Source organism: Misgurnus anguillicaudatus, chromosome 20 (genome assembly GCF_027580225.2).
Source record: "Misgurnus anguillicaudatus chromosome 20, ASM2758022v2, whole genome shotgun sequence".
Taxonomy (NCBI): Eukaryota; Metazoa; Chordata; class Actinopteri; order Cypriniformes; family Cobitidae; genus Misgurnus; species Misgurnus anguillicaudatus.
The window spans coordinates 39100001-39156898 of record NC_073356.2 but is presented as its reverse complement, the minus strand read 5'-3'; the positions used below and the strand labels follow the sequence as shown (position 1 = coordinate 39156898).

At 39.2% G+C, this 56898-nt stretch overlaps 2 protein-coding genes across 4 annotated transcripts; one reads left to right on the top strand and one right to left on the bottom strand.

Moving 5' to 3' along the window:
• Window positions 1–734: 734 nt before the first annotated feature.
• Window positions 735–12959, bottom strand: LOC129455982 (cilia- and flagella-associated protein 69). The gene is made up of 22 exons (XM_055220779.2): window positions 12737–12959; window positions 12599–12655; window positions 12461–12526; window positions 12004–12113; window positions 11836–11912; window positions 11098–11196; window positions 10868–11020; window positions 10524–10701; window positions 9595–9718; window positions 8776–8824; window positions 8557–8678; window positions 7167–7392; window positions 6924–7088; window positions 6677–6792; window positions 4296–4414; window positions 4092–4173; window positions 3225–3417; window positions 2983–3105; window positions 2596–2672; window positions 1908–2105; window positions 1738–1824; window positions 735–1662 (listed from the first exon to the last, which is right to left on the bottom strand). The coding sequence occupies exons 1-22, from the start codon at window positions 12815–12817 to the stop codon at window positions 1546–1548; spliced, it is 2619 nt and encodes an 872-aa protein (XP_055076754.2). The 5' UTR covers window positions 12818–12959; the 3' UTR covers window positions 735–1545.
• A 196-nt stretch (window positions 12960–13155) lies between these two features.
• Window positions 13156–27847, top strand: kdm1b (lysine demethylase 1B). 3 transcript variants are annotated; one of them, XM_073858700.1, is made up of 21 exons: window positions 13156–13326; window positions 14082–14176; window positions 14359–14480; window positions 15427–15516; window positions 15587–15698; window positions 16227–16340; window positions 16426–16464; window positions 16990–17155; window positions 17261–17445; window positions 17927–18097; window positions 18575–18643; window positions 18956–19090; window positions 19206–19377; window positions 20213–20340; window positions 20428–20559; window positions 20641–20715; window positions 21032–21148; window positions 21225–21350; window positions 21428–21550; window positions 25706–25858; window positions 27242–27847. In XM_073858700.1, exons 1-21 carry the CDS (start codon window positions 13311–13313, stop codon window positions 27323–27325), a joined length of 2424 nt encoding a protein of 807 aa, XP_073714801.1. In that variant the 5' UTR covers window positions 13156–13310; the 3' UTR covers window positions 27326–27847. The 3 variants fall into 3 exon arrangements, with proteins under 3 accessions (XP_073714801.1, XP_055076756.2, XP_055076755.2); XM_055220781.2 differs by having other exon boundaries at window positions 18572–18643; window positions 25706–25853; XM_055220780.2 differs by having other exon boundaries at window positions 18572–18643.
• The last annotated feature ends 29051 nt before the right edge of the window (window positions 27848–56898 follow it).

Sequence of the window (56898 nt, the reverse complement as noted above, 5' to 3'; positions counted from 1 at the left end):
TAATGGACAACACCATACGTTGGTTATGCGCATGCTCAAAGTATTCTTCTCTGTGTATAGTGTATAGCTGTGGCAGAAGTACAGCGCCCCATACTGGTCCGGCATATATACTACACCGCTTTCAGACGGTTTCAGTGGTTTCGTGTTTACGCGCCACCTGGTGGATAAGAGCGATATTGCAGAAAGCCGGCAATTCTTGTCATTGACAGGGAAGCGTTTTCTCTTAATTAACGAGTTATCTTGTCAATGGCGGGGAAAGAGTTAAGACTTATAAAACAAAGCAATATTCCCATCACAGATCATCTGCAAGTCATATCCCGCCCCGCAAGCCCATTCTCCCATTAAGTTTCTTATTTTTGGGGATCACAACCTTAGCGTGGGAACTGGCACTTTATAAATGAGACCCCAGGTGTAAACGAACACGTGTCTCTCTCATCCACATGTGATCCGATCAACCAAAACGCATCCCTATACCAGGTGTAAACAGGGCCTAATGCTGCGTTCCAGGCAACCTGTAACCCGTGTTTTTCCAACCTTCTACCCGTGAAAGTGCACTGGAACGGCAGTCAAACACGTGACTTCCTACCCGTGAACTCATACTAGATCGATGTACACACGGTTCCAAGCTCTGACTTTATATAGCACGCAAAACCATACAAAACAACAATGGCCGCCCCCACGGATGCAGTGTTTCTGCAAGTGGTACAACAGTGGGAATACACTTTAGGACAATATAACATTGCAGTCATTTAATAATTATATAATAATAATAGTAAATAATACACACGATTATTTATTACAATGTTATGTGTCTAAAACAATATGTCTAAGACATGTTAGGGTGACGTAAATTCCTTGCGCTCATGTAGTTTGGCGTGACTTGCCTGGAATGCTACAAAGTCGTGAGTCGTGGTTTGAAGTCGCTCAAAAACCTGCCTGGATTGCAGCATAAAAGCCAATTTATACTTTTGCGTCGGGGTTACGCCGTAGGGTACGCCAGACGCTACGCACGTAGGCAACGCCGTCATGAGCATTTATACTTCTGCGTTTGTGTTGCTCTGCAGTTACACCGCCGAAATGCGTAGGAGGAAACATAATGCATTCACGCCGACCAATCACAGATCCTGCGGTCCGCGTCGTTTCGACGTGTAGTTACATTTTTGAGGAGGTGCACGTCAGGTACTACGAAGGGTACGTCGACAGGGTTCGCGTCTATGCGTGTGTTACGGCGTACCTATAACGCGCACCTAACGCAAAAGTATAAATTGGCCTTCAGTCATACAATCACCATGAAACACAAGCGATTTGACACGTGTGTGTGGATCAGATGTCAGCAGGATAAGAGTTTGTCCTGACGTTTGCCTTCACTGATAAAGACTGATTGATGTCAAATAGCATTTTTAATCTGAAACACCAGCGATGTTTATGACTGTATTTTTGGATAATGAAATCTTACTGTAAGCACAGAACAATCAAGGTCTTTCAAAATAATGCCAAAGATTTAAAGAGTAGTATGTTGTAAATATCAATGTCATTGGCAATGGTTTATTGATCTGAGACGGTGTTCGGAGGGGTCTTTTGTTTCGAGGGTCCCTCAAGGGTCTCGTCTGTTGTCGCTTCTTGGCCCCTGGTGTTGCTTTCTTCTCTTAGCCTTTTGAACTCCTGACATACACAGAAATCGCTGGAATGAGTCCCAGAAACTTCAGGACAAATCAAGTGGAGATTAAGATTTCAGACCTTTAAGATGCTGTAGTTTGATGTTCTGGCAACATAATTTCTCCAGGCCTCCGTAGCTAACTCTCTCTGCTTATGAGTGAAGATTATCTGCAAAACACAATGACATCAGTCAACCTCACCAAATACTGTACAGCATACAAACACACAGCAGTCAATGATGAATGTTGTACCTCAGTATACATGCGTCTCTCCTCCTGCAGATCTTCATGTTGCTGCCAGCCCAGAATGCTTTGCTGCAGAGAGCGCACGTGACCGGCTGTGTCATCATTGATCTGTTTCATGCTCTTCAAGGCTTCTTCATCTGATGAAATGGGTGTCAGTCCCTCATCAGACAGCTCAGCTGAGACCTCAGCCCAAACCTCAGCCACCTCACACACACACACACACACACACACACACACACACACACACAATTTAAATTAAACACGGAAGATTACGGAAGATTCTCTCGAGAAACCAAGCTCGTTCATTTTAGTTTATGATAAGATGAAAAGGAGCACATGATGCGCTGTTCTCTGATAGTGACGAGCTCCCTGATCTCTGCTTCAGTCCAGTTTGCAGATATTTTCTGGTAAGCTTCATTTAAATCCCTGTTTCAAAAAGCTGAACCATAACTTCTTGTTTGCAATGACACACACGTCCTCACTACGGTTTCTTGCTTTTGTTCACACAGGACGGGTTGCATAAATGTTACAGCAGTGTTACAATGTCTCCTATACGGGAGCGATCCCAGAACATTAACGGGACGTGTTTGTGATCACACAGAAGGCTTATCTGGGATCAAAGTGATGTGTAAATGTGTGTTTAGAGATGTGATCACTCATGACTGTCTGCTACAGAGAAAGAGATTTGATTTACCTTGAAGTCCAGGTATTGGCTGATGATGCTGAGTGTGATGTAATCTTCTGTACTCAAACCCGACAGCCGTTTAAATCCTGCCGTTTACAAAAAAAGGATTTGTCTGTAGTCGCAGCCTACTCAGTAGTTTAATGATTGTGGTTTTAAAAAACACTACAAAGGGCTCAAACAAAAACAGCAATGCAGTATTTAAGGAGATCATATCTTTATATAACAGATGTTTTTCTGGAACAGTAAAGAATAATATTAATCTGATTGATAGCTCACTGTTGAAGATGGCAATATTTTCCTGTCATGCTACAGATGATATTGTGAATATAGGCTGATAATCCCATCATTACCTTGACTAACATATAAAGAGAAACCATAGCATGCTTTGGGCTTTACCCAGTTTGGATAATATGCAGTAGATGTTTGCACACAGGCTCTCTGACACGTCTCTGACTGAAGCACTGAAGTCATGTGATGACGGTTCGTCCTCAGTCTGTGAGATGATTGGCTGCTTTACGTCTATAAGCAACATCATTAACACAAGATGAAAGTTTTTTTATTCCAAAAGCAGTACTGTTATCAGACTGCAAAAGCGTTTTTACTACCCGTGATCAGTCTGTGATGGATCTGTCTTGTACCTGTGATGATTCCCCGCTGGTCTCGTGTGATGCCCATCAGCTTCTCCTCTTCCCTCCAGATCTTTAAGAGGAGTTGTGGGGCAGAGGCGTCTTTCTCTCCGCACCAGCTCAGCATGTGTGCCAGCGCCTGCCTGTTTTCACACAACTCCAGCAGCGTCCCGATAAGCATGCTCAACATATGCCTGGGGCTCACCTTCACAAAACAACATTAACTAAAATATAATATCCCATCACCGTGATGCCCAGCCGTCTGCCCTGCGACAACCAACCGCTTCCTTTCATTTTTTTTTCATTTCATCTTTATAATTCTTATTCAATTTTATAGCATAGTATTTTATATATAGTACATCTTATTTAGTACATTGCCCAGTGACAACCAACCATTTCCTTAAATTTTTTATCACATTTTTAATTCCTTGATAATATATAATATAGTACTCAATCTTCTGTCTCTCTTTCAATGTTTTTTTCCTACAGTTTTTCTTATAGGAGGTTTTTTCAAGTCAGCTGACATTAACTTAACTTCGATCTTTCTTCTATACGTTACATGATTACTCCGCTCACTAGTGCGGTTTAATCTGAGCCGCTGTACTATGCTGCTTTTGTGGTCTCTGATTTTTCTGTCATCTCTGGTTTTAAATTGTACACTTACATCTGTTTCTTATTATTATTTTATTATTATTACAGTTTTTATTATTAGTTGTGTTTTTATTTTTGTAACCCTATTTTCTCTTCATTTCTTTTTATTCATCATTGTACAGCACTTTGGTCAGCCTATGTGCTGTTTTATCAATAAATCAACTTGAAACAACTGAGTAATTGTGAAAAGTGCTATAGAAATCAAATTTAATTCAAAAATTGAATCACCTGCAGCAGGTGCAGGAGTAGATGAATACCACGTCTCTCCAAAAACACGTCCTCGGTATTGAAACAGCCAACGACACAGGACCTGTGGACGCACACATCACAACATCACATCTAATCAGTAGGACCACAATCAAGGACTTTACAAGAGCAGTGAAAGCAGAGATACAAGAGTAAAAGTCAATCTGTTAAACGTGCGTATCTCACCAAACACAGTCGACAGTGGACAGAAGCAGTTTATTATGACCCAACCCACCAAAGATCAGATGAGGATCCATATTCAAATACTGAAGCAAAATCTCCACACCGTCACTGCCAAACAGCTCCTGTACACACATAAATATAGACACAAACAAACGCACAAAAACACACATTCATATTGGTGCACATGGACGAAAGCTGAACCCACTTTAAGTTAAGGCTTGTGCACGTCTCCTTTAAAAACACATACAGCATTCAAGATTTTCTAATCCACACCTGTAATTTAAGCATCACCTAACAACAACCTACAACTTCCATCATAAATGCTCCTGATAAACTACAAACAATCATGCCACATTACCACCTTGGGTGTGTATTATTTTCTATTCATTCAACGCCCCGTTGTCAATTATTCCTTACATAATTATTATCTTGAATCACAAGAAAACTTGTTTTAATCATGTGGAACCGATGTCCATAATTGAATCGTGTAGATCCAACAATATTTTATTCAGTGTACAGACAATGCAAACAATCCATTATGTGTGAAATGATGTTTTCTCTGTGTTTTTGACAGATGAACCATCAACATGCAGGGTTAGGGTTCTGTGCTAAATCTACATTCCACCTAATAATTGAAATCATTCATTAGAAACATATTGTAGATTGGTTGAAAGAGATGTGAATAAAAAACGAGATTATGTGACTTTTGATAATTTACCTAAATTGCAAAGAAATGATCTGCGAGAGTTAAAAACTGACAGATCTATAATTGTAATTATAGATACACAATACGAACATTGAAAATGTATCTTTTATAAGAAATTAAAGGGTGATCCAACAATTACTTTTAAGAATGTAATTCATAAGACACTAAGTAGTGATATTACTAAAAATGAATTTGACTTTTTAAAAGTGGATTATCCGATTACACCTGTGATATATATTTGACCAAGAATACATAAAGATCTGATAAAACCACCAGGTGGACCTATTATTGCTGGTATGGGTTCATTAACAGAAAAAATGTAAATATTTATTGACTTTTTCTGAAACTTTATCATCAGAGTCTTCCTTCTTTTGTACAGGACTCTATGGATGTGATTAAAATATTACAGTCCATTATATTACCTCATAACCAGGTACTATTGGTGACATTAGTTGTTGAGTCTTGATATACCACCATTCCATGTGATGGGAAGTTTAACCTCAGACGCAGTAACATCATCAATAATGGCTACTCCTCCTCTCGCTTAAACTTCCCTCAATATTACTGCGAGGTCAAAGTGCTGCAAACTAAGTGCCATACAATATAGTTCTCATTTTTTATCCGATTAAAAAATTGGCACTTGCTCGTGTAACTACTCATGTAACAGTCTTTAAATAGGGAAAACATGGAAGTGTTTGGTGGCTTCTAATTTCATCCATTAATTTGGATCCTAAGGAATGAATGGAGCTAGGCTAAATGCTAACACATTCAAGATGCGCTGTACAAAGAATAAGTGCACATATTAATTAAAGATATTTATGTATTAATTTGTCTAAGTTGAGGTAAGAAGTTAGAACATAGTGTGTTGTTTTCCTTTAATAATTCAACTATGAACATTGCACAAAATAGTCCAAGTGTAAATAATCAACACATGTATTTTTGTATGGCACTATCTCTTAAACTTCTTTTGTTTAAAGCTGTTTTATTTCATAAATTGATATATTTCCAGTATTCACAACATATAGCCTGTCTTCTTCTAATGACTTAAATTGCACTTCATGTTTTCTTTTTTATATATAGATATATAGGCTACACCGCCCTTCCATTGTACACTACATTCAGACATGACTGTCAGAGTTCGCCCCCTAGTGGAAGTGAAATGTCATTTAAATCATAACTCTGTATCAACATGGGAGAGAAGCTCATTCCAGCACAAGAGTCTTTAATCTACAAATATATTTATACTTCATAATTGATAGAAAACTTCCGGCTGTTTATCGGCCATCATGTGCAGTGGAAAGGCGGCTTTAAAGTAACCATGCTGATTTTAAATCAGACAAAGATGACCGGCGATCTGGATAAAAATGATTTCAGGGCAGCATTTGGCCCGCGGGCCTCCAGTTGACAAGCCTTGCCATAGTGCATGTTGAGTCTTGCTCTGAAATCATCATCATCATGGTGGCAGGGTAAATAAGGCCTATAAATGACCAGCAATGACCCACAACTCATTCAAAGTTTTATTTTTGGGCTTTGTTATGTAGGACAGGAGGAGAATATGTCTATATGTGCTTGTACATAAACTGAACTTATATTTCACTGCTTTGCTTTCACAATTGTTCATTATTCCAAAGCAGCTTAACAAGATATAGAAACAATGAAAACACAGAAACTATCTGACCTTCCTGTGCATGTCCCCCTCACAGAGCGCAGACAGAATCACCTGAATGTCCATCTGTATCTCCAGAGAAACATCATCTTCTGTCTCCTTTTGTCTTAAGAACCAGCGCAACACCCCTCAAAACACACACACACAATATTAAGTCAATCATCTATTAGTAATGTAATCAGTAAGGATGACAGGAATGCAGATGTACAGCAGTGTTACAGCTATGGGTTAGTTAGGATAATGAGATTGTACTAGTTACCCAAAAGCTGCCCTATTCCTCCCTGATCACAGAGGTCCTGGATCACCAGCTCATTGCCCAGACACACCACAGATCTAAGCACACGAATGCAGTATCTCATCTGCGCCTTCTTCCCGCCACGCCCACCCGTGCCATGGAAACTGTGACCCTGACCCCTAAAGGAGTCTGCCAAGGAATAAAGAAGAAAATAAACTGATAAATAAACTGAAAATAAACTGGCTAAGGTTATAGAAGTGTTCTTACCTTCCTGTAGACACCAGTCCAGCAAAAGCAGCAGACAAGTGTTGGCCTGACACATAATGTAGTCATCCAGCATCAAAGGTGCCAACATGCTAAGTGTTGCTAAAGCCTGAAGCTGCAGCTCCTCCTGCTGGCTGGATGTCCAGCTGCGTCTGCTGCTATGGATGTCACATGATCTCGGTTTGATCGAAAGCATCAGAGCCAGCATGACGCGACCCTCTTTAAACAACTATTCAGCATATAAACAACACACACACTATACCAAAGGGGTTTATGTAAAAATAATGATAAGAAAATAAGTTCTAAATCACATTCTGAATTTCAACTATTACTTTTAATATTGATGGAGGAATAGCTTCAAGGGGTCATATTATCAGATATTTTTAGATGTAAAATAAATCTTTGGTGTCCCCAGAGTGTGTATGTGAAGTTTTAGCTCAAAATACCATATAAATAATTTATTATAGCATGTTAAAATCGCAAATTTGTAGGCCTGAGCAAAAGTGTGCCGTTTTTGGGTGTGTCCTTTAAAGGTGACATAGAATGATTGAACGGAGTATTTATCCTTGTTCTGTGATGTGACATGTAGACAAAAAATGTTGGTTTGGGTCTGTAATGCCTTAGAAGCTTCCTAAAAACCTCTCTCAGATAGCTCTATTAGGGTGCGGGATTTTAAACAAGTGGTTTGGCACCTATTTGGCTCCCCCTACTGGCTTAACTTGCAATCTCATTACTGATTGGCTGACTTTGCTTCCACTCAAAAAATGTAGCCAATTATTTTAAAGTGGAGGGGCAGTGAGATGCCTGTGATGTCATAAGCATCAGTTTTTCAGATTGGACTGTTTTCTGGCTGACATTTCTAAAAGAGGAATTTCTATGAGACTGAGATGTTCAGCATGTTTAGCACTTTTTGTATGTTTGTGAATGTGGGTAGACTACCATTATTCAACAAAGACAAGGTAAAAATGGTTTCTCATTCTCTGTCCCCTTTAAAATGCAAATGAGCAGATGAAATGCAAACACTGATCACAATGATGGTGGTTTGTTGTAATTGAAACTCAATTGTGCTGTCAAGTCCTTCTTTTCTCCCTCTTTCTCTCTGAACTAAATGGCAGTGTTGTGGTTGGATAGTGCAGATAAAGGGGGCGGTATTATTGTAATTCGCCTTGCTACCTACCTCACAAAACAGGGGAAATCTGAACGACCTAATTTTTCACATGCTTGCATAAAATGGCTTACTCAAATTAAGTTACTGGGTTAATCTTTATCACATTTTCTAGGTTTATAGAAGCACTGGGGACCCAATTATAGCACTTAAACATGAAAAAAGTCTAATTTTCACGCTATGACCCCTTTAACACAAAACATCTCATATAATTAATTTTTAACAGACCTGCAGAGCAGCCAGATCTTTAGACAGGACAACAATCACATTCAGCAAGAGTTTTTTCATCTCAAAGTCCTCTTGGTTGAAGGAAAGCCTGAGGTTACGCACCAGAGGATTGTGACTCTTCACTGACAAATACAAAATATTGTTATTCACTGCGTACATTTTAAACATGAGCTGAAATTATGAGCACGTTACTGCTGATAAAACTCAGGTGAAACTTACACTCTGGAAAAGTGGCAAGCAGTGCGAGATGTTTGACAAACCCGCTCTCCTAAAACACACACACACACACACACACACACACACACACACACACACACATAATAAGACCTGATGTGTAACAGATTGACCTAAATAAGTGGGGTGCCAAGCAGGTTATCCATACAAAGGAGTCACACATTTAAAAAAATAGAAACCCTTAATATGTGGATGAAGTATTAATAGACAGACAGAAAGGTTTCAATTAATCCGCTTGTTAAGTCATGACATAAGAATACTGTTTCCTGGTCCCGGAGAAATCATTTTAATGAAGGGTACTATTAAGATCACTATTTATTCACATAACAGATTTAACCCAAACATTTATAAACTCACCGTGTACATTGCAGTCTCCACGCTCACAAAATCAACAACAAAAATATAATAATAATTCATCCACAAAACATCCATCCATCCATGTCTGCTCATCTCAGATTTTGTTATGGAGATAAAATTTAAGATGGTCATTTTTTGGTAGTTTTACATTATGATACGAGTGTGTATATATATATATATATAGCATTTTCTTTTTGTTATTTTCTTCTGGCATCTGCAAGCGGTTGGACCAGAAAGTGTTGCGTGACGTCAGACTTAACAAGCAGACAGACACAGTTATTCGTTTTTAAGCAAAATATCATTTAGTGAGGACAACTTCACAAATGTACAGTTAATAATAATAATCATATATGTATATATAGGATATATGTATATTTCAGAAAGTCAATGTTCAATTCAAACTTCAGTTGATCATTTAGCAACACAAAACCTTTCTCACAGACTCACAGTCAAAGGAGCATTTGGATTGGCTGCAATCAGTGATGTAAGCACCAGTAGGTCATTCCTCAGCTGTTGATCATAATGACGAAAACCATTCAGCAGCTGGTGTAGAAACGCCTGTTTTAATGAACTGTCATACAAAAGAGAAATCATGACATCATTCAGAGGAAGTGACTGTGATTTCACATAGAAAATCAATTATATGTCACTCAAAAGAATGCAAAAGAAATAAATAAGAAATTATAGTTTCGTGAAGAAAAGTCTATTTTAAACCATTAGAGCCACTATTATCCGATACATGATTCTACATAAGTGTGTACTAGTACATGTTAACAATATGCAAAGTTACAAATCCCAAAGTAAACAATGACGCAATGAAATCTCTTTTCTTGTACTACAATGAGCGCAAATATTGTAGGTAACAGTTTACTTTGGCAGTGAGTTGACATGGACTTGATGGAGATGCACATTATCATAATCCCGCCCACTTCTAATTCAAAATTTAATTAAAAATTTACTACTGACTGGCTCGTATTGATAAGGTAGTAAAGACGATCGAAGGACACTGTGCCTTTCAGAACGATGAGCTTTTGAGTTGACGCGTTTCAGAGAGGCAGGGCATAAAGGAGGAACAAAAAATTTACGGTATGTGGAAAACAATGTGGTTTTTTTACCATAAACCATGCAAACACATTGTATTAGAGCAAATACACAAAATAACGTTATTTTTAGCAACGTCACAGGTGCTCATAGATAATTTGTATACCCCCTTCCACATTGTAATTACTGCAATGTATTGTACTAAAAATCAATTTATAAACAGATATGTGTGACATTATGAGAATTAAAAACAACTGAGTTTGTAAAACATAAAATTCTGTAAACATTATGTATGCATGTAAACCATATAAATGATCTTGATATGCGTTCCTCACTCTATACAGTCCATGTTACTGAGCTGAGTGGTGACCTCCTCTATCGATCCGTTCTCCAGAAGATTCCACAAGATCTCTGAAGAGCGAAACAGAATCTGCCCAGATGGGTCACCTTCGCTCATATGGTAACAGATCTTGTGAGCGGCCTGAGCTTTCAGCATTAAATTACAGTTCACATCTGCAAAGACATGCATTTAGATTAACCCTTTGCTGATATGCAAAAAAGCAAATGAGTTTACACTTCATTCAAAAATAAATTAACACTTGGTAAGCCTTAGGATTCAAGTATAAGTCTGTAAATATTCTGATGACCTCATCTCTAACGACACAGGAAGTGATGTCACCTGATGTCCGGGACAAGATCTGGAGAGTGTGAAGAAGACGCAGTTTGACTGACAGCTGATTTTCCATGAGGGGCAGTGACATCACAAGTGTTTCAGCCAGGCCGCTACGTTCGACCATCAGCCTTCTGTAATCAGCACGTGTGGGACAAACACCTGAAACACAAACAGACAGACAGACAATAATAGACAGTCAAGGGCTAAACATCCACACATGACAAACCATAACCCACCATCAAATCCAGATCTGGGGTTTTCACAGGTGTAAAAAGCGATCACAGAGGAACAGATCTGATGTCTGATTTCTTGGACTGGAACTCTCATCAGATAACCTGTTATCAGGCACAAAATCAAAACTTGTAATCAGATGCATAATATATTTATTCCGTTTCAGAAATGATGATTAAAGCAATCAATCAATAATGACCCTCGCACACCTGTTAATAATACATGCATCTGGAAAAAGACCAAGATTTGGTCAATAATTAGAAAAAAAAACAAGAATGATCCTGCTCTCGGCCAGTGGCATATTTTTTTATAATTTTCACAAAAAGTTTAGTAAACAACAGACCCTTACTGTTACTGTTTCTTACTGTTTGCCCAAAGGGGTTGCTTCAATGTTTTATAAGTTGGGTAGGAGCACCACCTGGTGACTAATAGCGGAAATACGGATTGCCGGAAAAACTGGCATGGAAGCGTTTTCTCTTAATTAACCAGTTAACTCATCCATGGCGGGGAAAGAGTAAAAAAAACAATTAATTAATGAAATACATTCAAATAGTCACACTGTAGCATCACAATAGACCCCTTCAAGGTTTGTAAACATTGAATGACTATCGGGTACTATGCTTAAAGGAAAACACCCCCGTTTTTTTATATTTTACTATGTTCTTACCTCAGCTTAGACAAATCAATACATACTTGAGCTTAATCTTTGTTCAGGAGAAATAATGAGATAGATATGAACTCACCCATCTGAGACAGACAGCCCATCACTACAGTGTCATAGTTCATCTCATCAGAGGACTTCTCCTTTAGGAAGGGTCGCCTTAAAGACAAAGCATTAATGAGCACATGAATACACACACACACACACACACACACAACTTCAGTGATACAGGAGAAAAGTAAAATCATACCCGCATATGTGGAGTAAATCACAGAGGATTCTGGAATAATCTTCATCATCTGTTGCTTTCTCAGCACAAATGTTTATAATCTTAAACACGTCTGCGAGATCCCTCAAAACCTTCACATTTTAAGGAAAACTGCACTATTCCTTAGATAGTTTATTACTCATCATTACATATCGTCATATCATGTCTATTCACATCATGGAAAATCATCAAGTTACATTTCAAGAAGGAAAATGCTGATTGTCATTTAGTTAATTGGGGTCAAGGGACTTTCGAGACAATTAGACATCACCAGATAGGATTATATTTACACGAATAATTAAAGTACATACTTCACATCACACAATTCAATTCAATCAATTAAATTATATATGAAGCTATAAACTTGGAGTAAGATTTTGCTTCAAAAAGAATATATTTGAATGATAGTCTGCCAATAGCATTTGATGTTTTAGGATACAAATCCTCGATGACATGTCTTCACCACTTTCTTCAACATGAAAATGTGTCTCTCCTTCAATGAGGACTGTAAAGAGATTCATATTTATTTATTCAGATGTGACTTTTATTACGCAGCAGTTAAGTAAAAGTGTCTTACAGAAACTGGATCTTCAAGCAGGCGAATGACTCGAGACAGCTCGTTGAATCTTACAGCCTAACAGGGCAAAACACTGAGATCAGATAAATGCGATCATATAAAACAACAACATCAAATCGACAGCTGTTTTCGACTCACCTCATACTGATTTACGGACTTTCTCTCAGTAAAAATCTGTTTCGAAACGAATCGGCTGATCTGTGTCACACCGGACAACATGTTTAATTTGTTTTAAATTACTACAACCCGTAAACTCATCATAACTTTTCATAACGATTCTTAATCCGCTGTGTCTGTGTGTGTTTATAGACGATGGCGACAAGAACGGGCTTTTGTTGCTATAGTAACGTGCGCAGTTTAATGAGCCCCGCCGATCGAGAAACACTTCCCATTCAGAAACCAAAATGCTGGTCATCCCGCGAACTTCTCTGTACTTTTTTACGTCTCTTTACTATGTTATTATTTTAAGAATAATAGCCAACATAATAGCCATGATGAGGTTTAATGAACATTGATTTATAACGCGTTTTCTAGAGTCTGCCCAGGGACTTTTATTTTGACGTATGTTCTGCAGCGGAAGTGTGGTCAAACATTGAGTTTCCTGTGAATGGGATATAATAAAACAGACGTCGATGAATTAAATGTGTTTTATTAACGATTCAACAGTCAATAAATATTATTTCATTTATCATCGATAGATTGCAGATCATCAATGCTGGCGGACTCAGGTGAGGGTCTTTATAAACTCGTGACAGGTGCGAATGAGAGTGTGTTTATGTAGCTGTGTGTTGTGTTCGAGGTACCGCTATGTACAGATATTGTTACACAACCTTTAGTGTTTAACAGACAATAATAAGCAGATAGAGAATAACAGATAACATTACACACAGTTGTTGACGGGTGACGTACAATACATAAAATACATAAATTTATTGTCATAAATTTATATGTCATAAAACGAATCTGCTTGTATTAGATCATTGAGTGTCTGTGGTAGAGGATTGCCCTAGCAGCCCAAATGTCATAAGTTTGAGCCCAGGAACACACACTGATAAAAAATGTATACCATGTCATTTACTAAGTCGCTTTGGATAAAAGCGTCTGCCAAATGCATAAATGTAAATGTCTGACCAGCAGCTCTTCACATAAACCAGAAGAGATCATCTCAGATCTTACAGACTTTACTAAGACACACAGTTGTCACAGTTTTTGCCTGGTTCATTTGATGTAATACCATTACACCATTAACTAGTTGTTCATCAGATGCCTCACTGCATCACTGTGATAGTCATCTGCTTAACCTGTACACACTGACTGCTGAAAATCAAGAGGCAGCCAATCAGACTGAAGTTTTTCTAGTATTTTTAAACTCTTGCCATAGCTCCATATACACAAACAAATAATGTTCTAGAATCTGTATTATTCTCTAAAATCTGTTTCCCACATACAGATTTATATATATATTCTTTCTCTCTGATGTCAGTGGGCAGTGGTCGGTGTCGGGGGAGGAAACGGTCAGCAGCAGTGGGCGGGCTGGAATCCAGTGGGCGTGGCCGCAGCAGCACACCTGCAGCACAGGTAAGGAGAGAAGTAGAGAACCGCAGCGCTGCTAAAGGCCCGGGTATACTTTTTTTCCGCGTCCGCGTCCGGCTCAGTGTGTGTGTGTGTGTGCGTGCGTGTGTGCGTGCGTGCGTGCGTGCGTGCGTGCGTGCGTGCGTGCGTGTGCGCGAGCGTTTAATGTTTATGTGTTCATGTTGCAGATCAGAAGAAAAGCTGCTGAGGCTGAGGAAGAGGAAGATCAGTCTGAGAAAAAGTTCAGGAAGTGTGAGAAATCAGGATGTACAGCCACGTATCCTGTGTGTTTCGCAAGTGCATCTGAGAGGTGTGTGTGTGTGTGTGTGTCTCAGAGATGTATTACTGAAAAGATGCATTAAATGGTTTAAGAAATTAGGTAATTCTTATCAATTAAATGCACAATATGAAAGTTTCGCCACTAGATGTAATAATTTTATAACTGTGGCTTGATACAAACAACAGAAGATTGTTGTGCTAGACAGTACTAATACTACTACCGCATTGATTAAAAAGTTAGGGTTAGGGTTCGATTGCATGTGATTGTTTGATCAGCATGTGAAATCAAGTATCGCGAGGGCAACAGTGCTGCTTTCAAAAGGCTCTCGTGATACTTTGATATAATATTTTAGATGCCTTTGTCAGACACTTTTATCCTAAGCATTTTAGTATGTGTGTTCTCTGGGATTAAACCCACAACTTTTCACGCTGCTAATGCAGTGCTGTACTAGCTGAGCTTCAGGAACAATTGGTAGATATGATTTCCAAAGCAGTGTAAATAGAAATTGAAAATAATGCAGACCGTTGACAGGCAACACAATGAGGAGGGAGGGATGTCATGTTACTACTCTGGTAGTCTTAGACTTCACATCCACTGACCGTTGGCTTAACGTCTGATGCATATGGGACACTCTCCTAGGAACACTTTAGCAGAATTCAAAGTCATCCTCTGATTCTCCAATCTCCAAGCCCCTAAACATGATGTGGCACAAAACGAAGCGTGATTGGTTGCTTTACATGTCAGTCATATGGCCTCTTGGGTGGTTCTTGGCAATTCAAAGCGGTCATGGTTCCCAGACCTTCTGTAGGAATTTGATCCGAATATCTTAGCTGTTGTGCATTTAATTTCACAATTCACTAAATCTTAATGGTGCTTAAAATAAGATGCTTTTTATTTGAAGTCATCTCTGTGTTTTTGTAGTTGTTGAATTGTAGAGATGTCTTCTATAAATGCTCTGCCCATCTCTTTTCATCAGATGCGCTAAAAACAGCTACACATCCCGCTGGTATCATCTGTCGTGCGGTGAGCACTTCTGTAATGAATGTTTTGACCACTACTACAGAAGGTGAGTGTTTATGGGTAATTCTCCAGCGCTTCTCAGCTGAAACTCTAATGACGCTCATGTGCTTTATCAGTCATAAAGACGGATACGAGACATTCTCCTCGTGGAAGAGGGTTTGGACCAGTAATGGAAAAAGTGAACCCAGTCTCAAAGCCTTCATGGCCGACCAGGAGCTGCCCTACTGGGTAAGACCCTTTCGGTCTGAAATCAAACTTTATATATTGATGTATGACAGACAGTGGTGTTTGACTTTTCTTCTACTCGTCAGTGCTGTTTATAAATGTTTGATTTCATGCACGCCATCATTCTGTGTAGAATCTAAACGGGTCAGATACATCTTCTTTTGGGCCGACATGTGTTATCATTTATCTGGACCAGGTGTGGAGCACTGTGTGTGCTTGTCTGAATCAATCCCTGTCCCCTATGTAGTGCACTATGTGCCTCTCACCATATAGGAGCTACTATACAGGAATTCTGGAGAGCATTTGATAGGATGAGTCATTTGATGAGAGAATGATGTTATTGTTTTTTTTTTTGTGCGTGTTATAAACTGTAAACGTTTTGATAGCTTATTTCTTCTGAATTCAGCCAATTTTGTCATTGTTTTAATTAAGTTCCCTAGCTTATCGATAACCTTAAAGCTAACATACTCGTGCTAAAATGTGGACTCACATGTGGGTTTCATGTACGTGCGTGCGTGTGTGTTTCCTCAGGTTCAGTGCACTAAAGCAGACTGTGGAAAATGGCGTCAGTTGAGTAAAGAGACACAGCTGACGGCGGCGCTGGCATCATCGTATCGTTGCGGCATGAAGCTTAACAGTGTTAAAGTAAACCATGTCATTTATTTTCTTATCATACTGAGAAATTGCAGATCTTTCTAATGTTTTACATGTTGATGGTTTTATTTTACAGACTGAAGGATGTGACTTGTGCTCTCAGCCAGAAGATGGGGTAAAGCATCAACACTTATCTGTCATACCCTGATGTTCTTCATCAGTTCTTCTTAAGTGATATTGAGAGTAATGGGAGTTTAATCTGTGATGTTTCCGCTCACTATGGTTAATATTCATAAGTATAGAAAGGCGCTTGACTCTGGTTATTTGTTCACATTTGTATTGAAGTCGCCCCAGCAAGCTCGATTCATAACTGTTAGTAAATACGGCTGTCAGCCCTAAATAAACTAGTTGACATTTGAACTGGATCAAAACCTTTTATAAAAGTTGCCTTCAAATTTTTAACAATACCCGTCATCATCAAAAATTCATCTGCTCCTTAACAGGTCTTAAAATGAGATGAATAAAACCTCAAATAATAAAACACAGTGTTAATTTAATAATAAAAGGGCCAAATTGGAGAAGCAATGTGTGAAAACTGAAGTCCACTCCATGATTCAATCTAGTGTCAGAAGAGATGCTGTTGTGTTGTGCACTGCTGCTGTTCCTGTCATTGATTGTTATGTGTGATGTGTGTTACAAGCGAGTGGCGGGCGTGACGGACAGCTGGTGGCACTCGATGTTGATTCTACCGCCGCTGTTTAAGGACAGTTTGGCCAGTCCATTTCTTTCAGCATATTACCCCGACTGCGTGGGCATGAGTCCGTCTGGCTCCTCCTGCAGACAGCGGCACGCCTCCCAACCTCACGGTGACTACAGCAGCTGTGCTCTGTTTTTACTAGATGAAATCTCTTTACATGTGACAATGACTACACTGACGATTTGTTCCTCTCTGTGTGTGTGTGTCTGTGCAGTGCCTGGACTCTCTCCATATTTCCAGCCGTTCTACCAGCCGAACGAATGTGGAAAAGCACTGTGCGTGAGACCCGACATGATGGAGCTGGATGAGCTGTACGAGTTCCCAGAATTCTCCAGAGATCCCACCATGTATCTGGCATTGAGGAACCTGGTGCTGGCAGCCTGGCACAGAGATTGCAAGGTCATTACTCCTCTACAGCTCTACCTGAAGACCACCGATTTGGTTTCAGTGACGTGACACACAGCAGCTATCAGGCTTTTCTGTCTTTGTGTAAAATGTTCTCTTTAGTTTCAGCTGTTTGTTTGGCTCTCATTTCCCATAGTGCACTGGGGTTTGTGCTTTAAAAAAGGAGAAGTTGTTTAAGCAGTTTGATTTCCCCCATGAGCAGCAGTTTTCAGGTCAGAGCGGGTTTAGGAGTGTTCAGGTCTTTTAGTGCAGGTGAAGGTAAACCCCAGAGAAATGATCGCTAACTAGCTGTATGGACCTGATCCTTGCTGTGACCATAGCAACCTTGTGCCTGTACACCACATAATGATGGGTTATTAATCTTTTGTGTATGAAATTCAGAATCTCAGTGTGTTAGGACATAATAATACTAATGGTGATTATAATGTAATCTTTTTGTTGATCAGCAAGTGTTTGTTAAAATTCCTTTGTCCAGGAGGTTCTGACGGCACAGAAATGTGCTCCTCACGTGATTGTTCGTGGACTGGTGCGAATCCGCTGCGTGCAGGAGCTGGACAGGATTCTGTGTTTTATGACCCGGAAAGGTTTGATCAACACCGGAGCTCTCCCGGTCTCACGTCCTCTTCTGCCCCACTCTCGGCACAGCGTGAGTCACTGATCATCCATCAATCACCCTGTTACAGGATTATAATAGTTAATGTTAGTGAGCACTGCTGTGTGTGAGTGATGTGAGCGCGTCAGAGAAGTGTAATAAGAGAAGTGTACTGTACATCAGTGGTTCTCAAACTGGGGTCCGGGGGCCGCGAGATGGTGCCAGGGGGGCCCCAGTTTTATGACATTTTTATAAAATATATTAATTTATCATGAATTATGTGAAATAAAACCTAAAACAAATAAGGCAGCAGTACTTTGTATAATTTAATGTTTTGTTTAATTCAAATGTGAAGTTTTAGAACTGTTTTTTGTCATACATTTTCTTTGGGGGGGCCGCAAAAGAATGCACCGTACATAAAAGGGGCCGCACGCTGAAAAAGTTTGAGAACCACTGCTGTACATCACTTAGGTATTGAGCATTTATTAAATAAATGCTTCAATAAGAAAGTTTATCTGTCTGCGCAGCAAGGTGTTGGTCATCGGTGCAGGTGCCGCAGGTCTTGCTGCAGCTCGGCAGCTTCAGAACTTTGGGATGCAGGTACTACACATATTTAATATGGCCAATCATATTTTATATCCCATTATCTTCATAGTAAGATGTGCATGGCATTAGGTTTAAAGACAAAGATGTTTGGTGACTTTTTATTTGGTGAGGAGCAGTAAATTGTCCTCAAACGTTGTCACGATATATCACTGTGTTAGAGAAATGTATTTGTTGTGTTCCTTGATCAATTCCCCTGAATAAAAATCTTATAGCTTCACTTGATGTGTGTTTGTGTGTGCTTTTCATGAGCTTATTTCAGTCTTATGTCCTGAGCAGCTGTTTTCTGATTGATTGATTGATTGACAGGTGGTGGTTTTAGAGGCCAGGGAAAGAATTGGTGGGAGAGTTTGGGATGACGTGTCACTGGGCGTACCTGTCGGACGTGGCGCTCAGATCGTAAACGGCTGTGTGAATAACCCCATTGCTCTGATGTGCGAACAGGTGACGACATCCGGTTGTATTTTTGAGTGTTATCGATGTACAATCAGTTGTTGTTCTGTGTGTTTTTGTGTTTAGTCGGGCGTGAAGATGTTTACTGTGGGTTTGCTGTGTGCAGTTGGGCATGAGGATGCACAAGTTGGGCATGCGCTGTGAGCTGATTCAAGAGGGCGGTCACATCACAGATCCAGCTGTAGACAAGCGCATGGACTTTCATTTTAACGCTGTACTGGACGCCGTGTCTGAATGGAGGAAAGATAAGTCACAGAGCCACGATGCACCGCTTGGGGGTGAGACGGTCAGCTCTTCATGATCTCATGTCTCTCTTTACTGGGTCAGGATAAGGCAGGGATGAGCTAAGGTTTTGGCTCAAGGACCACATTTGGCTTTAAATATTAAATCAGCGTTCAGATATTATCATTTAATCTTAGATGTGGCAAGTCTACTGTGATTGGTTCTTGTATTACTGTACATTTGTTTTTTCCAATGCTAATATACGATACAAACCATTCCAGAGTATTTGACTGATGTTTACATATTTTACATCAGACAAATCAAACCAAATATTGACATTTTTACAAGCAATGATAAAGTAGTCAGACTAAAACAGAGTAAGTATGTAGTTAAATAACTTTGCCCTGCAATCCACATTAATAATCTGTGCTGTACCTAAAATTCTTTGATGTTTTTCACAAATGTAACTTTGTGGGTTACTGTTGTGCGTCAAGTTTGACATTTTATATTTGGAGCCTACATCTTTAAAAGTTCCTCTTCTGATTTATTATATTTGGCATTAGTGGAGTTTTTCCATTATATCTAACATTCATACCGGAGACTCGTGTGACTTCTGTTGTTACACATTTTCAGTGCAGTGGGAATGAAACGGCACATGCTCATCGTTGCCAGATTGCACAAATGAACCCTAATGTGGGTATAGGAAGCTTCAGTAAGATAAAGCTTAAAGCAATCTGGCAACCGTGTGCACGCTGGAAAATCAACAACATTTTAATGAGGCTGAATAAAATAATGTAGCGTAGGGGTAAGATGGGTAAGAAACACACTGCAGTATAAAGTAAAGAGTGATTGTGTAAAACTTTCTCTGTTTTCATTTTGGTGAATATTCAGAGAAGATCCAGGAAGTTTATAAGGCATTCCTGAAGGAGTCTGGGCTTAACTTTACTGACCTGGAGGAAAAAGTTTTCCATTTTCATCTGAGCAATCTGGAATATGCCTGTGGGAGTACATTGGACCAGGTATGTGTCTCTGTGTCTGTGCGTGTGTGTGTGTGTGTCTTTATGTGTTAAGCTGAAAGTTCATATGAAGTAATTTGTGTGTGTCAGGTGTCAGCTCGCTCGTGGGATCACAATGAATGTTTCGCTCAGTTTTCGGGGGATCACACACTTCTCCCTGGTGGATACGAGTCTGTACTGCGCAAACTTGCACAGGGCCTTGACATCCGACTCAATACTGCGGTAAATGATCTCACACACACTGCTTCTTTTATTCATGGTGTTAAGTTTGTCTCTTATAGTAAGTGTTGTGTTTGTCTTTAGGTTCAGTGTGTGGAGTATTCTGGAGAGGACGTAAAGGTGACGTGTACGAGTGGCCGTCAATGGAGCGCACAAAAGGTAAAAATACAAGTTTGACATATATAATGAATGAATGAAGTGATCAGGGATGATTATTGAACCAGCACTGTTCATGTGTTCAGGTGCGTTCTTGACCCGAGTTGATTGTATGTTTGTTCATATAGAGCAATACTCTTCAATGCTTCTCCTGGTGAGTTACCGTCCTGCAGATTTTAGCAGCTGATCAAGGTGTTCACAGTTGCTTGATAATAACAGACTGGAACTGAAGTCTGTAGGACGGTTAGCTCACCAGGAGCAGGGTTAGAGATGCTTGCTATAGATTAAGTGTCTGACTGATCTGGGATCTGTGTGATAGGTTCTGGTGACGGTTCCACTGGCTCTGCTACAGAAGAATATCATTCAGTTCAATCCTTCACTGCCTGACAGGAAACTCAAAGCCATTCACAGTCTGGGCGCTGGAGTTATAGAGAAAGTGAGTGCTGACTGATCATGTGTATGTTAGAGAGTATTTGATTCAGTGCCGCTCTTACACATCAACACTGTGTCAGATTGCCCTACAGTTTCCTCACCGCTTCTGGGACAGTAAGATCCAGGGAGCTGATTATTTCGGGCACGTACCACCTTGTCCAGAGAAGAGAGGACTGTTCAGTGTCTTCTATGATTTGTGTCCTAAAGTAAGTTTTTATTTCTACACATTTCACCTTTAGTGGCACTGTGCAGTTATTTTTGGTAATTTGTGTGTGTTGTGTAGGGTAAAGAGTGTGTGCTGATGTCAGTGATCACAGGAGAAGCTCTGGCGCTGGTGCGAGATCTTCAGGATTGTCAGGTGGTAGATCTGTGTGTAGATGTCCTCAGGAAGATCTTTCAAGAGCAGGTGAATGATGTTTTAATGATTCATCTTCATACTAAGATTGATTTCTCTCACATTAACTCATGATGTGAACAAATGTCTGCCCCCACACTGTGTTTGTGCTACAGATGATTTTCGCCTGCCATTTTTGAAGTTGTGGTTTCTGCCACTGTTGTCATGTTGGCTTGCTTACTAGGAAGCTGCTGACATTAACTTAGCGTTTTGTAGGGGTGTGCATTGGCACTGCCCTCACAATTAAATTCAATTACGATTCACCAGGTAACGATTCAATTCCATTTGATTCTGCGATGCATGAGAATTCTACTGTACACAACAAGGCAAATTTTTAATCAGTCAAGTAGTAAAGTCAAGTGCAACTATTCTCAACAAAAACGGAAGCTTAGCATCTTTAAGACAATGACAATTATATACCTGAGATAAGAATTTTACACACAGCGTAAAGGGGATCGCACACCGGCCGCGCCGCTCGGCGCCGCACAGCGCCGCGCCGTTCTAAAAAAATGTAACACATTGTTTTCTATGAGTGTACGCACACCGGCGCCGCCAGGTGGCGCCTGTCCGCGCCGCCCAGCTGTGACTCAGGAAGTTGTTCAAATCCCTGTCGCGCCACTTACATAACATCATATGTGTCCCAAATCATTAACAAGTAACATTGGCTGCTAACGTATATTTTACATTTTGAAATAGACGTTATCTGACGAAGCTCGCGCTATTTAATGTGCACTTCCGGTTTACAATACCTCCGAGTTCTCCTAGGCGCGACGCGACGCGGCGCTGCGCGGCGCCGAGCTGCGCGGCCGGTGTGCGATCCCCTTAAGTCTTGTCTAGTTTCCCATTAACTTCATAGAATCCGAAATCTGCCATATGTCCACTTTCCATGGAAAAGGGTGGGTTTTTATTTACCCGTCTTTCACTCTCATCTCTCTCAGCCATCTTGATTGTTGTTGTTATGCGCCCGGAAGTAATTGAAACTTCACAACTTTATTGTCCACTCGAGGCCAGAAAATAAACAGTGACATAATGGATTATGGCACTTTGCTGCATCAATGCTGAATCGTGCATGCGCGCATTGCGATGCATTGCCGAATCGATTATTGTTGACACTCCTAGCGTTTTGTAAATGATGACATGGCTTTTATTGTACCGGTCCGGCTACAGTCCTAAAGACGTCACTATTTCAATTTTGTAGGTGTGTGGTGCACTTAATGATGTGTTCATGGTATATCCCATTCTGCATGTAATGTCAAACTTCTGCCACGTCTATTAAATGTCTGAAAGTCAACAAAGTATATACCGTTTAATTAGATTACAGTGGGGCAAAAAAGTATTTAGTCAGCTATAGGGATGCAACGATTATAGATTTTGATGGTACGGTTATAGTCTGATAAATAATCACGGTTGTACGGTTATTATGGACTCATTTATTTTACAACATTAATGTAAAAAATCACATGAATAAATTTTTTAACAATTGCTAAATTCTTTTGTATTTTCAGTTTGTGTATTTTTTCTGTAATTCTTGGACAAATGATAATAATAATAACCTAGCAGGCTTTGACTTAAACAGTAGCCTATAGGTGCCTTTTGAAACCTGTAGGCTATTCATTTTAATGATCTTTTGAATAAATGTAATTTTATATTTGGACTGAATATATATTATAATATTATAATATATTATAAATATATTATAAAACTAAATGTATATTGTTTTGATTTGTTTGAAGTATTAGTAAAAATGATAAGAGCCTCTCAAAACGAATAATAACACAGGGTCATCCTGGACTGGGTTCTGTGAGTCATTTTGGACTGGCAGCATTAACGTGTTAACTCATGCTATTAATTCATAAATCATTAACGCGTTAAAATAATTAAACGTTATTAAATGCAGTCAGACCACCAGGAGCCCCGCCCGGATTTGATCCGCGAGGAGGAGGTTTTTAATGCTGCACAGACCGATTGGAGTGTGGCTCTTTCACGCACCCGTGCAGGCACGCACACACACAAACACACACACACACACACACACACACACACACACCAGATGCACGAACAACCAAGAGACGTGTCACGCGCACATATTCTTTTGAACGCTGAGCTTTGTCATGCAGTGCGCTAACGAGCATGTCGCATGCCGCACGCGCCTCTTGGTGGTTCGTGGATCTGGTTTGTGTGTGCGTGCGTGAAACAAAAACACGCGGTGTAGGGGAGGCTTTACGGTTATTTAACCGTGACATTTTAAAGCGCGGTTAATAGTGAAACCGGTTAATCGCTGCATCCCTAGTCAGCTACCAATTGTTCAAGTTCTCACACTTAAAAAGATGAGAGAGGCCTGTAATTTTTGTCAAAGGCACACGTCAACCACGAGAGACAAAATGAGAAAAAAAAATCCAGAAAATCACATTGTCCGATCCTCCAAGAATCCACTTGCAAATTATGGTGAAAAATAAGTATTTGGTCAATAACAAAAGTTTATGTCAATACTTTGTTATATACCCTTCGTTGGCAATGACAGAGATCAAACGTTTTCTGTAAGTCTCCACAAGGTTTTTACATATTGTTGCTGGTAGTTTGGCCCATTCCTCCATGCAGATCTCCTCTAGAGCAGTGATGTTTTAGGGCTGTCGCTGGGCAACTCAGATTTTCAACTCCCTCCAAAGATTTTCTATGGGGTTGAGATCTGGAGACTGGCTAGGCCACTCCAGGACCTTGAAATTATTTTTACGAAACCACTCCTTCTTTGCCCGGGCGGTATGTTTGGGATCACTGCCATACTGAAAGATCCAGCCACGTTTCATCTTCAATGCCCTTGCTGACGAAAGGAGGTTTTGAGTCAAAATCTCACGATACATGGCCCCATTCATTCTTTCCTTAACTCGGATCAGTCGTCCTGGTCCCTTTGCAGAAAAACAGCCCCAAAGCATGATGTTTCCATCCCCATGCTTCACAGTAGGTATGGAGTTCTTTGGATGCAACTCAGCATCTTTCTCCTCCAAACACAAGAAGTTGAGTTTCTACCTAAAAGTTATGTTTTGGTTTCATCTGACCATATGACATTCTCCCACTCTTCTTCTGGATCATCCAAATGCTCTCTAGCAAACTTCAGACGGGTCCGAACATGTACTGGCTTAAGCAGGTGGACACATCTGGCACTGCAGGAATTGAGTCCCTGGCTGCATAGTGTGTTACTGATGGTAGCCTTTGTTACTTTGGTCCCAGCTCTCTGCAGGTCATTCACTAGGTTCCCCCATGTGGTTCTGGGATTTTTGCTCACCATTCTGGTGATAATTTTTACCCTACGGGATGAGATCTTGCGTGGAGCCCCAGATCGAGGGAGATTATCAGTGTTCTTGTATGTCTTACATTTTCTAATAATTGCTCTCACAATTGATTTCTTCACACCAAGCTGCTTACCTATTGCAGATTCAGTCTTCCCAGCCTGGTGCAGGTCTACAATTTTGTTTCTGGTGTCCTTTGACAGCTCTTTGGTCTTGGCCATAGTTGAGTTTGCATTCTGACTGTTTTAGGTTGTGGACAGGTGTCTTTTATACTGCTAACAAGTTCAAACAGGTGCCATTAATACAGGTAACAAGTGGAGGACAGAGGATCCTCTTAAAGAAGAAGTTACAGGTCTGTGAGAGAAAGAAATCTTGCTTTTTTGTTATTGACCAAATACTTATTTTCCACTATAAATTGCAAATAAATTCTTAAAAAATCAGACAATGTGATTTTCTGGATTTTTTTCCTCATTTTGTCTCTCGTGGTTGAAGTGTGCCTATGATGAAGGTTGCAGGCCTCTCTCGTCTTTTTGGGTGGGAGAACTTGCACAATTGGTGGTTGACTAGATACTTTTTTGCCCCACTGTATAATTTATTTATGTGAACTAATAAAATGTGCCATAATTCAATTTATTTTATTTTATAATGCGATGTATAATAATTTTCCCATTTTTTTTATTTTTATTTTTGTGGTTTCTTACGTTTACATTTAGTCATTTAGCAGACGCTTTTGTCCAAAGTGACTTACAAATGAGTTAAACATCTAGAAGCTTGAATCGTTTAAATCATAGATAAACATTATTACAGAAATGACATTTAGCATCTTCAGTACATAAGATTTACATTACATACCGTCTCTGAATGAATAATTATAATATTGTAGGAAGTTCCAGATCCAGTCAAATACTTTGTGACTCACTGGAGCAGAGACTCGTGGTCTCAGATGTCTTACAGCTACGTGAAGACAGGGGGCAGCGGTGAGGCCTATGACATCATTGCAGAGGACGTTCAAGGAAAGCTCTTCTTCGCTGGTGAGGTGAGAGTCTTGCCGACGTGACACTAAAGACACACTTCTTCTGAGCCGTGACCTAGCATTTACAGCTTCAACACATTAAAAGCATTTTGCAAAAGAAAGTCGGGGCGAATACCAAAACGCACTTGTAGCCAATCAGCTGTAAGGGGCGTGTCTACTAACCGCCTGGGTTGCGTATGTGTGGGCCGGGACTATCAACAGAAGGTCCAGACTCTATTGGAGTAGGGGTGTTTGTTTAGGTGATTTTTAAATGTCGACATTGGCTTTCAGAGATCATGCACCCCGCCTTTAAGTTGTGATTGTGCTTATGTTTTAATCTCATGTTTTGTACCACAATCCCTCGTTTATTTTGCTTATTTCTTGTTATCCCAGAGTGCAAGTACGTAATAAGACAGTATTGGGTATGACAAACATCATCAATTATGCCGTACTGCTGCTACTAAAACTACTGTTTGTGTTTGCATGCAAATTAATGTCCTTTAATGTCAATATAAATTTGCATAGTAATAAATGACATCATATGATTTGGGAGTTGGGACACATTCTAATCCAGTGTTTTCCGTTAACATCTGGCTCGCCACCATTTCATAATGAACCAAAAGCATTTTTACACTTCTCATAATAATAATAATATTAAAGATCTCTGTTATTGTGTTTTGGGCCATTGCCTAAAAGCGGAGTCCACGATGTTTGAAAAACGCGTTGGAAAAGGAGACGGGCCGACTACCAAAACACACTTATAGCCAATCAAATCAAATCAAATGCCGGTTTGCGTATGTGTGGGGCGGGTCTATCAACAGAAGGTCCAGATTCTATTGGGGTAGGGGCGTGTTTGTTAGGTGATTTCAAATATCAACATTGGCTTTCAAACATCATGGACTCCGCCTTTAAGGTAAGCATCTGTCACTCAGTCAGTTAGCCCCGCCCCCTCCTTCTCTTTCACCGCCCTCTGCATCACACACACAGAACTGTGAACTGTCTTGCCAATGTTGTGACTTTTTCTAAACCTTAAGCATCTTTCTGTTGACAAATCTAGTGACCTGTAATCTAGTGAATCAGTAGAGTGTCACTAGTACTGACCCACCAGTTTGGTTGCCTTAAACCGTGCTCGAGCGCAATTGTCCCCCCTCCCCACCTCACCATAGGTCTGCACACTAAACATTATGATCTGGACTGAGTACAGAGCGATCACACGAGTCAAACAAATCAGACTGTGGAGGTCAAATGTGCTCGTGGTTTGGATCAAATAGTGTTAGTAAGTCTTAAGAGGCTTAGTATGTGAGTTTCATGTCTCATTACTGTGAAACTATTTGTTGTACTTGCTGGTTTGCTAGATGATTATCAGCATTATCATGGCTTAATTTCTCTACGTTTGATTCTCTGCAGGCCACAAACAGACACTTTCCTCAGACTGTGACAGGAGCGTATCTCAGTGGTGTCCGTGAGGCCAGCAAGATCACAGCGCTGTAGAACTGTCATGCCAATGCTGCAGCGCCGAACTGTCATGCCAACGCTGCAGCGCAGAAGAACTGTCATGCCAACGCTGCAGCGCAGAAGAACTGTCATGCCAACGCTGCAGCGCAGAAGAACTGTCATGCCAACGCTGCAGCGCAGAAGAACTGTCACGCCAATGCTGTAGTGCAGAACTGTCACGCCAAACTGTTATGCCAACGCTGCAGTGCAGAAGAACTGTAACGCCAACGCTGCAGCGTCGAATTGTCATACCAACAGCGCCGAACTGTTGCGCCAACACTGCAGCCACCACTGCTGCACTTAAGGATGTCCTAAAACTCTTTTACTTGCTAAATTATTGTACTTCTATTTCACAGTTTTGTTAACTTGTACAGCTCATCACCATCATGTTATAGCCTGAGTCATAATAACATTAATCATGTGTTGATGCAATTTTCTAGTGAATGTTAAATTATGAATTCATACAGGTGAAAAGTAAATGAAATAAAGGTTTATTGTCTAGGAAATCAGACACCACTACTTCGCTGTTACGCGTCATCGTTAGCTCATATGTCAAAGAAAAACTTCCAAGATGTCGTCAGTTCATCTAGTGATCTCCGTTCTGTGAGCTACAGCAAATTATTATTATTATTATTTTTTTACATTTGCTCGTTTTCAGCACGAAAATGTATTAGCCTTTAAGCTTTCATAGGCGTGTTCTCAATAATGTTGCAATAAACACGCTTAAAGCACTGTTAATTTACATCATGTTCATGTGTTCATGGACATAACGACTACAAAACAATAAGTTATCAAATGTGCAGTAAAAGATAAGCAAATTCCCCGCCACTGCACTTGTGTGTATGCTGTTAAGTCACCAGGTATCAATAAAATATGACGTGGGTGATATGAATAATGTGTGATATGAGCCTCTCAGCTCGCGTTGGCAGCCATGTTGCCGCTGTAGATGGTAAATTTTCACACAACCCTTTGTTTGAAGTCCTGAATAATCTGGCACTTTCTCCTACCCCTCCACCTAAAAGAGAATTGGGACACCCCTGCCCTACCCCTAAACCCTAATACGCGCAAAACGAAGGGGAAGGATAAAGTGAAGGGGTGGAATTGGGCCTTAATAGAACCAAAGGGAATCAGCACCATCACAAGACATGGCTGACTTTATCAGGTGGAAAAGTATAATTAGTCATCAGGGGCCAGTTGTTCAAAAATAATCCATTTGGATTTCGGCTATCGGATTAGATCAGGGTTGTTCAAAAAAAAAAAAAATGGATTCTGAATTTGTATTGGATCACAAAATCCAATCTAGGTTTTGATCTGGATCCTTTTAGTAAGATTGGGATTTGTTAGATCCCAAAAGTAGGATTACTTTGATCCAATCAGAAAGGTGGATTTCAAATCAATTCAACCAATTGCTTCGAAAATTTATTCCGTTTTTTTATTCACACACGCTGGCGACACCTACTGGTCAAAATAGTGTTAAACCAACAAGATCTATACAAACATTTTACACTTCTTTTTTTACAAAATAATAGCAAGATCTTATTAAAATATGTTAATAAAAATTATTTAACTTAAGACATAAAAGACATTAAAGTGTATTATGTGTTTTTAGTTTTATTTAGGACAAACAAATCATTTAAACCAACTCCCCTTTTCATTATGCACATTTTTGTCTTAAAATCTGTCTAAAAACAAAAAGTAGACAAAATGGTAGTGTTATTAGTCAGAAGGATGCATGTTTTATGAACTTGCATAAACTGACCCGAGTTCACCTGACACTGACTGGTATTTTGTGATCAACTCTCCCTAGTGGTGAATCGTCAGATTTTCAAAACAGTTATGACGTAATGAAGCCTAGTTTGCAAAAATCACGCGACTTGGCCAGTTTGAAACAATTGATTCGAAACAAAAGATTCTTTAAAGTTTGGAAGCCTCAAGAAGCGAACATCACTTGAGGCAACAACATCAACATAATGGCGATGAAGTGTGTAAATAGATGCTTGCTGCACGTTAGTCTGCATTTCTCTACATACTCGTACTACTGAATGATTAACAATTCGCCTTCAAACTATTAAACATTTATTTCACACTCATAAACATCAACACATAGATGTAAGTATATTAAACAACATGTAAACATGACAAACCTTGTCATAATAACCTTAAGATGACATGATGATAACTGGAAAATAGGAGGTTAAAAATAGGAGGTCCTTTGTTTTGTCTCAAAATGCACACAAGTAATGTTTTTAGTAAGACGTTTGTTCAAACTAGTTGTATTTTCTAATTAAACTAAGGCCTAGTCCTGGCTTAAACTAATCCCTGTCCAGGAAACCACCTCATAATGTTTAAGGGTGTAGAAGTTAGGCAGTGCATCATATATAACATTTGTCCAGAAATGACGTTTGGCTTTTCTTTAAAGTGCCCCTCTTTCATTGCTAAAAACAGCATTATTTTGGTATAATTCAATGTGTTCGTGTGGTTTATGGTTTAAAAACACATTATTTTTCACATACTGTACACTTTTGTAGCTCCAGATTTCACTCTTCCTGAAACGCTCGGATTTGAAAAGCGCTGTGTCCCTGATTGGCCAGCTAATCGTATGTTGTGATTGGTCTGAATACCTCTGACGTCAGACGGAAATGTGACGCTCCTTACCATGTTTGAAAGATTTGGTTGCTAACAGGAGTTAACTTACAGGCTCTGACTGACCGGCGAGAGCATCAAGAAACGCTCCGATTGCCCAGCCAACGATGCTATGGCAAAGTTTAGTGGACTCTGACGCGCGCATGCATTCTCTGGACTTCTCTCAGGTGTAGGTGTCCGCCGTCTGATTGGTTGCCCCGAACGTTTCCGCCTTCCGATTGGTTGTCGCTGAAACGCATCATAGCTCATTACCATAATGTTGAGCTGATTTCAACTCTCTGCGATGCTCACACCGTCCTGACGCACCGTGCTGCTTTTTGCTGGAGCGCACTACTGGCTCTCATTGAAAATGAATGACTTCCGGTCACTTTGACGCTCTCGTCGGTGGCGGTGTGAACCCACAGTTAGTCTGAAGCGGGAGGAATTATGATAATGTCCGTCTTTACTACATTACCAATCCCACGTAATAAACTTTGACGTGAATCGGACAAAAGGGGCTCTTTAAAAACAAACAAACAGATAAATTGTCACAATCATGAATTGACTTTATTACTATCATCTATATCCTGAAGGGCACGTGTCCTACAGTGTTTCGTTCCCGTACACGTGCCTGTCATTGTCTAATCCTGTACCTTCTTTAAATGTGTTGGACCTAAACTCTTCAAGTCCTAAACTATATTGGCAAACTTAAGACGGGCCTGGACATGTGCTGGTTTAAGCAGGGGAACCTTCCGTGCCAAGCATGATTTCAAACCATGACGCCTTACCAACAGTATCCTTGGATACGGTGGTCCCAGCTCTTTTCTTATCATTGACCAGCTCCTTCTGTGTTGTTGTGGGCTGTTTTCTCACCTTTCTTAGGATAATTGAGACCCCACGAGGTGAGATCTTGCATGGAGCCCCAGTCCGAGGGAGAATGACAGTCATGTTTAGCTTCTTCCATTTTCTAATGATAGCTCCAACAGTTGACCTTTTTCACAAAGCTGCTTGACAATTTCCCCGTAGCCTTTCCAGCCTTGTGGAGGTGTACAATTTTGTCTCTAGTGTCTTTGGACAGCTCTTTGGTCTTGGCCATGTTAGTAGTTGGATTCTTACTGATTGTATGGGGTGGACAAGTGTCTTTATGCAGATAACAGTTGCATCTAATTTAGGATAAGAAATGGAGTGGAGGTGGACATTTTAAAGGCAGACTAACAGGTCTTTGAGGGTCAGAATTTTAGCTGATAGACAGGTGTTCAAATACTTATTTGCAGCTGTATCATACAAATAAATAGTTAAAAAATCATATATTGTGATTTCTGGATTTTTTTTAGATTATGTCTCTCACAGTGCACATGCACCCAAGATGACAATTTCAGACCCCTCCATGATTTCTAAGTGGGAGAACTTGCAAAATAGCAGGGTGTTCAAATACTTATTTTCCTCACTGTAGTTAGTAGCTATGGTTTAACTATAGTAACCATGTTTTGTTGATGTTTTTCACTGTAGTAAAACCATGATTCGTTTTGTCTAAGCCACATGTGCTGCTGAATACAGTTTGTAGTGAGAGTAATGTCAGTCAATACAATACAGTTGTGTTTAAATATTGCGAGTAAAGTTGTGAGAAAAATATTGAAAAACGTTTTCCTTTATTAATTTATTGCACTATTTGGACATTTGGTTTTTGAAATATTTATAGACATATTAACTTGTTGTCCTGTTTAAAATGTGCTATAAAGCAGATTTGTTGTCTCCATAAGAAAAGGTGACTTAATGTAATGTATTTATTTTACTCTAGAAGGGTTTAAGATATGAAGAATATAATGTGTGTGAGAGAGATTTGATGTAGTGTGTGCAGGTGTCACTGTCTTTATATGGTCAGTATTTCCGTTTGTTATTACAGCTTTAGGCCTCTAGGGGGCAGCACAGCACTGCAGTCTCACACCGGAAGTCATTTATTTTGCTGGCTGCTGAGTCATATGAGTGCAGCAAGTCTTTACATTTTAACTTAAAGTGTGTGTGTGTGTGTGTGTGTGTGTGTGCGTGTGCGTTTGCGTGATTTTCTGCAGGTGTGTGTGTTATTTTCTGCAGTTGTGTAAGTGTGTGTGTGTGTGTGTGTGTGTGTTTAATTTTATGCAGGTGTGTGTGCGTTGTTTTCTGCAGTTGTGTGTTTGTGTGTGTGTGTTTAATTTTCTGCAGGTCTGTAAGTGTGTGCGTTGTTTTCTGCAGTTGTGTGTGTGTGTTTAATTTTCTGCAGGTGTAAGTGTGTGTGTTTTTTCTGCAGGTCTTTGTGTGTGTAATTTTCTGCAGGTGTGTGTATATGTGTGTTTCTGTAAGTGTGTGTGTTATTGTGTGCAGGTGTGTGTGTGTATAATGTCATGCAGTAATGCAGCTCTTTTAGTTGATTTTTCCTGAGTGCAACATCAGCTGATAATGATCAGAAGTTTCTCTCTGCAGGCCACTGTGTGCGTCAGAGAAAAGGCAGCGCTGCATTAATGTAATAGAGTTCTGATACTCTACAGAACCTCAAAACAGCCAGACATCTGTCCCCATGGCAACAGAGACAATCTCCTATTATGGACTTCCTGTGAACGAGAGAGAGAGAGAGAGAGAGAGAGACTCTTGAGACACTGCTATATTTCTTTCTTTCTCTCTCTCTCTCTCTCTCTCTCTCTGGAAAATGTGTAAATATGAGACGAATGATATCAAGAGTGCTTAAGATAATGAAGGTTTGATTGAAAGTCTAAGTGAGCGATACAGAAAGTCACATAGTGAGGTTGTATGAAGTGATTGTTTTGAAAGCTGCTTTGCTACAATGCAAAATTGTGAGAAGCATAATAGAAATAAATGTAAATACATACATATACACAGCGGCGGCCGGTGACTTCTCTTCTGAGGGGTGCGAATTCAAAATACGTGTTTGGAGTGTCGTGTGTGTTGCTCGTCATGTTAAAATATGTGTTCGGTGCATCATGTGAACCATCGTGTGCATCATGCCTCATGTCAAAATAAGTGCCTGCTGCACAGTGCACACGCGTCGAAAGGATTTATGATTAAAGAGACGCTCACTTAAAGCAACACTAAAGAGGTTTTGCTCTTTGCTCCCCCTACAGGTTGTAAGCAGAATTGTCCATTACCACTGTCGTAAATAATTTAGCCTACTGCCGCAAAGCTGGCTCTGATTGGATTGTAGGTCTGCCTTAAAGCAAGTTTTTGTAGTTTTCCCTCAAACTACAGGACCGTGACCCAACGGTTGGAAACTTCTTCAGTGCGGTTTTGGCCGATAGAGGGCTGCAAAGCAAATGTGAAAGTGCCGTTCACCCTGTTTCGAGTGAATGAACGACTGAAACTTTTTTGGAAATGTTATTTTAAAGGTGCTGTGAGCGAATCTGCGAGATGTCAGTTTTTGATGTTTGAACTGTTTTCAAACAAACGGAGCATAGCTAACTCCTCCCCCTCCCTTCCGTGCTTTCATGAACGCGCCCCACCCTCAAATCCTTCTTGTTGTTTATTGGCTGGAACACTTTGTTTTGTTTCGTGGTTCTAGGTTTGGCCACTGTGTTTATATTGAAGTTTGTGGAGCCTGGGCTGTCTACAGAGATCACATTTTTACAGTTTGATTAGCGGAAAGGCAGCAAGCAGATAGTGAAGAGATGTTTGCTGTATGTAACAAAAAATGTTTTATGGTCTAAAATGCGTGAATTTGCTTAGAGCACCTTTAAGGTAAAAAACCACAAAAGATTAAGTGAGTATCTGGCAAACATGAGCGTCTCTTTAATCATAAACCCTTTAGATGCGTGTGCAGCAGGCACTTATTTTGACATGATACATGATGCACGGAACACATATTTTGACATGACGTGCCACACACATGGCATGTTAAATACATGTTGTGACGAGCTTCACATCGTGTGCCTTTGAAAAAGAAGTCACCGGCCGCCACTGCACATACATGATGAAATGCAAAAATCAAGACCCACTGCACACAGATGGATCCGGATGTCTCCGTGTCACTGGTGCTATATTTATCAGATGTGTGGGGTTTGTGTCAGGTCAATGTCATATAAAAGGGCAAGAAGCTTTGTTCTCATGTCAAAGATACTTTCAATGCCATCTGTACCCCTACAGCAGCTTTCTCTGGCACTGTCTGTTGTATTGCACATCCCAAGTGCCATGAATAGAGTTAGCCTGGCACCCAGCGGGCGGACACCCTGTGCGCATCACGCCGAAGGAAGAACCCCGTAGCTAAAATTGTCCCCGATTGAAGTAAACAGTGGCCTAAATTACTGGTCTTCCACATTCATTACAATGATGTCAGACGAGTCTGGTGGCTTTATTAAGTCTTGTGTTTGATCCAAAGTACATTTATAGATTTCTTGATGGTGGTGTTTAAAGTACAGTTATAGACCTGATGTTGACTGGGAAACTGGTTGGATTTCTTCAGCAGATCTTACAGTCTCGGTGACTCAGTGTGGAAACGCAGTAAATATATATCGGTGACGTCCGTAACACCCACAAACACGTACGGACTTAAACACGTACACAGCCTCGGCTCGTGCGCTAGCATCTTTGCCTTTCTGCTTCACGTATCCTCAAAGCCAAAATGTTTCTGTTGGGAGCGTCTAATTGTGACAATCACCTCGTAAGATTTGAAAGGTCTCTACGCTAAATCTGTCTCTCATGAGAAAGAAAAACACAAAGGCACTCTTCAATCTTTTTCTCCTCTCTTCAACTGACTCATTGACATTTAACTTCTTCACTGTCATCTGCCAATCAAAATGAGAGGTGTTGATGAATATTCATGAGGACACGCCTCTTCTGGGGGTGTCTTCACAAACACTAACAAGAGTTTGATTCATGAATAAGTAGGTAAAGTCGAGCTGTGCTCTTTTCACTTGTCATTGAATGACAGCGTGTGTGTGTGTGTGTGTCTGGTGTAAAGGTTGAGTGCTGTATGATGATGCGTCTGAGATCAAAGGTCTCTGCTTATTAAAACTCATGAGGATTTAGAAAGACAGAAACTCGCAGGAGAGATTTTTGCTGCTCTTGATACAATATACAGATGAATGTTTAGCAGTGGTCACTAACCTGTTCCTAGAGATCAACCGTCCTGCAGAGTTCAGCTAACCTGCTAATCAAGCTTTTCATTGCTCCCTAAAACTTAAAAGTGATGTCATGACTAATGTATTGTAATCCATAATGTGACCTCTGCATTTAACCCATCCAGCGAGTAGTGACCTCTTTATCTAATGTCTACCAAACTTTAACCTTTTTTAACCCAGATTGAAAGAAAAGTCATCTTCTATGCAACATTTTTCCATCTTGTAAACATAAAGCTTTGTGTACTCATTGTTTGATCTTTCATGCATAAGTCTCTTTGGATTCAAAATGTGCATGTCCAGTGTGTCGCTTCAGTTGTATTTATGTGATGGGATTGTTGTTTTGTGATTTTGTGTTAGCCCACCTGTTCAGACCCAAGCCCTGCATTCAGACTAAGATATTCCAGTGCAGACTCCATATAATATCTGATTTGGGACAGATGTCTTGTAGACTACCTCAATATGAATGATAAAGGTACATCACCTCCTCCTAAGTTTATTGATATAGAATATTTGTCTTCATTAACTGTTTGAATTGATGTCAATTTCTGTGTGTCTCTCTCTCACAGGGCATTTACAGGCGTGATCTGTCTTTCACGTTGATGGATGTGAGATGGAGGAGAGAAGAAAGGAAACAGGATTAATCGAAGGGCATCCACCAGGTCAGTGCATCAACCCCCGAGTCCTCAATCGTGACCATCTCAATTACAAAGAGCACAACTTTAAATTCACAGGTTTGTGTTTCATTTTGTTTAAAAAAACACCAGGTTTGGTGCTATAATATTTATTTACATTGTATTGGTGAGATTATCTGCTTTTTGATCACTTTGACGAGAAATGTCTGAATGTCAGGATCTTATTTGTGATTTTTCTTACTGGAGAGTTTAAAGAAGCAGACTTTTATATTGCTTCCCTTTGACATACAAATCACCTGTAAATAAATATATCGCCTCATGGACAACTACATCCATGTACTTGATGTACATCTCATTGATGTACTTAAAATATTTGAGAAAAACATAAAATATTGTGAACCAAAACTTGAGTTAACTTCAAATTTCCAGCACTTCCAAAAAAAGAAGTTTAGTAAAGTTAAATTAAGTTGAAATAATTTGTCATATATGTTACTCTGTTCAACATCTCCGCTCAGGTTCAAAGTTTTTTTTATATTACTTAATTTTACTTTGGGGTTCACATCTGTTGTGTACTTAACAATATTGTAATACAAAAATACATGACTTTGTGTCAAGTTCATCAATAAACTTGATTCTCCACAAAACACATCCAAACATTTTTTTCTTCCAAGAAATACAGTCCATTGTGCTGAATAAGGTCCACAAATCACCTGAACGGTGACACAAAAATGATCAAAACAACATCAACAAATATAAGAGATTAAACCTCATTGATGTTTTATTAACAAGTAATTAAGTAGTTAAAGGTGCTCTAAGCGATTTCACGTGTTTTAGACCATAAACATTTTTTGTTACATACAGCAAACATCTCCTCACTATCTGCTTGCTGCCTGTCCGCTGATCAAAATGTAAAAAAAACACGATCTGTGTAGACAGCCCAGCCTCCACAAACTTTATTATAAACACAGTAGCCAAACCTAGCACCAGAAACCATAACAAAGTGTTCCAGACAATAAACGACAAGAAGGATTTGGGGGGGGGGGGGGTGCGTTCATGAAAGCACGGGGGGGGATGAGTTAGCTACGCTCCGTTTGTTTGAAAACAGTTCAAACATCAACAAAAAGTGACGTCTCACAGATTCATTTAGAGCGCCTTTAAAGTTCTCATTAGTTCTTATTCTGTGATCAGGAATCAATAATGAAAATATTCTGGTACAAAGGATTATTAATAAATTATTATTTACTCATAATTTTCATTACATTTTATGAATTTTGTGCATTTAAAAGTTAAATGATGTTAAATATGTTTTTTAAGTGTAGGTTTGAAACACACCCTAGTTTTAACGATCTAAGCGCATGGTCTAAAGCACCTGGCGCACAGTCTAAACAGGCATGTCTTAATCCACCTTTGCTAATTTAACGACAGGAAAATGGTTTGTGCGCCAAACACACATTCTAAAAGGGTTGTTCCTATTCACCTAATGAGTAATGGGTGTGTTTTGGGCGTAACGTGCAGTAAACCAAGCGTGCCGCACAAGCCCTGAAAAGTGAAGCCAAAACATCTCGATCCCCCCAGTGACTGGTCCCAGTATAGGTCATAAACCCCGCCTCCCCACGTTATTCAATGGGACTTGAGAACAACTAAAAAATTTTATTACACTTCAATTATCTTTTTTCCGAAGCTGGTTTCTGTCATTTATTGTAGTTTTTATCACGCTGATGTTAATTTAAATGTTTGTTTTTAAAATGAGTTTGTGTTTAGTTAGTTGTTTAATGATATAACGGTGGTGTCACGTCATGATTGACAGCTGTGATATCGTGTGATATGCGCATTCTGTGAAAGCGAGGGTGGGGTCTTGATTTTGCGGTTTTACTTCCTGCTCACTACTGCGCAAGACTGGTCCCGAAATCGCTACTGCACAGTAGAGCCCTGCACAGGCCTGAAATCTAGGCCCTGACCCGGCCCTGGCCCGAGACGCTTAAACCCTAGCCCGGCCCTTGTCCAACAGCTTATCAGAATTCTCAGCCCGAGTCCGAAGTTTTTAATTCTCCCCATCAGGAATCTGTGTCCGCAGATATAGTCACTGCATCGCGTGTGTTTGTGAGTAGAAGTCTGTACTGTCTGCTGTGAGGTTTTTATGAGAGAAGCACAAACTTTTTAATAGTCTATTTAATATGTAAAACTTGAATTTGAAATAAAACTTACTGCAGAGAAGTTAATGAGATCTCTATCGTCTCTCTTGCTATGTGATGCGACAATTATTTATTATTTAAAATCCGCGTTTACAAGATAAATACATTGTGTCGTTAAACTGATGAAATTATCTTGCTATATGCTACATTCATTATGAGAAGCCTTTTCTTTTTACTCTTACACTGTAGACAGTAGCTAATATATGTATATTATATAAAACTCTATGGTCGTGAAAGCACATTATCCATTATCTGTTGGTTCATGTTGTTGGTCCAGTTTAATTCAGGGTAATACTTTAATAAAATGTATAATATAGTTCTAAAATATTTTATTGTTTTGTAATATTCACAGCGCACATTCTCTCGGATCATTTTAAAACATTTTAAATCATTCTGCAAAATTCCGCATGGATTTTGCAAAAGAAATCGGCAGAAATAGCAAAAAATAACTCACAGCGTGTACAGCTGTACTCTTGCAGCAATTAAAGCAGTTCAGTTTTGTTTCAAATGGCAAAATAGAGCAGTTTTTTTTGGTTAAAGTTTTTTATGATAACCAAGTGTTTAGCAGCCGACAGCAAGTTGACGACATGTTTGATGAATTGAGCCTCTCAAATCAACACTTCACTTGCCTATAATAACAACTATAGAAAATAAATATTTTCAGCATATCACAATGTTAGTTTAAACATTTATTATCAACACACACTATTTTTAAAAAGCGAGGTTGCTCTGCTGCTTGCAGTTGCAACGGGTGCAGAAATAAAAAAATAAAAAGGGCTATACAAAGCGAAACGAAATAAACATGAAATGGAATAAACATGCATGTTGCCTATACAACTTTGCTATGCATATACATTTTTTTAAATGTAAGGACTTGGCTATTCATGTAACAGTTAAACTAAGAAAAAAAGTCGATCCATACACAAACAAGAAATAAAGACACAGCTTTCTTACACGAAATTAATACAGGGAGAAGTCTTTAATAGATTATGTATTGGATGCTGTCTGCATAGATTTTGTACAGTATCCAAGGTTTTAATCTAGTCTTCCATTAATAATTTTTCCCGGTGCCCTGAAGGTCCTGCTGTTAAATACGCAACAGCTGCATTGTAAAAATGTGTGGCTGTGCGTAGCGGACTCATGCGTCTTCCTATGTTTGTTTTGCAACATCAATGTCTGTCAAAAGGTTCTTTAAATTAAATTGAAAAATATAAAAAGATGGAGAAGCCTAAATAAGCCCGAGGTCCGGCCCGCGCATCTGCTGTGACGTTAAAATTGGCCCGAAACCCGACCTGAAGGGCATAAACAGGTTGGGCCCCGTCGGGGTTGGGCTGAAATGCAGGGCTCTACTGCACAGATTCAAGACCCAAGATGTCAGCGCCTTATCGGGTCACTGATGGCTTCACTTTTCACCAATGGAAGAGAGCGAACAGGAGTCGTCCATCCTTTTTTACAGTCTATGCAATAAACCAATGAGAGTCTCAGCTCTCATTCCCTTTAAAAGCCAGTTGCGCTCGCATCATGCCGATTTCCTATTTAGATGGCAGAATTTGTAACTGATAAGCTGAAAATGTTTTTTTTTTTATTAAAACCTTTAAAGGTTATTTTCTTTCAGTCATGAACATAAAAATAGCTGGCTTTAAATTGCTGTAAATATATAGCCTAGAAGATGATCAGTGTAATCTCAAAGAATCATTTACATATATGCAAGAAAAGGTTTGTACTCTAAAAATGTCAACTCTTTATTTGTAACAAACAAGAGATAAAGAATTTACAAACGTGCGGAGAGCCAGGTGAAGCAGCTCTTTACGCCTTCTAACATTTCATAAACGGTGCTCATTTATGTCCAAGAGACTCAATAATAATCTTTTACGTAATATTTTATCTGTTAAATTTAAACATTTTCAATTCAATTCAATTCAATTTTATTTATATAGCGCTTTTCACAATACTCAATTGTTTCAAAGCAGCTTTACATTAATAGAAGCAGTAAAAGCACAGAAAAATGACAGATAGCACAACATAATACACAATAGCATAAGCTGTCAAATTTGCTGAGGCTATGACTCGACATTATGAACGAGCGTATTACTAATGTAACGTCTAGGAGAAGAAGCTAAATTAAGCCCAAGCAGGCTACCTCCCCGGGGTAAAAAACCCCCTAGGAGAAAAAAAACAAAAACCCCGGGTTGTTTAGCCGAGGAAATAAAAAATAAAAAGTCCTAGGAGGGAAAAACCCTTGGGAGATATATATGTATATAAACACATATAAACGGATCAGGAGATTAAGCGGGGATTAAGCGGAGATTAAGGGGGTTCTGCCGGTGGTCGTTGGTCAGGCATCAGCTGGGCATCACAGTGATGGACGACCAGTAGATCAGAGGTGAGTCGACTTTCACATCTACCGGAACTGGGTCTGTTTGTCCCATTGTCCTCAGGGTCGAGGACAGGACATGGAGAGAAAAAAAAAATCATATTAGAGTAGGGGCCGTTCACAAGTAAAGCAAGTGTCACACAGTGATGTTGTTTAATCAGCTTAGTTTCAGACAGACTAACTATTGCGGCATAATTATATTATCCACAGTTGAGGATTTTGCAAATTGGGGGCCCACTGCGACGGTATATATGGTAACTAAGGGTCACCTTCTGATTTTTAAGAGAAAGAGAAAATGAAACCTGTCGACCCGTTTGACTAAGGCCTGTAACCCCACTGTCGTCGTTAATGCAGGTTCAGTGGCAAACGGGTCTATATTGCATGCTATTTACAAGATCACGAGAAAACGCCAACATCGCAACCTGACCATACGTGCCAACCCGTTTGACTAAGGCTGGAGGCCCCACTGTCGTCGTTAATGCAGGTACATTTGTGTGCTGTTGCGCATCCATGTGTGTGATAAGCTCGTTGTCGTCTCGTTTATAGGTGCATATTACTACTGCGCTTTTTTATGGTCTCGTGTATGCGTTTGGATCTCTCCATGTGAAGTTAAGGACAAACAGAACAATGACATTAATTACATTAAAATAAAGACGACCTAACTAATTCTACTTAGATTTGTATGTAAAGTCAAATTCCATTTTCTTTAAAATGCATTTTGAGAACTTGTTACCCAAGATCACATCATCATGACATGTAGTCGTCATTAGTGACTTCACCAAGGGATTCTGGTGTTCACTTTTATTTGGAACGACCCTACAAATGGCGTCCCCTTGGTGAAGGGCCTTGCTTCAAGAGTTTATAAATGACGTTTGGAAAATGCTTACTAAATGTAGTCTATAGTGGATTGTAAAATTAGCTCATGATACTAATGATATTATGACTCATGAACTGATGTCATTTTTATGAGGTTAAGGCACATACCGACAATCTGCAATGCACTAATGACCGATGAATTCAACGTTCCACTCGTGTGACTCACTTCTGAAATATTGTGTCAATGGATCTCGACTGACGTACGTTTTATTTCCAGCTGATGTGACTCATGAAACTTTTGTTAAACCTCGTGACATGAAGGTAGTTATGAACACTGAAGTGTTTCAGGCTCACATAAAGCCAAAAGTAGAGATTTTATAGGAATATCAGCAGTGACGGCGCCACAAGCGGGTCCTAGGGAGTGTGGCCCGGCCACTTGAGTCACTGTGCCTCCTTACTTCTCAAAATAATAATGAACTTAATAATTAAAAAATAAACTTGGTTATACAATGAATACTGATTAAAAATAGGAGTATAATTAATAAAAAATTATAATTAAAATACTAACCCTCAATGCTAACATAGTCAGCCAGTTACATACACATAGCCACTACATTTGAACAACACACATTCTTAAAGCTATCCCAGTGTTGTGTCTGCAGTGAAAGTTACTTTCACGTTCGGGGTTTCAATTGTCATGCGTGAGAACTCATTCTCTATCTTAATAATGTACACTTGTAACTTTTGCGACAAATAAAAGGACCTTCTTAAAATGTTTTAAAAAGTCCTTTCGTCGCCTGCAGCTCTTCTGAAGGTAAAATGCATAGTTCATTCTGGTGTTAGATATGTCAGTGACATTGTTTTCTTTTGCTGTTATTTGGTTATGTACTGGGACCGTTTCAGAAAGGTGGTTAAGTGAAAACTCTGAGTATGTTAACCTTGAAATGAGGCTCGCAGTACCCGGGTGAGGCTGTGTTTCAGGCGGTTGTTCAAGAAATAAAATAGCTTTAAATGTTGCGACTGGCCAATCAGTATGAAGCATTTTACAGTGGCATATAGTAATAATAATAATATACTACTAATAATAAAATAGTACGATGAACGAGGTGCCCCCCAGTGAAACAGAAGGCCCCCTCATTCTGTACTCTCTGGCGCTGACCCTTTACATCAGTTTGACCCTCATGAGGTCATCATGACCCCATAAAACACTTTTTAAAACACTTCTGCTTTCAGCAGCGCTCTGATTGGTGGATAGTTTAGCCTTTAGTGAAGGTTTACATTTGATAAATAGCAAAGGTCAGTGTGTTCTTTCCAGTCTTACCTCACTATGTCTTATGTTGACCATCTCATACTTAACAAACTTTATTAAAAAATAATGCATACCAGTGTTACAATTCTCAACCAATCAGAATAAAGCATTTAACAGCCCAGTGGTATATGTATGTGTATATAAAGTCAGCACACCAAAGCTAAAGAATTGAATAAGTTCAAGTTTTAGGTAATGATCTCTGAACTCTGAGTTGAATCAAATACAGACGTGACTACCTGATGAAGAGTGGTTTAATGCTGAAGATGATCAATGATCTATTGCAGAAATGTCTCTGATCAGTGATGTGATACAGTAAGAAAGTGAAATTGATGTGTGGATTTTTCTGAGGCAGTTTTCTCATCTTTTAAAGTGCTCTTGATGTTTGAAGGGTTCAGTGTAATGATGATGATGATGATGATTAACAGAAGTGCGCCCATAAGAAGTGTTGTGTCACTGGATAGATGAAGGTCTTACGTGTTATCTGTGCTAGAAACTGTGCAGAGATCAGTATCCTGTATCCTTGCCGCTTTAGTCTATAGTTAACTAATCGGGTTGATGAATTTGATCAGGTTGTTTGTGTCTTGGGTTGAGCGCATGTGAAGTCAATGTGAGCGGTGTCTCAGTTAATTCTAATGGCTTCCTTTCTGGAGATTGTCTTTATTTCTCATATCAGTTAAATTTTTAAAGGTGAGGTAGAAATGGGGATAAATTCTGATGTTTTTTAACCCTAACTACATGCCATGGTATTGCCACCAAACGCTACGTTGTTAAAAGCAGATGATTCATCTCTAAATGTTTCAATAAAGATGTTATTGCAAGGCAACAGTTATACAATATTTAACGGCACAGACTCAATTGTGGGAGATATGGATGTATTAAGACGGTATAGTTAGTTTGACCGTTGATGAAATCGAGGCTGAGAATGAAGCTGGACCTGCTCGTGTAAAATGTAACTTCAGAAGATGTTCATGTGGGTTTAGGATAATGAGAAAAGATGATGGAGACAAACAGAAATATGGCCTCAGTCTGATGACACAATCTTTCTACATTAATTGGAAAACATCCTCATTGTAAGGTGTTAAGGTTATATGTTGTGTAGGGTTAAGGTAATACATGAGCTCTTTATGTGCCTGGACTTGTAATGGATCAATATGTTGATAATGACACATTATACCACGGGGCTGTTGAATGTTTCATAGTTGTTGATTATTTTTCTGTAAAACTCACACCTGAGCTGTCAAATGTTTTAAAATAACCACCAGAGCAATGTATGTGGTATAAGAGGAATAATTCACTCCTTTAAATTTAAAATAATGCACACTCGCGGTGTAACTCTGCTTCACATCGTGCCACATTTCTACCTGGTGTGTGCATTATTTTCAAATAATTCCTGTCGTCAATTATTCCTTACATATTTCACAACTAAATTGAAAATATTACTTGAAAAAGCAGCAGGTTGTAGGCTATAATAAATAATGCTGTGATATTTACTTGCTGTGATATTCATAGATGGGCAGATTTAATGTCTGTAATAATCTGAGGTGTTATCATGGATCAGAAGCGCGGCCTCATGAGTGCCCATCTAGAACCACTGGCACTCATCTATCTGTGTTATGAAGACATCTGTCAGCTGTCTGTGGATGAGACACTGATAATTTACTCTACATACAGATGAAATATTAACTTAACTCAATTAAAAACAACTGTATTTTCTGTAATGCCTTTAACATATAGGGCTCTATCTTACACCCAGCGCAATGCAGCGCAATGCGCGACGCAAGTGTCTTTTGCTAGTTTCCACCCTGCGCAATTATAATTTTCACGTTTAGCGCCGTGCTGTTTAAATAGCAAATGCATTTGCGCCCCCTTTTGCGCCCATGGGCGTTCTGGTCTGAAAACGCATTGTTGGCGCGTTGCTATTTTGAGGCAACTAAAATAGACTACTACACCATTGACCAACAAAAACCTGCTCTAAAGTCTAAAGTCAATGGTGCAATATGTTGTTTTGTTATTTAAAGAGCACATTAGTAATATGCGCCTAAACTGGAGGACAACGCGGGTTTGTTTATCACACACATGAATGCGCATCAGCACAAAATTGCTTTTACATATGAAAGATTAAAGGATTGAATGTAAAAGATTATTATTGAGTCTCTTGGACATAAATGAGGACTAATTATGAGACGTTAGAAGACGCAAAGAGCTGCTTCACCTGTCGTCTGGTAAGTAAATAATTCTGTGCTTTAAACAAATGCATCTGATTTTAAATGTTTTTTTTTTTAAATGCTACCTCACAGATTTATTGTATATGATGACTCTGTACATGTGGATATGGTGAGATGAGAAACATTTTTAAGTAATGCTTAAAAAAACTGACGCTGTCCAAGTGCTGAACCTTGCGGAGAGCCGTTTGTAAATTCTTTATCACCTGTTTGTTACAAATAAAGTATTTTTACAGTACAAACCTTTTCTTACATACTTGTAAATTATTTTTTGATGATATTGGAGCCATTTAAAGCAATTAAAAGCCTGATTTTTTACTTCCATGACTAAATGAAAACGGGTTTGAAAGGTTTTAATGAAAAAAGAACAATTTCAATACAAGCAAAAAACAACACAATTATTTAACATTAATCTTAAACTGGGGATCTTCTTCCTTCACTTAGTTTTTCAGTTTAAAAAGTTCGTCATCTAAATACGGATTAGACATAGCGCCAGCGCAACTTGCTTTTAAACGGGATGAGAGCTGAGGCTCTCATCGGTTTACTGCACTTTACGCCCAAAATACTCTCATTACTCATTAAAAAAATAGGACCAACCCTTTTCGACCATGCGCTCAGCGCACAAACCATTTTTCCTGTCGTTAAATTAGCAAAAGTGGATTTGGACACGCCTATTTAGACGTTGCGCTGTGCGCTTTAGACAATGCGCTTAAATCGTTAAAATAGGGCCCTGAATCTCCAGGAGCTTTACAAAAGCAGAATACAACAGCAAAATACAGCAATAAAAGATGCATTAAAAACAATAAAAGATAATAAAACTCAAAAAATGAAGTTCTCAGCTAAAAGCTAACCTTTAAATATCTATCTCTTTCGCTTACCTTCTCTGGATCTGTTCCTCATCTGTGCAATGATCTGCCACATGTGTGTGCATTATTTTCAAATAATTCAAAGAAACATAGTGAATTATTCCTATTATACCACGGTTACCCCAAACATTGCTCTGGTGTCTATTTTTAAGACATTTTAAAGGTTAGGTGTGTGGTTTACAGAAAAATAATCAACATCCATGGAAGATTTCTCAAAAAATCAGAATAATGCATTCAACAGACCCATGGTATAAGTGTTAGTATATACTGTACTAGTACTTTTCCGTAGAGAAACAGTTTATTCTGCCCTACAAAACTAAAGCGCAGTAATTACGCATCTGGTCAAATTTGAGTTAAGGGTTGAAATGGGCTTTTTGAGATCTGTTGTGTCTTGTGACAAAGTCGCCTGGTTCAATTTTGTCCCATTTCAGAGAAACGTGTGTGCCAAAATTGCAGTAACATGTTTGACTGGTTGGTGTAAAAAAACTTTAAGGGCATTTTTCTCAGTTTCAGTGTTTGCGTAGTTACTGCACTTAGCGTTTGTAGGGCACGGGCAGTATATTTTGAGGGCATTATACAGTTAGGTGAATTGGGATGCAGCAACACATATGAATGATTCTCAGATCATTTGTTTTTTTAATGGGGCTGTGTTGGACTTACATGGTGTGTGTGTGTGTGTGTGTGTGTGTGTGTGTGTGTGTGTGTGTGTGTGTGTGTGTGTGTGTGTGTGTGTGTGTGTGTGTGTGTGTGTGTGTGTGTGTGTGTGTGTGTGTGTGTGTGCGTGCGTGTGTGTGTGTGCGTGCGTGTGTGCGTGTGTGTGTGCGTGTGTGCGTGCGTGTGTGCGTGCGTGATTGTGTGTGCATGCGAGTGTGCTCACTGTTTACAGGAGCAGCAAATCAGTCAGTATTGTATACAAATCACACACATCAGCTTTGATTTAATCTCACTCGCACAAACACCCTGCAGGTTAAAAGATGTTTGTTTGTTTTTGTGTGTGTGTGATTGTGTGATTGGTATGGAGGTGGGATTTTCTTAGGACGTAAGTGGTGACGTCAGAGGTGTCTGTCTGCGTATCCATGAAGATGATTCTAATCCTACAGGCTTTATGTCTGTCTGTCATACTTCATCTGGTGCAGATGTTTTAACTGGCAACATTTTTCATTTTTGTTTATGTTCATGTGATCACTACTGTGTGCGTGCGTGCGTGCGTGCATGCGTGATTGTGTTTCAGTGAGGAACACACAGTAAAAACACTCTGTAATGTGTGTGATTGTGTCTATTGTGAAGGACAGTACTGAGGAGTGTGACTTTATTTTCTGGTATATGAATGTGGAAGTACAGTAGTATGCATGCACACAGCAATGTATGTAGTTTGCTTCATTGTTTTCCCATGTCCTCATTGTCCTCATTGTCCTCATTGTCCTCATGTCCTTATGGGTTTAATTTATCAAGACTTATTCAGGATTCTCTGTGTGATATTTAGATATTTAGGGCATGTAGTAAACTGTTGGTTTATGAGTGACCAGACTATATCACATCTCATGTTATATCATAGACATTAAATGAAGTGATTTGGGATGTTTAATAGCATAAGAAGCTCTTGGGGTCATGTTGTCTAATGTGGTGTCATGATGTTGGTCTTTCAGTGATAGGGTGAAGCAGGTCCAGACGTGTGTTTGTGTGTGTGCGCGCGCGTGTGTGTGTGTGTGTGTGTGTGTGTGTGTGTGTGTGTGTGTGTGTGTGTGTGTGCGTGCTTAAAGGTACATGGTGTTCAAGCAAATAGATTAATCTGCTGCTGGGCTCTGATTGAACTGTTGTTGCTTCAGAGAGGATGAGAAACATCTGAGTCCATGTTGTTTTTCATTTAAGTCTCAGGTCTGATCAGGCTGTTTGATGAGCTCATAAAGGTTTGAATCTCGACACATCTCACTCCACATCTCACATGTGTGCGATTGTTGTTTATTATGTTATTTAAGAGTCAAAAAAATCAATTGACAGAGACAGGTGCTGGTCATATAATTATAATAATGAAAAAGTTCACTAATTCCATTCAAAAAGTGAAACTTGTATATTATATTCATTTATAACACACACATAGTGATATATTTCAAATTTTATTTATTTTAATTTTGATAATTATAACTGACCACTAAGGAAAATCCCAAATTGAGTATCTCAGAAAATTAGAATATTGTGAAAAGGTTCAATATTGAAGACACCTGGTGCCGCACACTTTAATCAGCTAATTAACTCAAAACACCTGCAAAGGCATCTAAATGGTCTCTCAGTCTAGTTCTCTAGGCTACACAATTATGGGGAAGACTGCTGACTTGACAGTTGTCCAAAAGATGACCATTGACACCTTGCACAATGAGGGCAAGACACAAAATTTCATTGCAAAAGAGGCTGGCTGTTCATAGAGCTCTGTGTCCAACCATATTAATAAAGAGGCGAAGGGAAGGAAAAGAAGTGGTAGAAAAAAGTGTACAAGCAATAGGGATAACAGCACCCTGGAAAGGATTGTCAAACAAAACCCAATCACAAATGTGGGGGAGATTCAGAAAGAATGGACTGCAGCTGGAGTCAGTGTGTCAAGAACCACTACACACAGACGTATGCAAGACCTGAGTTTCAGCTGTCGCACAAGCCACTCTTGAACAACAGACCCAACAATGCAGAAGAGCTGAAGGCCACTATTAGAGCAACCTGAGCTCTCATAACACCTGAGCAGTGCCACAGACTGATCGACTTCAAGCCACGCCGCACTGCTGCAGTAATTCAAGCAAAAGGAGCCCCAACTATGTATTAAGTGTTGCACATGCTCATACTTTCATCTTCATACTTTTCAGTTGGCCAAGATTTCTAAAAATCCTTTCTTTGTGTTGGTCTTAAATAATATTCTAATTTTCTGATTTCTGAATTATATGACCAGCACCTGTATCTATTAAAGGTGTGTGTGTGTGTGTGTGTGTGTGTGTGTGTGTGTGTGTGTGTGTGTGTGTGTGTGTGTGTGTCTGATAAGCCCGTCTCTCCTCTGACAGATGAGAACAGAGAGTTTTCACCACTGTGTATGGGATGTGATTGAGTTCACCGGCTATGAATTTTTTAGTCTGAGAGACTGTACATAATGAGCTGTGTGTGTGTGTGCACGTGTGCATGTGTGTGTTTTCAACAGCTGCAGCATTTTTCAGCATGGGTTTCCTGATATTTACCACACAAAGGAATGGGTGGCAGTATTGCTTTTGTTGCCATAGTTACAGAGTTTATAGAAAATTGAACAGGTGTGTGTGTGTGTGTGTGTGTGTTATCAGGTACTGACGTCAAACACCTCAGTCCTTTCTGTTTGTCTCTGCTGATTTATTTAATTCATCTGAACCCGTCTGTTCGTCTGTCTGTCTCTCAGTTTCAGTGCTTAATTGGCATGACAAATATTTCTACATTTGTATGAAAGTATTTGCAGATTGTCTTTATACAAATAAAACAACAAACATAAATCAGGAAAATAGAAAGGCATCGCAAATGTTTTGAAATAATGCTTACAAATGCTTCATGTCAAAAATATATTGATTACTATTAAATAAAGTTCACAGATACAGATATATTAGTTTGGTCTTTTTATAATGTAATAGTTTTTTTCTGATAAGCAGCTACTCTTTGAATGTAGTTATCAATACAGAACTGAAGAGATTAATAACAGATTTAAGATTGTTTCAGTCTAAAGGCTCTGTACCTTTAAAATCTGCAGACTGTTTGAAAACGCATCTTATGATCTCTGCACTGAGGACGTCTTCACAGCTTAGCTTCAATTTGTTGTAGATTCAATTGTGTGTGTCTCTGTTTGTGTACATGTGTGTGCGCGTGTGCGTCCGTGCATGTGTGTGTGTGCACTGTGCATACGTGTGTGTGTGTGTATGTGTCTGTGTGTTTGTGTGTGTGTGTGTGTGTGTGTGTGTGTGTGTGTGTGTGTGTGTCCGCGAGACAGTGAAAGACGGACTGACGTCAATGTGATTTTAAGGATGGTGGTGGAATTTAGAATAAATGATCATGTTCAGCAGCAGCATTAAATCACTCACAAAAAATAATCACCTCTGTCTCTCTCTCTCTCTCTCTCTCTCTCTCTCTCTCTATCTCTCTCTCTCTCTCTCTCTCTCTCTCTCTCTCTCTCTCTCTCTCTCTCTCTCTCTCTCTCTCTCTCTCTCTCTCTCTCTCTTTCTTTCTCTCTCTCTCTCTTGCTCTTCTTCTTCTTTCATAGCAGCAGGAAGTGAACCACTGAGGCTCACTGACCAAATATGGACATCCTGAGAAAAAGAATTTCATGCGACCCTCTGTCTGTCTGTCTGTCTGTCTGTCTGTCTGTCTGTTTGTCTAAACGTCTGTCTGTCTCTTTTTCAATTTAAATGCGCTTTGAATTTAAGTGTGTCAGTCTTTATGAATTTCAATGCAATTGTGCTTTATTGCTTATTGGCATCACGAAATCTGTACATTTGTATTGCCAGCATTCACAGCTGAGCTGCATACGAGTTCTGCAAATAGAAGAAAGTAAGAAGTTTGTCTGTCAGTTTGTTTGTCTTTCTGTCAGTTTGTCTGTCAGTTTGTCTGTCAGTCTGTTTGTCTGTCTGTCTGTCTGTCTGTCTGTCTGTCTGATTCACATTCAGAGACTGGTTGTAGTTTTATTGGCATGGGTATTTTGGTACATTTCTTGCTTAACAACTTGCTTATAATTATATAACAGATTACCTGCAGAGGTCTGAAACTTGTTCAAAACCTTTAGTTCATCCCTCATAAGTAAATATTTATATTGAACTTATGACAACATTTTCAATCTTTTTATTGCTCTATTAACATCTATATGAGTTTTAGCCAGTCCCTAATTATCATTTCTATAACACAGTTTTATAGACAGAAAGAGAGCTGTCTTACAGAACAACAGTGTCCTGGTTGAGCCTGTAGGGGACGCTGCAGTTCTGTGTTTTTGAGTTTGTGTGCAAATGGTTGATAAAGCTCTTACACTGAGAGGGCATTTTGATTATTTGTTTAATGCAGAAATTAAAATGATATAAAAGTTGTGGTGTTCAAACAAACAGTTTCTGAAGTTTTTTTCTGTAATGAACAAGCACACTCAAGTTTAAGCAAATACAAAAATCAACCGACATGAAATCTGTGTCAGCACTGAGATCCATAAAGACAACAGCAAACACAGAGAAGACACGCTGACAACTGAAGATAAAACCCTGAATAAACTCAGCACAAGCAGTAAACCAATAACTGAAAATGTGTTGCCGAATTAAACAGATCTACTGCAGGGCTCAACACTTTAACAATTTCAAATCTCAAAAAGCTGTAAAATTGTCCTGGTATCTCATCCTAATATCATATAATGTTATCACACTACTAGCCTAACTGTGTGGTTCTCAAATTGGGTTACATGACCCTCCTTGCATTTGTGTCATTAAACCTAAAATAAATCATAATTTAATGTTTTGTTTAATTAAATGTTTAATTTTTTATATGTTTTAATCCTTTTCTTTGGAGTGGCCATGAAGGGATGCAGTGTACACAAGGGGGTCCCACACCGAAAAAGTTTGAGAACGTCTGGCCTAACTCATATACACTGCAAAAAATGACTTTCCTACTTAGTATTTGTGTCTTGTTTTCAGTAGAAATATCTAAAAATTCTTAAATCAAGATGTATTTTCTTGATGAGCAAATTGACCTAAGAAAATAATACTAGTTTTTAGACAAAAAAATATACAATTTAAGTGAATTTGTGCTCACCCCATTGGCAGATAATTTTGCTTGTTTTAAGGACAATTTCACTTAAATTGCATATTATCTGTCTCAAAACTAGACTTATTCACCTAGGTCACTTTGCTCATCAAGAAAAAGCATCCTAATCCAAGAACTCCTAGACATTTCCACCGAAAACAAGACAAAAACACCAAGCAAGAAAGTCATTTTCTGCAGTGTACATTTTAAATGCTGCTAAAGACAAGTAAACAGTCAGTCAAATTATGATCAATAGCACAAAAAAAACCATCACAAACATACAAATGAAATAAAACAGTGCTGTTTAGGTTTATTAGGTCTAACTTGACTGTACTTATTAAATAATCAAATGTGAAATAAACTAAGTGTTTATTGTCATAAAAACATGTTCCCTGCTCAATAAAATACTCTCTTGGCTGTCCACACTAAAATGACATGAAGAATAGTAATAAATATAAAAATAAACATGTAATAAAGTGTAGGAAACATACGTAATAAAGTATAAGGATAAACAGTAAGGTTTGTTGCGTTATAGACATTAATGTGCAATGTTGATACAATGTAAGTGTGCCGCATTTGCTGTGTGCAAAGAGTTTAGTTGTTCAGCAGTCTGACAGCTGAGAGAAACAAAGAGTTCATGAGTCTGGATTTCCTGCATTTCACACTTTTGTACCTCCGGCCTGAGGGTCCATGCTGGGGATGGGAGGGTCCTTGACAATGGAGGCAGCTCTCTTATGAAGTTTTGCAGGTGGCCTGCAGGTTATTGGTGATCTTCTCAGTAGTCTTCATCACTCTTTACAGGTCCTTTACAGTAGTGTGCAGCTGGTCCGGATGCTCTCGATGGTGCCGAGGATTTTAGGTACGATACTTAATTTTGCTTTCCTGATCAGTGTCCAGATGAGGTCCTTGCTGATATATGAAGCAGAACTGCATTCACTGTATTAATGTAATAAGAGACAGCAGCAGGCTCTGGTACTGTCGCTTTAAGACCAAATGCACAGATCCAATGTCCAGTTACACGTGTGTTTATATTGAGTTATCTTCTGCACGCTGTGTCTGTGCGCTCTTTAAAGTCTTGAGCTTTCTGTGCATGCGCTTCAGATGTACGTATCCTATACTGTAAACTCTCTGAAGATGTTATACTGTCACTAGTCGTTCTACAGTAGCTGTCTTCATATGAATCCTGGGCTTTGAGTTTCAGACTCTCTGGTGTTTTGTAACTGTTGTGATTTCATCTGACTGAGATTGAGAAGTCTTTTAAACTGAAGTGTGCAATCTTAGTTCAAATCAGTCTATACCGTCATGAATGATCTGGATCAGGGTTTCATTTCTACCAAAAGTTTTATTTCGTCACATCACGTCTTCAACAAAGCACTAGGTTTGGCATCGTTGGTTAACTGAAGTGTCATCATGAGTGAAGGATAACTTTAATTCTTATACAGAATGACAGATAGATCGATGATGCTTGTGTGTGTATGTAAGCGCTGATGTTAATGATCAATAGCATTAATGAATCACCAGCACTGAAAGTGTGATGTGTGTTTGTATTGTGTGTTCTGTAGGTTGGGTTGTCTGCTGTACTCCTGGTCTCTTGTGTTTTGGCTCTTGTTTGTTTGTGATGTTCAGTGACGTTCAGAAGCGGAGGTCACGTGACATCGGTGGGCGTTTGTAGCGGGCGATGCTCTTGAACATCTCTGAGCATGACGCACAGGTTTTCCCTGACAGCCTCATGAATATTCATGAACTTATCAGCATGCAGATATAATCTCACCTTTCCAGCAATTAAAATGGCCTTCATTAACACGTATGGGTTACGTATTCAGATTTTTGGCGAATTCTAGTATTTATGTAAATTTATAGTGGACTAACTAAACAAAATCTCTTTCTACACAAACACACATTGTGTTTATGTGTGATTTTACTGCCATCAGTCTCTCAAACACACACACACACACACACACACACACAGACACACACACACTGCAGTGACGACAGAGACACACTGATGGCAGTTCAGACCTCCGGTGGGCGACTCCACAGGGCGCTCTCACATTTATGAATGAAAATTCACATCCCACTGTAAATCTGTGCTGCTCACACACTCACATTTCATTTCTTCTAAGGCAGCTTATTTACAAACAATTAACAGTGTTATAAAGTATAAATAAAACTAACTAGACTGGTTTATTGTACGTAATCTCACCATATTACTTAAATAAATAAACAGAAAGATAAAGCACATACATTTTTAATTAGTAAACTCTCATAATCTAATGATGATTTTTGTGAGCATCAAAGTTTGATTTCATTCATTGATTTCAATCTTTGACATGAGAGTCAGGCTTGTAACCTGAGAGTTGAAGGTTCGAGTCACATGAGCCGTCAGGTTGCGACCGTGGTGCCCTAGAGAAAGTTACATTACCCTAACAGGAGCTGCCCACTTCACTTTAATGACCGAGCCCAAATAACAAAACTTGAATTATGCCACTCCCATAACTAAATACATATTTTACTGTCACTGTCACCATTATGTTGTTCAAAGACAACAACGTTTAATTTTCTGATCAGGAATTAAAGGGGTCCTGTATAATTGATGTCAGTCATGTTTAGAATCAGTGCTGGTTGATGTTAGTTGGGCTATGGAAGCCATTTCATTACTTCAATGGAAAGTAAATCATGTCATGTTTAATGTTATAATGTTTAATGAATGTACAGTCTGTTTTCATATACAGTGTTAGTATTCATACAGTAAACTTTGTCACATGAATAACTTTCATACCTTTATAGCTGTTTTGGTCACCATTACTACAATTGTGTTGTGTTATTTTAGTTATACGGGTTTTGGAACTGCATGGGAGAGAAATATGTGTATATTAACTCTATGAACATAATAATATGGGTCCTGATTTATAGAAAGTCATCAGAATGCTCTCTTCACATCTTCACTCGGGCTAAGCCCTCCTAACAATGAAATCCTAGAACAGCAAGAAGGTCCCATGTTTTAGGATTTTCATCTTCTCCTTGTATCAGTGTGGGTTTTCCTCCTACAGCCCAAATGAACTGGACTGGAGATGTACTTCACGGTTTGTGTGGAGGCAGTTGTGGCGTTAGACAGTCATGAGGTGTTGTGCAGCTGTAGGCCGGTCGGGGTGCTGCAGGACCTCTTTAGGATCACAAACCTTGTGTCTCAGTCAGTAAAGTGTGTGCATGTGTATTTATATTATATACAGACACAGAAAAAATAAGCAGATGCTTCAAGATAATTTTCAGTTTTTCTAAATGGACTATTTAATGTACATTTGAATGAAAGTATTATTTTTATTCTAACAAATTACTGAAATTATTTTTCTTTGTATTTATTTGCTGTTAAAATATGCAGTGTTTTCAGATCTTGAATACTGCAAAGAAAATAAGACTTATTCCCTATTATACCACAAGTCTGTTGAATGCTTTATTCTGATTGGTTGAGAAATGTTCCATGGGTGTTTCAATAACCGCACACCTAACCTATAAAATATCTTAAAAATAGGCACCAGAGCAATGTTTTTGGTAACCGTGGTGTAAGAGGAATAATGAACTCTGGTCCTTTGAATTATTTGAAAATAATGCACACTCAAGGTGTAACGGCATGACGCGAGGTGTGCATTATTTTCTTATATTTCAACAGCCCGTCATCAATTATTCCTTACAAAGGTGTCTCACACTTTACCCATATAGCTGAAACATCTTCCAGTGTTTGGATGGCACAATCCACCACAAGATTGAAGAATTATCATTTTGTATAATTTTACTAAACATTTGTACATTTAGTATTATTAATATAAAGTCTATAGTTATATTTCCGTTTAGTGAGATCTTTAAGAAAGTGACAGTATTTAACTGACCTGCATTTTCATCAGATGTTTGTATATTCTTTGGAAAATACATCAAAAGTGCCCCTAAAGCACACGCGCACACACACACACACACACACACACACACACACACACACACACACACACACACTATATAATCTTTCACACTAACCCATAACTCTGACAGAACATATCAGGAATTTTATGTAGCGATTGGCCATTGTACAGAACCACAAGTAGCCTATTTTCAACAATGTTTTACATATCTTGTTAATTCAACACCCTTTTCTTTCTCCTTTCTTTCTTCATCTTCTTCTTCCTCTTCTCTGCATCAGACTGATTTCATTATAGTCCGTTTATGCACATGATTGACAGACACAACAAGCACAAAATACATTTTATTTTCACGCACGCCAGTGGCCACGGTGACCCTATGCGACTGCTCATGTTGCATATTAGGTAGGGCCGGCACTGATAACGATCATCATTTTTGGTAAACACTAAGCCATGCAGCTACTATTTTTCAAGTGCTCTGTGTGGTTGCTAGGGTGTTTTGGTTGGTTGCTATGGTGTTATTATCTTTATTTTCTTTATGGTTATCTTTATGTTATAGAGGTCCAGGTCTGAAGTAACATCACACTCTCTTCATCCAGATGCACGATTTCAGTTCTGTAGTTGAATTTCAGTGTTGAGAATCTGCTTAAATCTTCCCAGCAATAAAGGAAACTGTGACAGGGTTTGAATCCCAGCTTTAGGTCGGTCAGGTGCTGAGTTTTAGGCTGATCCAGATGATTCATTCACACAGTCAGAATGATTGACAGCTCTGAAGACTTCTGTGACATGAGGTTGTATTTGGCCTTTTCATGTCTGATGGTGGATGTGTCACTGTTTTTTTAGTCATGTGACATTCACGGGGTGTCTTTCAATGCGTCAGCGTGAAGCTCTTAAACATGTAAAGTTAAACGCTAATGGAAACCACCTACACTCCAGAAATGATTTCCCTCATATTCACCCATCTGTTGTTATGATGGAGAATCTCTGTACATTCTGTTTTTATTCTGCTTCTGATCCCAACCATGATGAATCTCGTGTGGAGTCAGATCTGGTGTACAGCAGCGGTTCACCCATCAGACACGGAGATGATCTACGATAGAAACCTACCATAACTAAACCCAAAGCGAGGTTTTAACCGTAGGTAGAAAGGAAAAGTTTGCTTTCCCTAAACTTGCCCCAAAGAAAAACCCGAACGAAACGTTCATTACCTGAACGATAATCAAATCAGGTTAAAATAGATGTCTGACATAAATAACACACTGTGTAATGGAGGGAGAGAAATACACTTCACAGAAAAGGTAAATTGCCACCAATTTTCGGCTGTTGTTTTTCTATTTTTCTGTTTGACTCATTTAAAACAAAATAACCATTTGATGAGAAAGTGCTCATTTCACACTCGCTGTTTCTTTATTCGTCCATCGCGGTTAATGTGATATTTACAGAAATCTGGGCTTTGATGAGAAGTCATTTGCAGTCGTATCAAGCAGCTTATTTTAGATGTGTTTGTAGACAGAGACAGACCTGTAAATTGGGTTCATAATCCTGCTTTTGTGAGCCTAAGCATCTCTTCGTAGAGAGTTTGTTTTTTGGTGGTGATCTCTCGTTTTGTTATATAGATTTACAGAAATACTGTTTCTGTTTGAAGCTTGAAGTGTTGCTGTCGTTTAACAACGCTTTAACAGTAAACATCATTACTAAACCGCTTTATTCAGAGATGGCATTTGTCTTTACACACTGCTTACAGTTGCATAAATAAATATG

Excerpts from the sequence above, each read along its gene's own strand:
- LOC129455982 (XM_055220779.2), bottom strand. The coding sequence starts at position 12,817 with ATGTTGTCCGGTGTGACACAGATCAGCCGATTCGTTTCGAAACAGATT. Across the intron at positions 12,114-12,460 it reads AGACATGTCATCGAGGATTT|GTTTTGAGGGATCTCGCAGA; the intron begins GTATCCTAAAAC and ends TAAAATGTGAAG. Across the intron at positions 1,825-1,907 it reads AGAGACGCATGTATACTGAG|ATAATCTTCACTCATAAGCA; the intron begins GTACAACATTCA and ends TGTGTTTTGCAG.
- kdm1b (XM_055220780.2), top strand. Across the intron at positions 16,465-16,989 it reads GCTCTCAGCCAGAAGATGGG|CGAGTGGCGGGCGTGACGGA; the intron begins GTAAAGCATCAA and ends GTGTGTTACAAG. Across the intron at positions 20,560-20,640 it reads ACATCCGACTCAATACTGCG|GTTCAGTGTGTGGAGTATTC; the intron begins GTAAATGATCTC and ends GTTTGTCTTTAG.